General features: G+C 38.6%; 1 protein-coding gene across 4 annotated transcripts; it reads right to left on the reverse strand.

Annotated features, from left to right (window-relative positions):
* Positions 1-15,627: 15,627 nt before the first annotated feature.
* Positions 15,628-49,651, reverse strand: gabra1 (gamma-aminobutyric acid type A receptor subunit alpha1). Of its 4 annotated transcripts, none has more exons than XM_026182504.2 (10): positions 49,464-49,651; positions 47,053-47,158; positions 42,165-42,277; positions 41,175-41,242; positions 39,265-39,485; positions 37,113-37,195; positions 34,061-34,204; positions 30,149-30,301; positions 17,055-17,257; positions 15,628-16,409 (listed from the first exon to the last, which is right to left on the reverse strand). In XM_026182504.2, the coding sequence occupies exons 2-10, from the start codon at positions 47,130-47,132 to the stop codon at positions 16,089-16,091; spliced, it is 1,386 nt and encodes a 461-aa protein (XP_026038289.1). In that variant the 5' UTR covers positions 47,133-47,158; positions 49,464-49,651; the 3' UTR covers positions 15,628-16,088. The 4 variants fall into 4 exon arrangements, with proteins under 4 accessions (XP_026038289.1, XP_026038291.1, XP_026038290.1 ...); XM_026182506.2 differs by having other exon boundaries at positions 47,053-47,155; positions 49,464-49,588; XM_026182505.2 differs by lacking the exon at positions 49,464-49,651 and adding an exon at positions 48,672-48,813 and having other exon boundaries at positions 47,053-47,155.
* Positions 49,652-72,089: the final 22,438 nt, after the last annotated feature.

A 72,089-nucleotide genomic window follows, 5' to 3' on the forward strand; every position in this document is an offset into this window, starting at 1 on the left:
CTTTTTGCCATTCTGCTCCACATTTGCCTTTCCTCCAGCCAAGTGAGTCAGATTTGCACACTAAAGAAAGAAGACAGAGTGATATATTTTTCTGGCCTATAGAGAGACAGAACAGACACATAAGCTCTCTATTCAGTATCAGATTACTCTATTAGGGATGTCATGCAGGCTTTGTATTCCTTTGTTTGAGGAACGCTTCTCAGGTGTGAAGAAAAAGTTGTACACATTTGTTTGTAAGTGTGAATGAGATTATGTAGTTGACTGGCTTCTTTCAACAGACAGGCAGAAAACCAACCATATATCGCAACACCTCCCCCTGCTGGATCTACTGCAGTGAAATGAGCAGATGAATAATGAAGGGGCTGTCTCTCTGTTTCTTGGACTGCACTGGACTCCACAGATTCAAGTTAGATTTACATTATAACCGTATGAGCACTATTATGAAATGAAAACAAGGGATATGCTGACAAATGCCATACAAACAGTAATCCCTGATTTTATTGAAATATAAGATGACCTTGTGTTAATTGTTTGGAGAGAAGGATTTAACCAAAATAGGTGGTGTTATATTCGTACCCTATGACTAAAGTATTTTCCTTATCAAATCTCATGTTAAGTTGTGTCAAGTAATGCCCGATTCAATCAGACAATATTTTTGTTTGGTAAGAGAGTGTCAGTGTAGCTTACTGTACACCCTAAATGTGGCCATTACTTTACAGAGACACATGAAAGATTATACATCATCTACCAATCAGACCAACCTGGTAACTTCTGATGGATGCTTTAGAATTCCATTAGGAGGTTATGTGAGTTATATGTCGATTCAGTCTGTGCTGTCAATCAAATCGTGATTTATAGTTACACAAACAGCAGTATGTGTTGCCTATAATAAACAAGAAAATCTTACAAGTGAAATGGAAGAGGTGCAATTTGTCTTTTTCAAGTATTTTCCCTTTTTCCCCCCTCACCACTGCATGATATAGCTTAACTATAAAGTATCTCACAATGCGCTTCCTTGGTAACACATTAGCTTGTAGGTTCGTCATCCTGTAGGTTCTTTATTAATTTATGTTTAAAGGCTGAAAGGCTAATAGAAGGCTAACAAACGACTGCCCTGCAGAGGAAGTTAAATGTTTTACTTCTACTCCAATATATTTAATGTTACATCTGTATTATGCAATAACTTTCATAGTGCACAAAATATTTATAAGAAGAAACTGTGATGAGAGGGAAAAAAAGAACATTTAAGTTGCTAGTTTTCTTTCAAACATAGCATGTCATTGTACAATGCTGTGATTCAACTGCAATGTTTGGTCGAAGGAAAGTCAGAGTCACTGCCTTAAGAACTACAGAGCTTCTCAGAGATAAACATGGTAACAGCTGCTTTTGACAATGAACATCCAGAAGGCTTTGAAGATAGTGGGGAAATTGGGAAGGATAGGAGGAGACAGAAAGAAAGAACAAGGGAAAGGGAGGTTAAAAGAACATGGCAAGAGAAGAAGGAATACAAGTGATTCCTTCAGAATCCCCAAAGGGTGAAGAAGTGGTCAAGCTGAACAGGGTACAAGACAAAGAAGAACTGAAACAAGGTGATACTGCTGACCATAAATATGGGTTTGCTCTGTGATTTATAGGAGTAAACAGGATATCAGCACAGCTTTATGCTGGACACACACAAACACATGAATATGAACACTAGCATATGCACATAAAGCACATCTTTACCAGTCTGAAACAGAGAAATATCATACCTTTAAACTGACCAAGGTGAAGCTAAAAATTTATAGGTTGAGTTTGTTGGCAGTGTGAATGGGAGTATTAATAGGTGTCTGTCTCTCTGTGCACTGTGATAGACTGACAGCCTAGCCAGGGTGCACCTTTCCTCTTTCCACATGAAAGCTGGGTAAGTCGTAGCCCCTCGCAGGCCTGGATAAACAGTTAAGTAATGAATGGATGGATGCATGGATGGATGGATGGATGATTAGTCAGCTTTATGTACCTTTGAGCAAGTGTGCATACAGCCAGTGCTCAACAAGCCTTCTGGGTGTGGTGCTTCAGCTGCATTGTATCTATATTGCCAAATAGAGGTTACATTATTACAGCTTTACGTTATGACAGCTGGCAGCATATACATTCTGATAAAACCCTGTAAAGAAAGTAATTTCCAAGCAAAAGTACTTCCAAATTGCCCATATTGTCCACACTGGATCCAAGGATATTTATGCTATGACCTTCAAGAATTAGGCAGTGTTCATCGACTGTGTACCCTACTAGCTTACAGCAGCAAAACTGAAGCCAGAGCCATTGTTTGGAAGAAAAGAATTTAATAACCGCAAACAGGCTGAATTTGCTCCACATAAATCCAGTTGTATTGCTATAAACAATGGATTATATCCTGCTGATATGGTGACTGAATACTGAAGTATCACCTTCTTGCTGTACAAACTCAGAAGAGAATAGCAAGTAGAATGTCTACAGATAACTTGTCATGAGTGTTTCTCATTACTTGCTGCGAAAAATGTCTTTTCATGAAAACAAAACTAAATACGGTTTAACTGGGTTGAAAATAAACAAACAAAAAACAAACAAGGGCGCTCTATGTGCCTCTGCATGTCTGTGACTCTTATGAATGGGTGAGTTTGAAATAGCATTTCCAGAAGTAGTCGGGAAATAATTCCACATGAAAGCCCTCACTAGCAATTTAATAGAATAGGATGCATTTGATGATGTAAGCCAAATAAATTAGTCTTCTGTTGTCTGGAATTAAATATAACCATGAATTGCAACAAGCTTAAGACCTCTCTTGATTTAGGATGCTTGGCCGGCAAGTGAAAAGCCCATAAATGTAATCGAATGATGGTAAAACAGCAACTTTTAATTATATTACATAACTGCCATTATATAAGGCAACACTGCAGATAAATTGAATGTATATACGACATAAAAAGGAAAGTGTTTTTTGACATTTTAAAGACTAGTAAACGTATTTAGGTTTGGCAGAAAAGGTGTTATTTATGATTAGGAAAAAGCATGTCTCCACCCCAGCAGATTTCAATAAGTCAATAAAGAAATCAAAGAATAAAGAGGTAAAGTTTTCGGGAGACAGGCTTAATATCATTGTAGCCACTGGCTAGAATTATACAATACTTTATACAAGAAAATCCCATTTTTTATTCAGATTTATATTTCCCTATAGTTTTGTATTCAATACTGTACAAGTGGTTTTATATTCTGCATACTTTCTGTACACTGCATCCCTGCTGCATCTGTTCCTATTCCTGCAGAAGCTCCAAGTTCTTATGTGCCCTTCTATCAGCTCAATGTCATTTTTTCCCTCTTTTATGCACATCTTTTTCTGTCTGTTGCCTTCTTTCATATCACTGTAGTCCCTTCCACAAATTCCCAACTTTTTCCACTTCGATTTTCTCAGTAATTACTCTTGTTTTTTTCATTTGTCTTCCATCTATTTTTTCCCCCTTTCTCTCATATCCTATATTTTTCTCTGACTTACTCTGTCTCTTGACCCTCACTTACTCTTGTTGATCATCTCTTCCTTTTAATCTATCTTTTTAAATGCCCTTCTGCAACCTCTCCTTCTCCCATGCGACACCGCTCCTCCTCTTATTTCAGTTACTTGTGCTGTCTGCCCACTGTACCTCATTTCAGTCTTGGCAAAAGTTGACTTCTTCTGCAGAGGAACAAGCAAAAAGCCTTCAAAACAATAAGGAACACGATGAGAGGGAAAATAAACATATAAACTGCTTCGTATCTAGTTTATCAAAGTACATTTAAATGTGAATGAGATAAAGGACAAAGGCCTTTGTGCTGTGATGCAAGTTGGAAAAAAAATGACAGTATGATGATGACATAATAATTGCCTGAAGAATAGTCCCATTCTTATCCCTACCATCAACCAGTCTGTCTTCTGGGCTGACAAGTCTTGCCTTCAGCTGCTTCCATGATCATTATCTGATGCCCAGTGTACTGCAGCATTCAACCAAGACTTAAAAGCTCATTCACAAAGGTGGCTGTGCAAATCTTACATGACTAACATTATTCGCTTTTCAAAAGAACAGCTTGTAGGCTAAGGTCTGCATTGCGCCGCTTCCACAAGTAGGTATGGTCAAGGGCAGTTGTTTTTGGGCAACATTATAACTGTAAATGTTAATATCTCCCAACAGGAGCTTATTTTATAATACTGAAATATGATCCTAAAACTTGTCTGTGGGGTTGTTTTGTGTTTTCAGAATGTTATGGAAATCTCATACAGATCAATAGTATTCATCTGAAAACAGTGCTACCGTCTACGGAGGCTAAAATGAAAAAGCACAGTTCTTGTGCTTAATTTGAGGTTGAATATCACTGGCGCAGTCCGTAGTTCTGAAAGTTAAAAAAGTATTTCATACATGTATTATGCTTATGTCATACATTTTACATTTCCTCAGGGAAATAAGAAAGCCTCTATTGATCAAGCTTGACTATGGATGATTTATTCTAGTTGTCCAAAACAATTGTTTTGGGACTATAGAACCCGGTCCAGCAAGGATACATTTGTATATGGTGGCCATTCCAAATGAATTTCACTTATTTCTGCACCTGATTCTCTGCTGATGCCTTCATCAATTTCTTTCTTAGTCTTTAGGTTGTCAGTCAGAGTACTATTCCACATTGTGCAAACAGTGGCAATGACTTCAAGTTGATGTTGAACACATACAGACATCTTTGTAGCACATTTTGAGGTGACCAATGACTCTCCACCATGATGCTGGCTCTTCATTTATGACACCTCAGCCTGAGAGCATATTCACTGCCTTCCCAGTGAATATGCTAGGAAGGGAAGACCGGCCCTCTTTTTGCTGATGGCCAGCCCAAAGTGATTGGAGGCCTTCAAGAAGTAGTTTAGCGACCCGAGGTTTTGGCTGGATGTGTTACAGCTGCTAACAGTAGGGACTCCACGCCACATGTGCTTGTCCTGACTCTGTGATGGGCAGTTTGGGTGATTGAAAAACATGCTGCTCTCAGTCAGGTAGAGCTCTGTTGCAGTGCCAAAGAGTTGCCTTAGGGTAGAGTGAAGAGTGTTTGAGCAAGCACACATTCTTGTTTGAAGCCTCTGCTGACAGTGAAGGGCCACGAGGAGCTGACAGCTAATTGCACTGAATTAATAAATCATGAAAATCATATGACTTAATGAGGAAGATGAAAGGAATGTATAGGGTCATCTGCTGCTCTCTACACAGCTTCAGAAGTTGGCAAAGTGCACTTAGACTAGTGTAAACACATTCATCCAGCTGTTGCAAATGGGTCAAAAGAAACCAGCAAAAAGTGGCTGAGGTACCAAAATTATCCTAATTTTTGCACTTTTATGGTGCACTGCTTGATCATGCCTGGTAGAATATTGGCAGCTCATGACAAATGCATGGTGTGGTGTGGCAGACAGTTAAAGCATGAACACTTGCAGAAGTAACGATACACTCAGTAGTAGTGCTTCATAAGCCATGTTGTTGCTGTCTTGTTTACCGTGCTCACCAGGCTGTTCCTCGCAGCAAAGTCTATTCAGTGATCTCACAGGTCTTTCCACATTTAACACAGCTGTTTTTCTGAAATCCATGCCGAAGCCTTGGTGGGCAACTTTCAAATATTTTTTTAAAAACAAAATACACAAAATTGCAATTTCTAGGCAAAAAGGGAGGTTCAAGCACTTTTTATCCAAAATATAATATTCTTAACTAAATCAATCCATAGTGTGTGATGTGAAAGGGGTTTTACACTATCCCATTAAGAGATAATAATCATGTCTGATTATAAAACCAAAACTTTGGTTTACTGATACCACTTAGAGCAAGAGTCAAAAGTTTAGACATACTCACCCATTCATGGGAATAAAGGGCGTGTGGAAACTGGTGTTTGCAGTATAAAGAATCTATGAACACAAAGCAAATTATCAAGCAGCATTCACTGTCCATTTGCTAGTCATATTTTGTGGAACTTTGTTAGAATTCTTTATTTTGGATTATGACAACCATAATTGGCCACAATGGGGGATGGAAAAGTAAAAAAAAGAAAAAGAAAAAGTTAGCAACAGAAGGACAGGGAGAGAAAAATAGAGAAGAGAGGAAGGATCGAGAGAGCATCCAGTATACTTTAGACAGTAATTTGGGGGTTTGGAGATTAAGGAATTGCACCAAACCACACTTTTGTAAGATGTCAGGGTTGTTCCAGATGGGTGTACATTTGCATGGGATTAGTGAAGACTTGGTCATTTTTAGAAACATCCACCATGCTGTCAGAGATGAGCTTATATTAGTGCTTTTAAAGCATACATGTCATCTGAGCTAATGAATAATAGGTCCAAAATCTCAATATATAGTCTACGTCTATCCAGGGCTCATGTAAGAGGTTTTAACTATATTGAGATGTATTTTAGCCTGTTGGCTCTGAAGTAATGGTAAAAGTTAGGCAGATCTAGTCCTCCTCTATCCTTGGTCCTCTGTAGCGTTTTTAAACTTATACCAGGGTTTTATATTTCCAAAGAAATTTAGAGATAAAATTCCGAGTCTAGAGATCGGAAATGAAATTAAATTAATGAAAAAAATTTTTCATGAAGAACCTTTTGCAATTAATGAAACTCACAAAAGAAACCATATGGTAAATGGCCTGTATTTGTATAGCGCTTTACTAGTCCCTAAAGCACTTTACACATCCAGTCATCCACACACACATTCACACATGGTGATGGCAGCTACATTGTAGCCACAGCCACCCTGGGGCGCACTGACAGAGGCGAGGCTGCCGGACACTGGCGCCACCGGGCCCTCTGACCACCACCAGTAGGCAACGGGTCAAGTGTAGGGGTGGGTTTTGATAATCGATTTATCGATTAAAATCGATTCTGGCTTGGATAACATGACATTGATTCATTAAAATCTTGAATCGATTTTTTAAATATTCATTTATTTTGCCCGAAACGCCAGAATCTCAGGTTAAACCTCACAAAATTTCAACAACCACCAAACAGCTAAAACAGTAAATGAGAGCAGGAACACAGATTCTGCACAGAGACGTAAACACACAGTAAACACACCCGTGGATCAGACTCAGTGAGATGTGGCTTTCTCACCCAACGGCACAGACACGGTCGGGGCTGAAAGCCGACAGCTCGCTGATTCCGATGTTTCGGCAGGTCCGCGCTTTGTGTTTACCTCGTTTTTGCACTGATTCTAAAGCTGTTAGTTTTATCTCTCTCCAAACATTATTGACCGAACCAGCAGCCAAATAAGATCCAAACTACGCTTCACATAAACATCGTCATGAATTCCCTCTGACTATTGCTGTTTTGCTTCCACCACAATAAAATCTCACTTCATGCACAGCTCTCTCTCTCTTTTGCTTTCTCTGTATACTTCAAGAACAGTTTCCCATCTAAAAATCTGTTTTCTGCATTATTCGCTTGCTTGTTACACACAAGTCTACCGTTGTTTACAGCGCTGTCGGGCGCTGTTTTTTCCCCCTTTTACTTACAGTGGGGCAAAAAAGTATTTAGTCAGCCACCGATTGTGCAAGTTCCCCCACTTAAAATGATGACAGAGGTCAGTAATTTGCACCAGAGGTACACTTCAACTGTGAGAGACAGAATGTGAAAAAAAAAATCCATGAATCCACATGGTAGGATTTGTAAAGAATTTATTCGTAAATCAGGGTGGAAAATAAGTATTTGGTCACCTCAAACAAGGAAAATCTCTGGCTCTCACAGACCTGTAACGTCTTCTGTAAGAAGCTTTTCTGTCCCCCACTCGTTACCTGTATGAATGGCACCTGTTTGAACTCATCATCTGTATAAAAGACACCTGTCCACAGCCTCAAACAGTCAGACTCCAAACTCCGCCATGGCCAAGACCAAAGAGCTTTCGAAGGACACCAGGAAAAGTATTGTAGACCTGCACCAGACTGGGAAGAGTGAATCTACAATAGGCAAGCAGCTTGGTGTGAAAAAATCAACTGTGGGAGCAATCATCAGAAAATGGAAGACATACAAGACCACTGATAATCTCCCTTGATCTGGGGCTCCACGCAAGATCTCATCCCGTGGGGTCAAAATGATCATGAGAACGGTGAGCAAAGATCCCAGAACCACACGGGGGGACCTGGTGAATGAGAGAGCTGCAGAGAGCTGGGACCAAAGTAACAAAGGTCACCATCAGTAACACACTACAACGGCAGGGAATCAAATCCCGCAGTGCCAGACGTGTTCCGCTGCTGAAGCCAGTGCATGTCCAGGCCCGTCTGAAGTTTGCCAGAGAGCACATGGATGATACAGCAGAGGATTGGGAGAATGTCATGTGGTCAGATGAAACCAAAGTAGAACTTTTTGGTATAAACTCAACTCGTCGTGTTTGGAGGAAGAAGAATACTGAGTTGCATCCCAAGAACACCATACCTACTGTGAAGCATGGGGGTGGAAACATCATGCTATGGGGCTGTTTTTCTGCCAAGGGGACAGGACGACTGATCCGTGTTAAGGACAGAATGAATGGGGCCATGTATCGTGAGATTTTGAGCCAAAACCTCCTTCCATCAGTGAGAACTTTGAAGATGAAACGAGGCTGGGTCTTCCAACATGACAATGATCCAAAACACACCGCCCGGGCAACAAAGGAGTGGCTCCGTAAGAAGCATTTGAAAGTCCTGGAGTGGCCTAGCCAGTCTCCAGACCTCAACCCCATAGAAAATCTGTGGCGGGAGTTGAAAGTCCGTGTTGCTCGGCGACAGCCCCAAAACATCACTGCTCTCGAGAAGATCTGCATGGAGGAATGGGCCAAAATACCAGCTACTGTGTGTGCAAACCTGGTAAAGACCTATAGTAAACGTTTGACCTCTGTTATTGCCAACAAAGGTTATATTACAAAGTACTGAGTTGTATTTTTGTTATTGACCAAATACTTATTTTCCACCCTGATTTACGAATAAATTCTTTACAAATCCTACCATGTGGATTCATGGATTTTTTTTTTCACATTCTGTCTCTCACAGTTGAAGTGTACCTCTGGTGCAAATTACTGACCTCTGTCATCATTTTAAGTGGGGGAACTTGCACAATCGGTGGCTGACTAAATACTTTTTTGCCCCACTGTACTTCTGAAAAGAAAACCTCATTTCTGCCATTCAATAGGCTTCTGAACAAATGTAAACTTTTTAAAATTATACAAAATGCAAAACGCTTAGCCGTGTCTGTAATAAAACCGCTGTAACTTCAGAGGTAATGTTCATATTTTGATTAATGGTTTTCTTTTGTTTTTGATGTACTGCAGAATATTTTTGTAAAATCCCAGGCCAGGAAAATCCCCTTCATGTTTTTCTGTGTTTTATCTTCAGCTACTTTGACACAAAGACATCTGCTGTGATGCTCACACCTTGGATAAAGTCTTGTGAGTGTCAGCTTCCTTTTTATAGATACAAAAATATGTAAATGTCAGAATTATAATATTTCTGACTGTCTGAGGCAAAATTTCCCAGATTTAAATCGAATCGAATTGAATTGAATCGAATCGTTGATCGAATCGATTCGGGACCTTGTGAATCGGAATCTAATCGATTCTAGAAATCAGTGACGATACCCAGCCCTAGTCAAGTGTCTTGCCCAAGGACACACCGACCAAGACTGTCCAAGCCGGGGCTCGAACCGACAACCTTCCAAACCATAGCACTGAAAAGGTCAGCCAAATACTTATTCATTAAGACCTATATAGAAACAAAAAAATTCTGTATGACAATCACTTTCCGTCATGTACGAATTATTAAAAACACCAAACAAACAAACAAACCCCCCCCCCCAAAAACAGTAACGTCCTTGCCCTAAACCTCTATGACAGAGGCATTTACTTTCAGGAGGTGCAGAATGTGAAGTAATTATCTTTTTCCCCCAATTGCATTTCTTTTCTGTTTATGTATTCATTTATTCATTTCAGTTGAAGGAGAAAAACAAATCTCAGATCCTGATACCTGGCCAAGCAATCTATGGAGTGAGAAGCTGAAGCAAACACGAGCAAGCAGAGAGAGAGAGAGAGCTAATAGAAATCTCAGGAGATGTGGGTCCCTGATATGGCCATTGCTTAAGAATTTAGGCCCTGAAGAATTGGACGTGACACAACTTGGATGTGTGCGAGAAAGATTCCTCCTTTTCTTCTCCATGAACCAAAGTCTTCATCATCTCAATGTGGAGGATGTTAACTTCAATGAGAAATAGAGATTTAGTTTAGAAATGCCTTAAATTTATAATCATGTACTCCAGGCACAGTGTTAATCTTATTGTTTTCTTGTGGTAACACAATACATTGTTGAGGCTGATAATGTCATTGTTGGCGAATGACAAAATCCATTTACTTTATGTATAACTCCACTACTTGTATGCTTAAAATGTGACTCTGAGAGTTTGCAACTTGACTGTTCTGATTTATTCAGTTTTGTTTCTCTGCAGTCACAATAGATGGTAGCCACTGAGGGCCATTCTAAATGATTGCCTGAGACATTTATCAAGTTCCACTTATATTACCAAAAATGGAAGCTGGTTTCTTAACAGCAACATGATATGTGCCCTTTAAGGGTATTTAGCAATGATGATGTCTGAGATTGATTGTTTTGATTTAAGAAAGTTAATAATCATTTTCCTCATTTGCCTTTTTTTCAGGCAACACTACAAACAATTAATGGACAGACTGTTAAATGCACCTCCAAATGAAGTTTCTAGGGAAGCTAGCAGACAAAGAAGGATGCATTGGCTTTGTACTTGTGACAATTACCGTGCAGAAAATGCTTTTATTAAATCCCAATATGTGCCTTAAACCGTGATTAAGTAAAAACACTGCATGTGCAATGGATGCTTAAACTTTAAGCACAATTCATCCAGTGCCTAAGACTGAATGGAACTTGTCCAAATGTCCATCATTTCCTCGCCTAACAACCCCATTTTTAATCTGTGCTTATGAGTGGAAGGTGACACAAACAGAGAGCGGGAAGAAGATGAGAACTATGCAGAGAGACACAGAGAGAGGGAAAAATTGTTCTTCTTTCTGCTCTCTTGCCAGGGAGAAGCAGCTTTATTACATAACAGCCTGAGGACTTGGCAGCTCACATGCTTTTAAGGAAGAAGCGCACGTTCCCCTGCACCTGAAGTCTCATGGCACGGTGGGAGAAGACGAGGATGAGGTGGAGGCTTGTGAGCAGAGGCAGCGAGAGCAGAGAGGGAATATTCAGGAGAAAACATGCTGAAGAACATAGCTGTTCTTGCCAGATAGTCACAAGCAAATAATATTACTTCACATGCACAGGTGATGCCTGCAGCTTTATGAACACGAGTTATTAGACACTCTTGGAATGAAAACAGGTTACAGTGACAGGATGCTTATTTTGAGAAAGATCTTTTTTATCATGTTTTTATCATTTTTATCATATCATATCAAAAGCAGTGGTTTTGTTTGTATGCTAACACTTGCTAGTTAGCAATAAACACAATAAAAGGCCTCAAAATCTATCTATCTATCTATCTATCTATCTATCTATCTATCTATCTATCTATCTATCTATCTATCTATCTATCTATCTATCTATCTATCTAGCTATCTAGCTATCTATCTATCTAGCTATCTATCTATCTATCGCCATTTTTTCTAATATAAACTGCTGAAACTACTGCAAAAAATATGTATTTTTGATATTAGCAAAATGGATCAGGCTTAAAATGTCCTAAGAGCTGTGATCGGGGCTGAGACTCAGAAGACAGCTGCTGCGTAACAAATGATTTAAGCTGAAAACTGTGACTCTGTGCGTAACAGCTCAGCTGTCCGAGGTCTCCTGACCGATCCTGTCTGTGGTGCAACTAATTGAATAAATGAGGTGTGTTATGAGTTATTCTGCCCGTGGGAGAGTTACACTCACTTTATATGGTTGGAACAAATCTTCATAGCTTGTGATATCCTGCCGCATTTAGTCATCTAAGAGCAAGTCTTCTTTGGATCTTGTAAATCCAGATGAAGTCCAAACAGTAAACTGCCAACATAAACAAAAATCACCTGTGCACCAATCCCTTTAGGTGAGGTCCCACCTTCTATCCCTCTGCCCCCTTGTCCACATAAAGCTAACGTAACCCTTCTTTCCCACAGGTATCATCTAAATGGCATTTAGCTCAAAAATTGAATCATTCAGATTTCTTCACATGCCCGATACCAGATGCCAGTTATCATACACAGTCTATTTATTTCTATATCTTATTAATTATGATCAGGAGAATGTTTCTTATGATTAATTAAACACTCAAAAACAAGGTCTAACTTTTAAAATCTATCATAGCCTTGGTCAGGTAGCACATAGCACAGAGACAGAAGTATAGCCATGACATTAGTTTGTTTTCTTTTTATTTAAAGACTAATGCAGAGAATCAGATTTTACAGGGCCATATCATAACCAAAAGAAACAAAACATTTACAGAAGATTCACCAGTTCATCTACATCCACCAGAACCTTTTGTCAGTATCATTGAACTGCCAGCATGAACTGTATGTAGGTTTGTGAGCTTGTGTGCGTTTTGTGTTTGTTCTTTGATGTCCATATGTATACAGTGTCATTCTTATCTCTTCTACCCCAGTCAACTTTTGTGCTTTAGAAAATTATTTTTTTTACATTTCAGTGAAAATCAGAACATATTTTGTTTGATAAAAATACAAGAAAAACTCCAGTAGGTATCTAGGAATAACCAAAGACTCAATGTTGAACAGCAAGTGCTGCTGAGAACTGCATCGAACAATGAAATCAATGACTGATGTGCCTACCGATGTGATATTTACATGTATGCTCTGCCTATGAGTGTAAGGGTAAAGGTTGGAAGCTCATGATTGCACTGTGCCTCATATATCACATTCTCTCTGGAGCATTACCTAGACAGACCACGCTCAAAAATATTTGGAAATGATCCTTTGTTTCATTCTGCTTGGAGTAGAACTCGGGGCTTTACAAACTTGAAACAAAACTCACTGTTGCTTCCTGTAATATCACTGAGCTTTGGAAAGCAAAAGATAAACAAAATGATCTATTTAGTAAAGTAACATTTTCACCCGCCTCCATTTTTAGAATGACAAATAAGCTCAAGAACTTAACAGAAATGTTATTAACAAGGTTACGGTTTTGCTCCTGGTTTTCCAGTTCAATCACTTTATTGCATGTCTCTGGAGAAAAAGTGCAATCAACAATGAAAGCCATTTTCCCTTCAACCACTGACAAATCCAAAGCGCTAACAAAAGAGATAATCCACTGTTTTCTTTGATGTCACCCTGTATAGCCATGGTTAGAGAAAAAAAAGAAGAAAAAATGCTAATGGGTGCACAGCTGATATAAAAGCTAAGCTTTTTTCCTTTTTTTGTAGTAATAGCTTGTAAATCTGAAGCACAATGGTCAGGGAAAGAAGGTCAGTGATGTGGTTGAAAGCTGTCCTTGCATAGCACGAAGCTGACTACATAAATGTAATGTTATTGTTCTAAATGTGCAAAATGCATAACAATAGGTTGATAATACAAACAATATTCATCATCATCTTAGCTAATATCTTCATTGATAGAATCAAATACTATATGCATTAAGTATTTTACATATGTATATATATATATATAGATTTTCTTTATGATATTAAACATACATACAATAGTTTAGAATTCAAATATCTTTATACAACTCTTCACCCTGAACTTTGCAGTTCCATGACCCTCAGCTTGTAGGTTAAGTGGCTGTGAACAGTAGACTGCTTGCATATGCTTGTAAAGATGTCTGCTATAAGGGGATAGATTCCATATTGGTTATGATGATAATGCAAATAATGACAATAGCAACAGCAACCAATCTCTTTTTGATTCCCTCTGGTAGTGGCATGATCTTTTCACCTTAGTGCACAAGCACACAGAGAATTCTGCACAGTTCTAATTTGCCCTTTGGCCTGTTTAGTGCCCTGTAAAATATATTCAGCAAAAGACATTGAATCAGTAATATGACGCAATGCACCAGCACTCTTGATTCTTCATCAAACACAGTTTGAGTGCGAGCCAAAGGGTTTAGAACCCAGCATGGACACACAATGCGATGCCTGTTTTCTTTAACAAAATCTAAATAGAATAAATTTCTAAGTACAGCATACAGATGAAACTACAAGTAGAGAGGGGTCAGTGTAAAGCTACAATGGATATCAACTCCAGACTGAGTGTCAGGTTCAGGTCCTAAGAAAAGCCCTTGCTAATTAATATTGCTACATTAACATAATTTAAATTGGACTGTTCAGAAACCTTAACATGCCACGTCAGAGAAGGAGCATTTCCCTAAAGAGTGTGTGTTTTTTAAAGAAATGAAGGTAGCAAGCAATTTTCAATACAAAAACAAAAGCATTCTTTTCACACTGGCGTTAATTTCTGTTGGTTTTTCTCGGAAGAGGGATTGACATCATGCTACAAAAATAGATTCATCTTTGTCACTATCGTAGAACTACAAGACAATTCCTCTGTGTGAAACACAGCGCTGGCTAAAGTAAGCTTACAATGCCACTTCACCTAAATGTCTCCTTTCTCTTTTGTCCCTTTCTGTCTCTGTCCCTGTCTCTCGCTGTTGCACACCGACAAGCAGCAACAAATGAGTCCTAACGGGCATGTGATACTGAAGGCAGTGTAGCTGGTACTTTCTGAGTGTTATGTCTCAATATTTAACTGAATGGGGATGGGGGTGAATATGGTAAAAATGGTCAGGGGACACAGTGGGATGGAAAATACAGATGTGCCGTCAATCGCCAAAGTAACAGCCTTCACAGCTTCAACTCTGAAAATGGAAAAGGCACTTCTCCCTCTCAATGTGCCCCCGCCCCTTTTTTTCAATTGATGCTAACAGAACTTTCCTACCAATGGTGTTTCTGACAAAGGAGGCCCCACCATAAGTAGTCAAAAGCCCCAAAAAACAAAAACAAAAATACATAGGTAATGAGTGTTTTATTTCTAAATCTAATGCACTCCATGATTTGTGATATATATTTTTTTACATTCTTATTCGTAACTAGCCAGTGTCAGTTTACCACTGATTTTGTTGTTGATGTTGTTGCCGTCAATGTGTACACAAGCACACAGTTTAATATTTTAATCCAATGTAAAAGCAGCTTTGAATGGAACATTAACTTGGTGAAAAACAGTCACTTAAGCATGAATTAGACCAGTATATACTCTTTTTTTGTAGAAAGTATCATAAAGAGGAAACAAAAACAAATTAATCCAAAAAATTCTTTTCTCTCCATGTGTACAATTACCCTTTAGTTACACTTTGCAAAGCCTAAACATAATACTGACATCTGTAACACCTGATATTTACAATGCTGTGAAAATAACTTACTATATTTTTTTCAATGTTGATCACAACCATGATTGAATCTTTGTATCTTTTGATCTCTAAATAAATGGTGTGTCCACTGAGACATGTTTTATTGCTATTGCAGAAATCCTAACATATTATGGAGAATGGTATAATTAGGCTCATAAAACATCTACAAACAATGGAAGATATTTGGAAAGAGACTGACTGTAGCATTTTGCTGCTGATGTCAAATAAACCAAGCCAACAGTCAATGATGAGTTGTATTTTGAATAAATAAATACAAATTATAAGATGTCCTGTCCATGCATATACACAAATGCCCACTGTATCTGTGATTCCATGTTTAAATGAAGTAGAATCAAATAAAAGGTAACAAATAAATCAACAAAAACATGCCTCTCAACAAGTTTGGGCTATGTGCAGTTGTAGAATAGCATTCTCTTGGCTATATATTTAAAGTAGCATTTTCCTAGTAGCATCATCCCAGACCTGAACAACACTCTTTCAAAAGTTTGTATTGTTTTCATTTTTTTTTCCTATATTTTGTTTTTTCAAAATCTTCAAAATTTTGTTCAACATAGAAGCAATGCAACAACTGGGAATTGGAAACCAGCATGGACACCATGTTGTCTGAAAATAAACACTGTTTATAGGAATAAGAAAATGAAATAATTACAGGTATAGTTTAAAAGGAATGAAAAACTTGATTAGTGTGGATTGGCCCCCTGCAATTTGGGCTTCTTATTCAAGTAGGTCGCCCAGTAGACCAAGTTAAAGGTTCCAAAGAGCAGAGGGAAGGCTATTCTGGCGATCCTGTCTATCTTGCTCACACTGTTAAAGGTCTTCTTGGCCTCTGGAGGCTTGGGCTTTGGCTCCTCCTTAGGCTCAGTTGGGGGTGGTGGGGCGCTTTTAGCGATAGTAGCCAATCCAGGGTCCCTGGCAATATTGGGGGCGAAGGCTGTAGCAGTGGCAGCTGGGTAGGCCGTAGTGTTGTTCTTCTTAAGGAGAGATTCCTTCTTTTTCTTTTGCTGATTTGTTTGTCGGAGAAAGGCAAAAGGATAAAGAGTTCATTTTTTGTGAGATGCAATACTGCGCACACTGCTATTGTATCCTTTCCCAAACTACCACTATTCACTGTTGCATGCAAAACCCTGGTGAATCAAACTGGGTTTAAATAGGTATTTAATTGGGAAATATTAATTGCTCTCATTGGCATATATCCAAATGAAAGCTTTAATGTCAGAAATATAACATCTTTATAATCAGCATTGGGCCTTTTTAAAAACACCCGGAGACTGCAGAGTATGTTGTTGCTAACTGCAGCACAGAGACAAGTAGAGCAGAAAAGCACAAGCTGAACACTAAACTATTAATGTTCATGTCATGTTACTCAAATTGCATTTTCTATTAGATGACAATAATTAAATGTTCCCTGCTTGATGCAGTTCCATCAGCAGTTAAGTGATGTGCTGGTGCAAAAAAATAATAATAAAATAAACACTTTAATGTTCATATTTTGCTTGTTTGGGTTTTTAAAAAACATTAGAGGACGGTAACATGGTAAGGTTTTCCTATGTACTGATACCAGTGGTAATGCTTTTAAAAAAATGTTTTTATTATAATAAAAGCACACTTTAAATAAGTAAGACCATTTTTAAAAAGGGGTCAAATACCTTCTCTGGCACCACACTTTTTCCATCCCAAGCGTAACCCCTCTTGGTGAAGTAGTTGACTGTTGCAAACTCAATGAGGGCTGAGAAGACAAAGGCATAGCAGACAGCAATGAACCAATCCATAGCTGTGGCATAGGCCACTTTAGGGAGAGAGTTCCTGGCACTGATACTCAGTGTGGTCATGGTCAGGACAGTTGTCACTCCTGCAGACAGACACAGAGAGAATATAGACATCAAATCTCATGTTGTTGATCATTATCATAAATCGATGAAAACAAAAAGTGTGCACATTTTATCAACATTGTATAATGAGATGCTTTGTTCATGAAGCATTTTGATGTTATAACTTTATTCAAATAAGAACAAATAAACATTTTAATTATAATAAAGAGTAGCAGAAGTAACATGAACATGTTTTTTTCAAGCTGCTACAATAGCTTTTCAAGCTGCTTAAATACATGTGTTAATTTAAAATGCCCCACACTAAAAAGTGTCCCAGTGTTTCAGCTACTGAAAATCAAATTGCTAGTCTACACCCTGAACAAATGAAAGCTGCGAAGAGAATAGATGGAGAAGAAGAGGAACTGGAGCACAGCATTTCAAGCAGTGAGAGGCATATCACACAAGCAGTTACTGCAGATGTTAACAAACTAAATAACATTAACCCAAGCAGCAAATAATCCACCAATTTGGTCTGGAATATCATGCAGAACAGCTGGAGTGTGAAAGAAGACCCTCTCCGATACAGAGAGATCTTTATGTAAATATATGTGCATATACTAATCCTTTGTAAGCTTAAAAAAAAATCAACTTTCTGTAAATTGTTATGCCATACAGGGATAAGTAATCATCAGTAATATCAGTCATGCAAACAGTTTTCATCAATATAGAGTAGACAGGCATCTATATAACGTTTTCCAATCATATTAAGCACTTAACGTGTTTCTACAGTACAAATGGCCTGTATTTTCATGTGTGAATGGGTAAACAAGTCATGTTTACCCATTCACACACAGTTTCATAAAGCATTTTATTCTGTGCAGTTTAAGCACTTTTTATCTCACACACACACACACACACACACACACACACACACACACAAGCCTGTTCAGCTAACTTAGTGAAGACCTTCATTGACATAATGGTTTCCCTAGCCCAGGGGTCGGCAACCTGCGGCTCCGGAGCCGCATGAGGCTCTTTAGTCCTTGAAGTGCAGCTCCGCGTGGTTTGGGAAAAGTATTTAGCTGAAGTGTATTTTATTTATGTTAGTTCTTTTTTTAACTAGTAGTTCTAAATTGGAAGATTATTGTGATATTGAAATATAAAAATAAAATTATATTCTATTATTTTTTCATCGCTCAAAATAAGCGTCACACCCGCAGAAACGCCGTGCATTTATCGAGACTTTCACCCCCAGGTAGGCCAATTATGGATCTTCAGATCCACATTATATCAGCAGCTGTTCTCCTCCGTGAACTATGTTAAAAACAAACACCGCTCACGCCTCACAGATGACAGCTTACAGTCCTGCGTAAAGATGAAAGTGACTTCGTACAGCCCCGAATTGCAGACGCTGTGCGCAGAGGTTCAGGAGCAGAAGTCCCATTGTAAACATATCACGGCAGACCCGACAATGTTTGCATGAACATGCTTTTCACACACGGTTGCTGTACGCATACAGCCGGCTGTAGCTTTTCAGCTCACAGCCCGACACATACCAACACAACAGCATAGATAGCACAGGCGTGATTGCGGGTGCCGCTCAGGTGCGTCCTCCTCCCCTGCAGCGGCGCAGCAGACCACGCCCCGCCACACACATTAACCAGGTAAAATACATATTTAGGCAGAATTAGAATTAGGAATTAGGCGATATAAGGGTGGCGGCTCACAACAGTTTTTGCTTGCTACATGGATCATTTTAGTTCATCTGGGTGTCTTTCCTTTTGTTATATTTCTTTAAGAGTTCAAATGTGTTAATTACATAAATAAAATGTAATTTTCTCTGTAGCACTTCATGGATTTCATAAGCAACACACCTTAGTTGTTCACACAAAGCATAAAAGTAGAAAACAATATATACAGTGTTATCTTTATTTTAGATGTCAAAAAGTATTTGCGGCTCCCAGTGTTTTCTTTTGCGTGGAAACCGGGTCCAAATGGCTCTTTGGGTGTTAAAGGTTGCTGACCCCTACCCTAGCCCCATACCCTAACCATAACCATTAAAAATGAATGCCTAACCCTAACCCTTACCCTAAACCTAACCACAACCTAATCGTAACCCTGACACTAAAACCACATTTTGAGCCTCAAAAAGGCCATCAAACTTGTGAGGACTGGTGAGTGTGTCCTCACAAGTGACTGTTGGTTCTCACAAGTATAGTAGAATGCAGATTTCGGTCCTCACAAAGATAGCTAGACAGGAACAGACACACACACTCCTCAACAAGATCTTTTACAAATCGGTTAAAGAGTAAAGACTAGCTGCCATCAAAAAATAAAACACTACTACACTTCACATTATATCACAGTCACATACTGTATGCAAATAGAGAATCTATATTAAAACAAAAACAATCTCAATCAGCTAACCTAAAAAAAGATGTCCAACTAGTTTCAAATGATTAATACTGAGTTAAACATCTTTCTAAAACAAGCTTATAAAGCTGACTAAAACTATCATTTACCGTAATCCAATTATATACTGCACACTGCTCTTATTCATGTGTCCACCATCTCCAAGAAGCAAAAGCAGCTGTACTGAGATTAAAAGTTACGGTTTCCCTTTATAATTCTGAATTCTTTTTTTTTTTTGCTTCCTCCTCATTCGTGGTGAAGTGTTAAGTGATGATTCACAGACTCCCTGTCCTCCCACTCTCTTTTCACAAGCCTTTACCATTGCTGACTGGGTGCTGTGACATGGACCATAAAGAATGATTATTATGTTATCATTACTCATAGCCAAATAAACGACTGGTCCTCAGCCATGAGCAAACAATGCACCTTAAATGGGTTTGCTGCATCTGCATACTAGGAACACAACGTGCATGGTCATACATTTTTTGTGCTTATTATGTCTCTAAGGGGAATAACAACTAAGTAGGTCAAAGTTATTTATTGTGAAGTCATTTATTGTTGAAATGTACTGCTTCTCATGGATGGCATAATTGCACTTGGCATAAGCACAAGCTGAACAAACAAACAAAAACAAACAAAAACAAAAACAAATGACAGCTTCAGATGAAAACGGCTATATTCAATTCCTGTTTGGTATAAGGATAAAACACAGCCACCCACACAAGTGATGCTCACAGATGAAGAGTGGCTACATGAAGACTAAATGCTGCTACAGTTAGATACATGCTATGAAAACGAGAGCTAGAAAAGCACATTTTATGCCTTGTTAAGAGTATTAATGCAGATATTTAGGAATCTATGTGTGACCATGTTCTGCACTGTACCAGATGCTAAGCAGGCTATGCACTGAATGATGGCTAAGGGAATGCACGGCAAATGGTGCTGTGAAGACCAAATTTTCCATTGGCTCTGGCTGCTCAGAATTTCTTCTCCACTGACCTCCCTCACCATGTGTGCCACAACTGCATTACATTAATATTTGCCTTCACTCTCCCATAGTTTGTTTTGTCCTTGTCTCTCTATGCTCTCGTTTTTTCTTTTCACTTTGCCTTTACCCTCCAACTGGTCGCAGCAGATGGCTGCCCCTCCCCGAACTTCGTTCTGCGGGAGGTTTCTTCATGTTAGAAAGGAGTTCATCCTTCCTCCTGTCAACAAGTGCTTGCTCAAAGGGGATTGTCTTTACTTTAGAACAACATGTGTGCTGAGGGCTGTTGTCTTGCTTCTCTCTGTTAATGCTTTTTGCAGATGTGGTCTATTTTCTTTTAGAATTTGCTGGTAAAATTCAACATGCTTTAGTCCATGAATGGTGATAAATCTTTGTGGCTAAACAAAACCCTTTTCATTTAAACCAGCAAGTTTTATTTTGGTCTCATCAATCGGTTTTACTTTCTTTAGGAAACTGCAGATGGGCAGCACTTTTCATTTTTGGAGGACTGTGGCTTTGTCATTGTGCTCTTTTGATGGTGGGGTGATAAACATTAGTCACTGTGAAAGAAACCTTTAGTTGCTTAGAAGCTACCCTGGGTTCCTTTGTGCCATCCCAAACTTTTGTCTACTTTGCTTTTGTAGGAAACTTTGTTAGTTGACCTTTCCTGAGATAGAAAACAATGCTCTTAAATGTCCTCGATTTATACACAGTCTGACTCATTTAGCATTCCAAACCCTTTAACATGGTTTAATACCCCTTTCCAGTCTGATGAGCAAGAACAACCTTTTCCTCAAAAATCTAATTTGTTAATGGAGTGATTTACTTCCTAAAATGTGTTCTGAGAAGCAGACTTTGGTAGTTCCTGATAAAAACAAAAAGCAAACAAAGTACACACTCACATCCATTAATGGAAAGCACCTGTATCTAATTTCCCCTTCAATTATACAATTAATCCTAGATTTTTTTTTCCTTTTCATAGATATAAAATATTGGATCATTTTTCTTAACTAACTAAAGAACAAAGGCCAAATTTACTAAGTGTGACAAATTAGCTGCCACATTTACCAATGGGAGCGGAAAGCTCTTCGAGCAATCTGATTAATATACACTAATTCATAAACTACGACAGCCAAATGATTTCATTCTATCAAAAACAATGCAAATTAGCTAACCAACTAACCAAAATAATACTGTGTAAGCACAGGTTTTTATGCAAGTGTTTCTCTTGGTCAATAGCGAGACAATCCAGAACAATGAGATGTACTATAGCCGAAGGAGGCTTTATATGATTTAAATGGTTACTCTTCTTCTGTCAGAAGGGAACTATGTGAAGGCATGTAGACTGAGACAGGCATTCTTTGGATAAAGCTTTCAACTAAGGTTACGCACAGAACCTATCCAGAGGGGGGTTATTATTACATTATTATTACATTAATACTATTATATTGTGTTATTTAATTATTGTGTTGTGTTACAATGATGTTATAATGACAAACATTATTTCCTGCCCATTCCCGACTCACATGGGTGTTAATGAAATTATTGTTTCTGTACCACGAGCATAAATGCATGCATCACTCTTGTTTATTGCATTATTTTCTTCTGTGAGAAGATTTTTTTAGAGACTGTATTACATTTTGTAACTTCCAGATATTAATCTAACACACTTCTGATCTAAGTTCTGCTAATAGCTGCATATGCAATTGTGATATGTAACAGATCTGAAATTGCAGATGTTTTCATTATATAGCAATTTCTGTGTATAAATCTTACTAAAAGCCCAAAACCATCATCTTACTATAAAAAGTAATTTGGCTACCTGGAAATGAAGACAAATCCTTGTATGTGTGCTGTACTGAGATTTTCCTCCAGTCCAGTTAAGTTCTGCTCTTTCTCATGAAAATATACAAAATATTACTGAGGAAGACAAATTTGTAGGGCTAGGCTCTAAAGATTTGGGGTTTGAGGACTCAGTGAAGAGCTACAGAGCCAAAGCTTTAGCACCACGTGCACAGCTTTGAGCCATCCACCCGCGCCAATAACAAACTCGTTCTGACAACCTCTACCCCCCTCTCATTTGAAATATATGAGCACTTCCAGAGGCAACTATCATGACTATGTCTGTTGCAAAACAAGACATTCTATTTTTCGGTATAGTGCAGTAAACTGCATACTGCAAGCTTTGGTTAATCATGTGATTCATTCAAATACTCTCCTCCCCATCCAGAAGGAGGTGAAAATTGTTAGAAAATCTGGCCCAGTGTGTAATATTTTCTTCTAATTTGCTCAATTGATTTTTTTAATGTACTTTAAGGACCTGTGTGGTACAATGTTTTAGGTCATATTTAAGTTAAAATATTCCGATTTTTCAACAGTTCACAAACTACATCCTGCATATGAAGAATATTTATTTAGAAATATACTGAATACAGCAGCAAAAATAAAAAATAAATGAATATATATATATATATATATATATATATATATATTTGGGAAGAGATTGGTAGATGGAAGAAATGGGTGACAACAAAGTAGTGTCAATTTGTCAGATACTTTGTTTGCCTGTAAATCTGTTAATTTTGTGGGGGAGGATGAAGACAGCACCACTGGGTATTACACAAGCCTTCACAAAAGCACCCTGATGCTGGTATCATATATACTATGTTTGGTAAGCACCGTTGTCATGGAAACAAGTCTTCTAACTCCTCCAATGTCTTATTACCACAAGAGAAAAGAGGAGAAAGGAAAATAAAAACATTTTGCTTTTATAACATGAAATATTCCATTGATTTGAACATTAAGTGATGTTATGTTTTATTGCACACAAACTACTGCATAAACTATTTGCAGGTGTATCACTGCTTTTAATCAACTGCACACAAGTCTAAAGGTGTGTGTGTGCATTTGTGTGGGGTTTTTTTTTTTTTTTTTGGCTGTTTTTTTTTTGTCGGTGTGTGCATGTCAGGGACTTGACTAACATGGCCGACAAGGTGTGTTTCTTAAACTCTAGTAAGAACAATTTCCCTTTGTGCCTGTTAAGCAACAGGCCAACTTGGAATCATTTAGAGCCCTAGTATTTTGATTCATTTGAACATGTCTCCAGAACTAGTTTTAAATGACTCTCTTTGACATGTTGTAACTAATAGACTTGAGGCTTTGAAGGCTGTTAATGAACAAAGTCACTGATCTGGAAAGTTCTAACTGGATTAATAGTGGTGTAACTCAGTTCTTGAGAGTTTCTTCCACTCAATTTAACTCAGTGTGCACAAGCACAAACTTTTTTTATATGATACAAATCTTCCAACAAGGTTTTCTGTCTTATTTATTAAATATTAACACATGTATAGAGGTTAATGGTTACTAACTTCAAAAGTATATTTTTATTTCTTTGGGAAATGCGAGCCAAAAATGTTAACTTGGTTAAACACACGGTAGAAAAATAACAGAAAATTGATTTAAGGCTTATTAGAGTAATCAGCCTAATAGAAATTGTTGTCGGCAAAATAAATTAACTTGAACTCAAGGTCAAAACATTTTTCAGTAAGGTTCAAAGTTGATTGTTCTGTTCTATATTTAGCCCTTCACTGACAACCCTTAAATGACAGACTTCAAATAATCTGGCAAATCCTACGTGAGTAAGAAAAATATACTGTTTAGCCACCACATTGAAGCCAAGCCACAAATCTTTGTTCAGGAGTGAGCCTTCAGCAAAATGTCCCTGGTTCCAGTTAGAATGTTTTCTACAGGCAACCTGTCACACATGACATTCAAAACGCTGCAAGAGGTCAAAAGTACTTTATGAACTGAGTTATGTGTTTACTTTAAGAATATGCAAACTTTATGTGCAAGTTAAACCTTGTGTCTAACTGGCTGATTGAAAATATGACCAGCTTACTTATGCATAAACAACATCAACACTCAATTCTCGTTTCACTTGTAAAGTTCATCGAACTTTGTTTATGCTGAAGTCTTAAAAGCCTGTTATAACATGTTTCATCCTAATAATGACCTTTCTAAAATGTTTCTGGAATCTCAATAGTGTGGCAGGATGCCATCATTTAATTGTACAGATATTTTGCATGCAACCACAGGTCTGTGACATTAGAGATAAAAAGCCGACTGAGGTTAGACGAGGCCTATTACTACATTTACTACCAGCCATCTCATTACAAACCTTAAAAGGCATAATAACAAATAGCTGAAAGTAGTAAACAGATGAATTATGTGAGTAAAGAAATTGAAAATGAAAAATATGAAATGCATTGGTTTAAAATTTTCCTGTTAAATTGTCATTGTGAAATCACAATTTAAATCACTATATTATATTAGGAAATATAACAAGTGGTTTTTAATTTTAACAGTTTTCTTATGCTTGTGGGAGGACAAAGATGACCAGTTTGACTGCATGCTTGTGTATTAAAGAGTAAATTCATATGTTAGCTGTGTGTGGAGTTGTGTGGAGAACTTTTTTAAAAAATAATTTCCTCAAACATTCCCCAGTGCAGAGCTGTCTTTGCTGGATGTCTATCAACACCCCCGCTGTGCAGCAGCTATTTATTTATTCATGCCTTATCAATAACTGAAACCCTTGGGAAGCTACACTCACACACAATACCTTCAGCATTATTACATCACCTCTGACTGACATATAATGAAGAAATAAACGGACACATTGATGGGCAGGTGAGTTAAATAACTCTGCCAACACTATAGATGTGAGATTTGTAACACACAGACAGGCAGCTTCGGAGACACATAGTGCTTACACTGTTGTTAGCTACTAATTAGAAATTGATGAGTACCCAATTTCTTCACATATCGCAAACAAACACATTTTCACACAAATGCATGAGCGCACATGTGCGAACTCCAGTATACACCACCCACTCACATACAAGGTGTTATTCCCTGATGAACAGATACCTCAAACATCATCATGGGAAAACCCATAAATACCCAGCCAATCGCTCTTAAAACAGAGATGGAAGAAAGGGAGCTTATCTTCTGAGCCCTGCTGTCCCTGACAGCTTAGAGACAGAAAAATGGAGCGGGAGAGGGAGGTGGGATGTAAGAGAGAGCTCAAATCAGAGCCATCAGTGGCTGTTTCCTTTTGGTTTTCATTTGGACTAAATAAATAAATTGCCAACAGTTTTCCACTACACTGAACTAGCTATAAACTAATCAGCCTCTTAATCGGTACAGTGATAAATAAGATAACTCTACCCACTGCTGTGTTTTTAAATTGCCTATTCATCTACAGGGCAGGCTTTAGGAAAAAAGATTTAGTGCAGAAGCTGTGCTTCATAGTGACATAATGTAATTTAAACAGGGTTTTCAATGTTCAATTTGTTTTTGTTAATACTGTTTCTTTGTCAGCTGTGCACAACTGTGTGGCAACATCAACCTGATCACATCTGTAGCAATAACAAAACACAGTACTACAGTAGCTGTTTCTGAGATGAAAATGAGGAAAAACCAAGGTATAAATAAATATCTGTGGCAGGATGACTAAATAGAATTTGCATGGTTTAGTAATTTGTTCAATATTAATAGCATTATTTTTATTCCTAGATCTCTGTTCATGGATAAAGTTTACAGAGCCATATTCGGGTATAGCCGGACTGACAGAGCCACTGTGCTTACGCAATATTGTGGAGCTTTTATGTACAGTATATAAAGGTGCATTCGTTTGCATCATTACTATATTGCAAAATATTATTTTGCTTTTGAAAATGAATTTATGATAAAGATTTCATTAATGACCTAATGTGGACTTGAGTCATGCTGCTTCCTGCCTCTCACAGGGAATCTTCCAAATAATACTCCTCATAAATCTCCTTATTTACCAGAGAAGCGTGCAGCCACATTTATAATGTCTGACACAAATAGAATGACAAGGCATTAAACTCATTTAATTCCTATTAACCCACATGGATGTGGTACATTTTGCAAAAATACTTTTTGTCCATCCATCCATGAAGTTGGTATAATTGAAAATACAAAATATAGTGAGCTAGTGTGGCTCTGAATATCATTTTGGTTGATCACACGACCAATCCCCCGCCCAAAAAAGGCACTGACTATGATGAGTTTTTTTAATGGTTTCATTGTTTTTATTAGTAGTCCTAATAAGGTAAATCACTACATGTTTGCCATGAAATCAAACTCGTTCCTTATTTGAAATATTACATCAGATCTACTAAACCCAGCAATGGAAGTTTCAGTAACGGAAATAGATTAAAAATATCAGACCTACTATAAAATTTCAGTTTCTTCTAAATAATGAGGAACATTCCTGAAAGGAAGCTAAAATTACTGTATATAAAGACAAGAGATTTGGGTTTAGGTGCCATGGGTTTTCTTTCAAATCTGTGAAAGTTGTACACATCATATCAAGGTGAATTTATACATGGAGGAGACCTTCAACAAACAGGGACAGAGGTGCCCAAACACTTTTTTCCTAGTCTGCAGCAAACATCCAGAGCACCGACACATGTGATATCTCATAACCTATCACATAAAATTATTGGTGATATCACTAGATGTACATTATGCATTTCCATGTGTATGTGTGGAAAGCTATGGATGTAATTATAGTAATCAAGCATTTTTATTTTCACCATTATTGAGAGTCTTTGAAAATGAAAACAACCTAAAATGCCCATAAAATAAGTAAATAACAAGAAAAAAGGAATGAAAATGACAAAGATTTAAGGAAATGTGGGTTACTTGCAATATGTTAGACATATGTTTTGGCAGCAGATGTGATATTTAAAGTGTTTATACACTTTGGAACAACAAATCCTGTCTTATCCCTCTATGATGCCAAGTACCTTCCTAATGATGTTGTCTTTTGCATACAGTAAGCATATATACTGCACTCATTCTACCCTACGATTATAATAGCGCAAAACATGTGTACAATGGTCTGAAAGATCATATAAATGTTTGACTTTGATGATAGTTAAAGGATTAAGATGGAAATGAAAGATATCGATTGTCTTTATAATGCTTCATTCATGATGATACTGGCATTACTAACCTCTTTCAAGAACAGGCTCATTCATCTGCTGATGCATATTAATCATATGAATGGTCATCCTAATGTGCTGGGACACTGTGTTGCTCTCTGTCATGCTCATACTACATACATGTAATCCCATGAAGCACAACCAGTATTGAGGGACACATACACACACACAGACACACACACACGCCCTAGATAGTTGATTGAATCTAATCTAGGCCATCCTCATCCCCCCCCTAAACACGTGACAAGCACCTCAGGTAGCAAGCTGTGGCATACACATACACACACCCACACATACAAACACACACATACATATACACACACGAAGAAACTCACAGCTCACACAAACGGACTCCAAAACATTGCAGGGAGAGTAGAAAAACCTGCTGGAGACTGCAGAGCTGCAAATCTGGTGTCTGTATAATGATTCCGGGAAAGCTCTTTAAGTAGTGGGCCAGGGGAGACACTGACATTCATGAGAAGAAGATGAAGAGAGAAAGAGGGAGTGAAGGAGAATAAAGAAAAAAGAAGAAGAAAGTGTGGAGGGTGAGGTAACTCAAGGACATTCTGCCTGCTGCCGTGCTTTGCTGCTACAGAGCATGCTGCAGACTAGCAAGAGCTTTCCTTGTGGGCTGTATTATGTAAGACCTTAGTGTGACAGACAGATACACTCTACATACACACCATCAGACACACACAAACACACATTCACATAACAAACACACACACTCAGGCCAATGTGCACGTGTAGACTCGCATTCTCACATGCACTGATGTACACAAGCAGGCACAAACACGCAGTAGCTGTAGTCAAACATTCTAAGCACGTAAATCTAAATTCACACTGAGCTTAAAATTCTACTGCAGTTTGCCACAAGTGATTAACGCTCTTTTTGCCTTAGTAAAAAACAAAACAGAATAGAACAGTATGGATGTACTGAACAGAGACAATAAAATGTCTGGTATATCTCACGTATTTTAAAATATGTTTTTGACATAGCCATCTTAGCCTTCAGTTAAAAAAGCCTACAGGCTATTTATCAACCATCTGGCAACCACCGGTCACAAGGGGAAAACGTGTATTCCCTGGCCAGCTGGTGAGTGATTGCGGGAGGTTACTGGCTGATACTGGGTGAAGTCAGTCAGAAAAACCAATGCACTAAAACTCCTTTCGATTGCTTTGATTATAACCACATTCGGTCACCTAGAGTTTGCATGAAAGACACCAACTTGTCTGCAAACACTTGCCACTTGAAAAGGTGTGATACACACTGGAAAACTGGAACATTTTATTTCAGAGTTGCGTCTTACTACTGCAACCTACAGATTTCAAAAGACTTTTGGTTTGTGTAGCATTTTTCACAGTTTCGCTATTGCTTAGAAAGTAGTTTGCTATTGTTTTGCAGCTGTGTCAGCATCTGCCATGCAAACTGTTATCAAAGCATTCACAAAGAGGCTTTTCAGTGCAGCACTGTATACCTCATGAAGTTTTAGTAATGTCACAGCAACTGCTAGCAACTTCCAGCAATAACTCACAACCAGTCTAAGAATACCCATTTTTCCCTCGAAAACTGTGGTTACTAGATGGCCAGTTGTTGTTGTTCATGACTATAAGGTTTCCCAGCAATCCGACACCCCCCCGAAAAAGTAGCTTGCAGCTCGCCTTTTTTTACATTTCTGTTTATGCACAAACAAATGAGACACACATTTTAATTTGTGAATTTTAGAGGCTGTCTTTTTTTTACAAAAACATTGAGCATAGCCAGGCTGACTCCCTCCCCCTCCATGCATTTATTTCAATTTATATATTTCTAAAATAGTGAAATAGTACTTTATGGAAAAATACTTTTTTTCCCTAAATCAGAGAATAATAAAACGAAACAAAGCAAAAAATCAAACCATCATTAAGCAACAGCTTTTTAGAAACAACTTAAACTCAAGCTTGTGTTATAAATCTGAAAAATGTTGTTCACACGCTTTTCTGTGCATGTATTGAGGCAAAAATCAAAATGCCAGATGTAGTACTGCAGAATAAAACAATATTATGTTGAGTGTGTTTTTGGACTTTCTGTTTTGTTAATTTGAATAAACAATGCAGATGGCATTACTTTATAAAATAAAGCAAAGCATTTCTTAAGCGATATATTATTGGTTTGAAGTATTCATCAATAGTAAGTATTCTTCATTAAATAAATGTGTAAATTAAAAGAAGGTATTGTAAAAAATGCAATTGAAAATACTTTCATATCAGTGTGTCTAAGAGTCATGTGTTGGCTTTAAATAGTTTTTGTTGTATTCTTTTTTATTATTGTTTTTAATATATTAATTATTGTTATTATAGATTTAAGCAATTAGTCGATTTGTTGCCTAGCTTTTGTGTGACTACCTAATGTATCATTTGATTATCTTTCAGACTTTTCAAGAGCAGTTTTGAAAACTTCTGACGATGGCCTCTAGCCAAAGATGTTTTGAAGAGAAAAAAGAAAAAAAAAAACAACTCACCAAAGACAGTCCTGGCAGGGACAGATTCTCTGTTGAGCCAGAAAGACACTTGGGAGAGGATAACTGTCATGATGCAGGGTAGGTATGTCTGGATCACAAAGTAACCAATTTTCCTCTTCAGGTGGAAGTGGGTTGTCATCACAACATATTCTCCTGTTGTTCACAGACAGAAAGCATTGAACATTTACAATCATTAAAAAAAACTTTACTTATGGATACTAGATTGAAGTACCTAGCCATGGTTTTTATCAACACAGAAAGAGCTTTTATGATGCATTTAGTTCTTTTGATATGGAGCAATGCAATTTGGTATCTCTTTAACACTAATTGCCATATTTTAAAGTAACATTGTGATGGAAACAGTGTTGTCTTTACGTTCCTTTATGTTTTCACAGAAAGCCAAGAGTATTCCCTAGGATATAAGCATAAATTCTTAGACAATTACCTGAGAGGATTGTCCTGAAGATGCAGAAATCAATTAAAAGCTGTACACAATGATTTAAGTTTTGGGAAAAAGTTATGGTTTTAGCTGTTAAATTGGGGAAATAAAAGTCTGTTTTTGGAATTATTGTGTATTTTTCACGAGCGTTAACACCACTGCTTTGGTTTACTTCTTAAGACTGAGACTGACCAGAGGTGGCCAGGCCAATCCCACGTAGTGATCTACAAATTAGGCTAGAGACATGGTTCCCATTTTGTTAGCAAATTAGCTAGCGTTGATAAGGTAGAAAATAGTTCTGGTAAAACAAATAAACAAACAAAAAACAAACAAATCACTACGAGATCGAAAAGCAATCAGTTTTAATGATAGCAAATAACAGTGAGTTGATGAGCCTGGCAGTGCATCTTACTCCTGTCTCTCTGTATCTGTCTACCCTTAGCTTCACTGAGCTAGGTTACATATGTTTCCAGGCAATATTTCCAGCCTGGAAACATCTTTTTATTTTCATTTATTTTGTTTTGTTGTCTGACAAATGTTAAAGCAAGTAAAGCTATTTGTTAAATTTCATGAAGAGCATTATTTATACACTGTGGTCATATGTACATGTACAAAATCGAGCCTAGCATTAGTTTAGCCACGCCTGACCCAACATGGAGACAAACTTATCTCAATCTCAGCAGATCAACTAATGTCATCTTCACATCAGCTTTTCCAGTTTTCCACATACAGTGGTGTGAATAAGTGTTCCTGATTTTCAGTTTTTTTGTATGTTTGTCACATTTAAATGTTTTAAATCTTCAAACTAATTTAAATATTAAACAAAGATAACACAATTAAACATACATCATAAAAATGCCGTTTTTAAATGATGATTTCATTGATTAAGTTATCCAAACCTACAGGGCCCTGTGTGAAAAAGTGATTGCCCCCCTCCCCACCCCCATTAGAGCATAGATTAACTATGGTGTATAACATGTTTGGAATTTTTGTTTCAATTTCTCAAAAAGGTTACAAAGCCATTTTTTAAGCTTTGGGATTCCAGCGAATCACAGTGAGAGCCATTATCCACATATGGCAGAAACGTGGAACAGTGGTGTACTTTGCCAGGAGTGGCAAGCCAACCAAAATTACCGCAAGAGTACAGCAAGGACTCAACCAAGAAGTCACAAAAGACCCCAGAACAACATCCAAAGAACTGCAGGACTCACTTGCCTCCGTTAAAGTTAATGTTCATGATTCCACCATAAGAAATATACAGGGCAAAAATGGCCTGCATGGCAGAGTTCCAAGACGAAAACCACTGCTGAGCAAAAGGAACATTAGAACATCATCAGCAGAACAATGATTCCAAACAGCAAGTCAAGCTCTTACTGGCTTAAGAAAAACAAAATGAAGACTTTGGAGTGACCTGAATCCGATTGAGATGCTGTGGCGTGACCTTAAAAAGGCGGTTCATGCTTGAAAACCCTCCAGTGTGGCTGAATTACAACAAATTTGCAAAGACGCTCCACAGTGCTGTAAGATACTCATTGCCAGTTTATAGCAAAAACTTGATTGCAGTTGCTATACAATCACTTTTTCACACAAGGCCATGCAGGTTTTGATCCCCCCCCCCCCCCCCCCTTAATAATAAACACCTTCATTTAGAAACTGTATTTTTGTTTACTTGTGTTATCTTTGTCTAATATTTAAATTTATTTGATGATCTGAAACAATCAAGTGTGACAAACATTAAAAAATAGGAAATCAGGAAGGGGGCAAACACTGTTTCACACCACTGTACATGAACATGGAAGGGGAATGGTGGGGAATAGTCCTCTCTACCTTTTTGCTTTGTGTTCAAGAAAAGAGCCATGGCATAAATAATGGCGGATGGAGAGAATTGTCTTGTTTTGAGAAAAGTGGTCCTGACTGGAATAAACCTGATTTTACAGAGATTATATAGTCTCTATCACTACTAGTCATCAGACACTAAAAAGGACCGTATCTCTAATACAGGTTATTCTGTATTGACAAAACTATTCAAACTTATTGATAAAGCTATTAAAATTAGAGCATGGACTTTGGACTTTATTTATTATTCTCAATTCCAGTTACTAATGTGAATGCCCCATGAACACTGGGTGTTTTCACATCTCTGGTTTTTAACTCTGCCTAGATCAGGTTCATTTTCTTCCTTGCTACAACTCATTTGGGCAGGTGGGAGCAAAGTTAATGTGCTTGGGTGTAGCCCAAAAGAACCACATCGAGGTGCTTAAAATGATGTGGTCTAGGTTTGGTAACAAAATAAACTATTTGCTCGTGGTGTGAACATGATCAGACTTTCACACCTGCAACATGATACTGTAAATGATGACTATAAAATCTCTTTTTCCGCTCAGTCGTCGGACTTCATAAACATCTTATATTATAGTACAGAGCAAGATAGTATTTTCATGTTTCTTTCAAGTAAATTTTCCTAGAATAGTTTTATCTAGCTCAGATATTTGACATTGTCATGAAAACATATTAACACTGTTGTTGTCTCATGTTAAAGTACATGGCAGTGACTAGAACACAACGCCCCCTTCATTTTCTTGTTCCCTCTTCAGATACAGGTGAACAATAAGTTATCACAAGGTTAAGTGATGGATTTTTCTTTGTTTTTTTTTTTCTGTGAAAATAAACCACCAATTGGAAAATGCTCCAAATGAACAAACTCATCAACAAATTTGTACCAGCAAAACAAGTACAAGATTGAAATAGCTCATAGAGTCTGTCTATGTGCCATAAATGCTTTGCTGTATTTTGCCCTTCTGCTTCTGTTCAGTTTTTTTTTTTCTGTTTTTGTGCTTGAGATTTATTGGCATGGTTTGTCTTGTGGGACTTAAAGTGGGCATAAGAATGCATTGATTTTGAGGTTTTCCAGAGACCCAAATAACTAAAACAAAACAAAATAATAATAATAAGATGGTATTAAGTCAATTGGGGGCCTGCTTCCAGTAAAACAAACAAAGGATGGAGGCCTGGGATTAAGCATTACTTTTTATTTCCAGCAGCTAACATCACTGCAAACAGGTCACCCATTTTATGCTGCGACTAATTTTTGCCAGTATCAATCAACCAAAATGAGGTGGATGGAAAAAAGATGTGGTGGCCAGTAGGGAAATAAGTATGTGGGACATAGTCTGTCATTTGTGAGGCTCAAAGTGATGCCACTACAGATGCCAATGCATTGATGCAGTTCTCAAAATTTGTAAATTCAGACTGTCTACACCATCCTTTGAGCATTTAGAAATAATTAACAAGAAGACCTCAAGAGGATAAAAGGATCTACATGGCTCTTTATGTATTGATCTTTCCCAGCAAATAAATGCCATGTGAATATTAAAATGTCTAGTAACTGAAGAAAAAATCCCTTAAAAGACATTCATTTAATTTACAACAAACCAGTTAATGAAGAGCAGACCTACAACCACAATGACACCTACCTGTGCTGGACTGGACCACACCAGAATCCACATGCTGCCCCATCAGATCATACTGGTTTAATCTGGATCCATCCTCTGCCACCACTACAGACTGGGCAGCCCCTCTAGTCCACACATACACCACCTCAGCTCTAGTGTAGGCATCTGACAAGAAACAAAAGAGTAAGAAGTTATGAATTATTGTGCTCCTGGTGTCTTGCCGTCCCTAGCTGCCTTGAACATTATATTTTTGGAGCTGCCAGGGATACCAGGTGGAAAAAAAGATAAATCTGAAGTGATGTCTTGCTCTTAATTCTTCATGTCCTACCTCATTTCATTTTGTACCATCCTGTCTTCTTGTCTGCTATTCTCCCATTTTACCACCTCAGTGCTGTCTATCATGGCTTATTTGCTATCCAAGCACATTATGCCCCTTTTTTATCCAGTGAGTTTCCACAGACCTTAGAAAACATTTTTTCCAATTATCTTTATTATATTATTATTTTTTTGTCTATGGCCTATATATATTTTATATCTTCTCACATGTGTTATAATGTGAGTTGATGTTGTGTCACATTATGTCATGACACATCATGTCATCTCTTAATTTATAAGAAAACAAGCAAACAACCTCCCATCAGGACAACATGACCTTAAACCAGACAAGTCAGTCTATTCTTCCCTCCGGCCACCCAACCTGTCAAAGCTGCAGTGTGGCTCCACCACTGCAGAGAAAAGGATGGCTCAACTGCAGACTGCAGCATAAGGAAGAGAGCTCATCACTAAAATATTTAGGGAGTGAGTTCAATTTAAAAGCAGTTAAGGCTTGGTCCTCTCAGTCACGCTGTGCAGCTGTCTGAAAAGTGGCACAGAGACGGTGTTACATTCACTTCTCTATTGGCTTAGTTTTGCCACATTCATATTTTTTTTCTTGATATTCTTTATTTGTGTCTCTTTTCTTCTTGTTTGGTTTTTTTCAAATGTAATATAGGGTACAGGTAGCTGTCACCAGTGAACAGTTGGCAAGGTACTATCAATACTATCTAGAGTACTCCGATAAACACAGGTCTACACTTCGCGTGTCTAGCAGGATAATCAACAAACTCAATTTCAAAAATATTTGGGATGCTGTAAAAAATGTTAATAATAACAAAATGCAGTGATTTGCAAAATCAAATAATTTGAAAATCATTATTCACAATACAATGCCATCATCATATGTACGATTTTAAGGAAAAAAAAGGTAATTTTGAATTTCATGACAACAATTTATCTAAAAAAAGTTGGTACAGGGACATGTTTACTACATTTACCACTGTGTAGCATCCAATCATCTTTTAAAAATAGTCCATAAGCATCTAAGACCCGAGGAGACCAAGTAACATTTGGTCTCCAAGATGTTAGCAGTAGCGAGTTGAGGACTCCGTGGATCGGACTTGTTTGTTCAGCACATCTCACAGATGCTTGATTGGATTGAGATCTGGGGAATTTGGCGGTCACGTGAACACCTCAAACCAATTGTTGTGCTCATCAAACTATTCCTGAAACATGCTTGCTTTGTGTTAGGGTAAAAAATCCTCCTGAAAGAAGCCACAGTGATCAGGGAATGACCTTTCCATGAAAGGACCTAGATGGTCTGCAGCAATTCTTAGGTAGCTGCATGTCAAAGTAACATCCGCATGGATGGCGGGACCTAAGGTTTCCAGGCAAAACGTTGCCCAAAGCATTCCATAGTCCATCCTGGTGCCAGGTGTTCCCCAGGTAAGCAACACACATGCACCAAGTCCACACATCCACATGATGTAAAAGAAACCATGATTCATGAAACCAGCTACCCTTTTCCTCTGTTCTTCTTCATTGCTGGTGCTTTCAGTGGTGGACAGGGATCTCTTCAGATTTTATAAATCTTGTGATATTATACTAGTCTGCAGCTTTGAAGCCCCATATGTAACAAACTGTAATGCACGGTGTGTTCTGACACCCTTCTATTACAACCAGCATTAACTGTTTCTGCATTTTGAGCTACAGTACCTTGTCTGTTGAATCGGTCCACACGTGCTAGATTTCGCTCCCCCAAAACATCAATGAGCCTTGGCCATTCATTACCCTGTCTGTGGTTAACCACTGTTCCTTCGTTAGACCACTTTTAATAGATACTGACCATTGGAGACCCCAAACACCCAAAAACAGCTGCAGTTTGGAAGATCCTCTGACTGATTTGTTTAGGCATCAAAATGTGGCCCTTATCAAACTCACCCAAATTCTTATACTTGCCCATTTTTCCTGCTCCTAACATGTCAACTTTGAGGACAAAATGTTCACTTGCTCACTAACACATCACACTCACTGACAGGTAATATAATCAGGAGATAATGATTGTTATTCACTTTACCTATCAATGGTCAGAATTCTATGCCTGTATGTACTATGCAGTTTAGCATGGTCTTGGTGAAATATGTAAGGCCTTTATTTGTATTAATAGACAGCAATTTCTATAAATGTCCCTGACCCAAAGATCGCAGGCATCCTAGATTTATTTTTGGACTTGCCCCTTGCGCACAGAGATTTCTCCAGATTTTATAAATCGTGTGATATTGTGTACTGTAGATGCTGGAGTATCCATGAAATTGTTCCACAATTTGTAGACAGTTTTTTTTGGAGACCATCAATCTCTGCCTGTCTTTAGTTCTGAGAACTTCTGCCTCTACAACATGCTTTTTTTTTTTACATACCCAGTCACTGTTACTGATCTGTTCTCAGTTAACCCAAATAATTTCAAAATGTTCTTTCAGTTATTTCTTTTTAGTAACATTTATTTCTGACCTATCCCAACGTTTATAACACATGTTGCTTCCATCAAACTTTAAAGTGAACTAATATTTTTCCATCAAATAGCATACGGTCTCAGTTCAAACATTTAATGTTTTCTGGTTTTTTAATCTGAAGGAAATAGGGCTTTAATGGATTTGCAAATCATTGCATTTTGTTTTAATTTCCACAGGATTACACAGTGTTGCAAGCTTTTTGAAACCTAACTTGCATAAGATTATAAGTGACAACAGAGGCTACTTACAGCTGCCAAACTTCAATGGACAAGCATGAGCATCCATAGGGAAGTCCTCTAGATGCATAGGACATTCTGCTCTTACTGTAAGCCTAGAAAATGTTCACAAAGACATGGGCAGTGAATTAGAAAAAAACAGAGTATAGAGGAAAACAGAGCATGTGGCAAAGCGGGCAGAAAAATAATGAAAGTGTGATGACAGTAGAATTAAGGCAGAATGACAATTCATTACAGTTAGGCACAAGAAACATGTGGTATATTATTCTTCTTTCCAGTCTGTTGGGACCAGCGCCTGTTGAACGAAGCTCTACTACTTTTCCCCAAACCAACAGAAGTGCTCCAGTTCCCTGAGCTGTGAGTTTCTATTTCCTGACAGCCTGGTGAAAAACAGCATGTCAGGCCACCCGTGACACACTAATCTCCCATCTATCCCTCATCTCACTCATCTGTGACAGCAATATGGGCTCCGCCTATCACCCCTCCCCCTGCTAGTAAACATGTTGAAACAAATGCTTTATGATCCTTGCTTTAGACATCTCACATTAGCATCAGTCTGTTTTGTGCATCGAGGTTTGCACTGTCATAAATGGGTTTTTTTAACCAACTCTGTGGAAGGATACTGAGGTGTCACACCTTATCAACTCAATGGTTCATGCGGCATCTTCAAAGCAATAAATCATAATATGGTTAAAAAATAAATAAATAAATACAAATGTATTTTCCTGACGAATGCTATTGCAGTTACAATGACATTAACATCTGTGCTGGAAATTTATGGTGCCTTACCGTAATACAGACATTAAAATGCAAGCATTGAAACACTTCATCAATGTGACAGAACTTAAAAATATAAATATAGTTGTATGGTAAATCATATTTGTGTGAAGGAGCCAAAAAAAAGTATATTCTTTATATTAAATGGGGTAGATGCAGTGCACATAAAACATTAACTCAGATAACACTGTCGACAGCCCTTTCCAGAACATAGTGACTTGTAACATGAAGCTTTTTTACCCAGTATTTCATACCTTTTAACACATTCTAATGCCAAACACCAAGACCTGACCTATAGCATTTGCAAGTTTAGCTGACAAAATCCAATGATGACCACCAAATCCATTAAAAATACATGAATAAAGACAACCTTGGATGACATTATCTTTCATTATTATGACCATGGCATTTAAAATTTATTATGAATCAATCAAATATAATTTTTTACTTATTAATACACCAAATGTGTCTTGAGAAACAAAAAATTTAATAAATAACGGGCTGTTGTGTCTGAGTCGTGTGCTATAAACGTTTTCTAGCTGGACACAGAAAATACAAAACCTTGTTACTGGTTTATGGTGCCTTGTCACTGGAGCAGTACCATTTGATGTGTGTCCTTGACAGGGGGTAATTATTTGTGGTTTGCATTTTATAGAGCTCAGTCTTAAACCTCTGATGACAATTTTATACCGTAATGTAAAAAGTACAGAAATGGACCTTCTAAAAAAAAATGCTAAATAAGGGGGCATTCATTATTTTACACTGTGCATTTTTATTATCATTTATTCATACACTTGGAAACGCTTTCCTAGTCTTACTCATGAATTACAATGTGCTTATAACACACGTCTTCAGAATGTGGAAAAAAAAAGCAGAGCACTGTGCCTTTAGTGAGAGCTCTCCAGTACCTTTTTTTTACTGCTTGGGAACAAATTTATCTCTTTTAGACCTTCAAAAAAGATACACATAGTTACTTTGAGGTCCAGTTATTAGTACTAGGGGATACATCTGTGTGGCTTGCAGCTGTAGGGACTGACATGAACTTTTACTGTCCTCATCAAACTATGTCAGACTTTTTTTTTTTTTTTAAATACATGGTCTTGGGAAGGACTGACACAACTAGAACAGGGAGTTCAGAACTCGAAGCGAAACTCTAGGCTAAGTAATTTCACATCATTCCTCACAATTTCTCCACATCAGTCTTCCATAACTGAATTCTTCTTTTTCAGCTAAGACCATTAAGATCTACTGTTCCTTTAGCCCAGATTCCTCATCAAATGTTGCATGTAATGAAATAATACCAGTCGCTTTTCAGTCAATCTCAAAACATTATCTAGTTCCTTTTAAAATCTTTATTGCACCAGTGCAGTAGAATACATTGGCCTACCTCATGGTATAAAGTAGTGTGCCTTCCTCTGTGATTCGCAGAAGCTTGTTTGGCATGGTCATGTTGTGCGCCACTGACTTTTTGCCATTGTGGAAGAAAGTATCGGGGGTCCAGATCTTGCTGGCCATCAGGTTGTTGAGACGTAGCACAGCCATGGGGCCTTTGAACTTTAATCTTTCATCCTTCCAGCTTTGTCTGAAGAACACATCAATTGTGTACTCCTACAAGAAGCAGGTGAGGCACAGACAAAAAAAAACACAAGTCAACAAAAAGTCGTGCTCCACCACCTCGTAGCAGTTTTCTTTGTACTTTTACCTTCAGCTGGTTTGAGGAAGATGCTGAGTAATCTAACCTCATTTTTCCCCTGTTGCCATGTTCTCACTTTTCTTCTCTCTTTTTTTTCTTCGTTTTGCCTCATGTCACTTTGACTTTCTTATGGTTGGCCTAGTTTCCCTGCTGGTAACTGTCTTTTTACATTAACGGTTTTGCCGAACATAAAGAAGAAGAAGGATAGAAGAAGAAGGTTTCCTGGCTGGTAAGTGTATTCTTTTTTTTTTTAAAGAATGCCTCCTTTGTACAGTAACTTTGCTGTGTTTCAAACAGTAATATGTGGCTTTGCCTTTCCATTTTCTTCTTTTATGTTATTTACATAATTATTGTCTGGTCAGTTTAATGTGCACTATGCAAATACAGAATCATTAATTATCTGGCCATTTGGTTTTGCATTGTCAGGTAAGTGCCAAAAATGATCATTGTTAGCATTTATCTTTGGGGGGACTTCTTTGCTCAGTAATCTAAATTACACCGGACACAAAAAGGAAGCACCGGACACAAAATTAGGAGGACATTTCATTTTCAAGCCAGCTAATGACTAGCTGAGAGCAGATTTTAATGGTTCCACATGACCGCCCGGCAGAGTAAAGGGAGCCAGTAAAAATTACAGAACAGCGTGGGGTTTTTTTTTTATTCTCCCCCGCCTCTTTGCCTCTCAGTTCCCGTAAGATAATTAGTATGAAGTGAAACAGAGCTTCAAGGCAATAAAGCAGGATAGGGAAAGGCTGGAGATGGAGAAAATGTTCCTCAGCTCTTCCTTCTGGCTTTAACAGAAGCAAAATAGTTGTGGCCTGTATGTCAACCAGTGCAATTAACTGAGATTATATCAAACAGAGCAGACACACTTCACGTGCTTATAACAGGAGTGTTTTTGTTTTTTGTTTTTTATCAAGGCTGGGTAGTGAGTCGTTTAAATGAGATTAATTGGTTTCTGGTGAACAGGGTAAAGATCACTTGTGTTGGAACAACTTACATTTTGTGTGTGTGTGTGTGTGAGTGTGTGTGTTTTCAGGTTGAATGTTAAATAAGACAAAAAAATAAAAACGTTTATTAATATTTCTTTGCATTTTGTAGCTTCTTGTAATTTCAGATGGGTTCAAATAGCTTGACCTTTCAAACTGCAGAAAAACACAATAAAGTATGACTTGTTTTTAAATCAGATTAAACTTTAAGCTTGTCATAATCAATCACTCATAATCACAATTTTGCTTGTTATTGTATTGATTTGTTCTTAATTATACTTTAGTTCATGTGAATGTTCCAAAATAATGCAAGTAATTTTATTGTCTATCCTTCCAACTTGTACAAGAAGGATATTTGAGGCTTTTTTTTTTGTAGTATACACTGGTACCACAGCATTTTTGTAGCATGAGCTTACAAACCATGAACCGGAAAATTTAGTTTGCAGGTGACAGTTTTATTAACACATCATAAGTTAATAGAATGAATCTACAAATCAATAGATATTTCACAGCTTAAAGAACACTGTGTCCAGAAAGGCTATAAGGCAGGGCTAAAGATGGAGGGGAGGAATACCAGAAAACTAATGACATTTATAGAGGCGAAAAGAGTCTTACCATGTCATGGTCCGAAACTGGCCCAATACTAGTCACGAAAATGTCAGTCTTGACTTCAGTTACACGCTCTGTTGAAGCAGGAAATTGCTGAGTGAGTGACTATCAGTGGCATTCATTAGCTTCTAACTACCTGTTAACACAGGACCACCTGGCTATAGCCTCTGAAGCACTAAATCTATTCGGAAATATTTTTAGCACTTAGACATGCACACAAGAAACAAACAAAAAAACAAAACATTTAAAAAAATGTCCACTTTGGATGTCAATAACCATTTCTGTTGTTATTGAAACCGGACAGGGCTTTAATCTCTTAATAAATTTGTGCATTGCTGCATTGTTGGAAATGTGCCATTCTAGTCCCATAATGCTGATAGCCAAAATGGGACCACTGAGGATTCATTTGGAATGGGCTGCAGAGAGCGTGTGTGTGTGTGTGTGTGTGTGTGTGTGTGTGTGTGTGTGTGTGTGTGTGTGTGTGTGTGTGTGTGTGTGAAAGGTTTGTGGCAGAACAATTTATGAATGATACCCATCATAATCCATAATTTCTTCCCCTTGGCTGCTGAACTTCTAGCAGGCGTTGTTTTATTCGCCTGTCTGTTTGATGCCTGCTGCATCATACTGTGCAATCCTCAGTGTCCTTCACACACTAATTCTCACATCATCACTCCCTCCTTTCTCTTTTACTCTCTGTTTTTCTTTCTTTATCTAGTTTGCACCTTTTCATTTCCTGGATTTGTCCTTGAATTCCTGCCATTTTGCTTCCGTCTTTTGTCAATGGATAGTTGACAATAGAAGGAACAAACACACACAAAAGCAGGATAGAAGGGCCAGGTCTCAGATTGTTTTACCTTTTAAAGTCTGACACTTACTGCAAGCTCCCCTCTGTAACATTTAAACCCTTGGAGATTATTCTATTGCAAGTTTTAAAAAAAAGACAAACAGCAGCCATTATGTGGGACAAAATATATGCAATGACTTGGGTTTACTGACCTCCTAGTCCTGGCCTGAGGCGATTGTCATAGCCATCCAGAAGGCTGTCTAAGATCTTTGTGAAGACTGTAGTGTTATCTTTCTGTTGATCTGTCATGCCGTTCTGCCCAGAGCTGGGAACGCAAAGAATAAGATTTAAAGTCACAGCTAGAATCTAAAACCACAGTCAGAACTCTCAACTGTGTAAACTGTATTATAAATCAAAGGGGGAAGAAGGACGGTTTCAGCTTTGTAGTTAATGCACATGGGTAGCGTCAATGCAGCGTGAATCACATTGTGATAACACAAAGAAAACTCAGCCAAATCCTATATGACACTGACAAATTTAGCTGCTAAATTAGAATTCAGTGTGTGAGCACGAGCATAAGGTTTCAGATCATATTGATATGAAATAAATAAGCAAGTGATTGTTCAGAGGTGGACTGGAAACGAACGTATCCCATGAGGCCAAGTTTTTCTCTACTATTAGCACATTCTCACTTCCAAGTCATCACTGACGCTTGGTCAGAACCAGTTGGCGTAACATGTTCACACACTATAGCATTACATTCCAAAGCACAGATTACATTTTTGCCAGATGACAAAGTATAGCAACTGAAAAAAATGACTGGATAAATTGAACTTGGGCTAGTGGATAGCATTGAAGAGCGCTATTATTCAGTGTGATAGCAGGAGTTCCAGTTTCTTTGGCTTTTGTTTTGAAAAGTAGAATGGGAGGCAGAGCCTTCAGTTTTAAGATTAGACTTAAAACTTTATTTTGGCTCACATGACCCTGAAACCTCCCTTGGTTACACTGCAATAGGTTTAGGCTGCTGGGGGATTCCAATGATGCACTGAGTGATTTTCTGCATTTAATTATTAATTATTATTAATCTCTGGATCCTTTCACAGCATGTCTCTCTCTTGTCTTCATTTGCTCACCCCTAACCGGTCGGGGCAGATGGCTCCCTCTGAGCCTGGTTCTGCTAAAGGTTTCTTCCTGTTAAAAGGGAGTTTTCCTTCCCACATCCGCCAAAGTGCTTGCTCATAGGGGCTTATATGACAGTTGTCGTTTTCTGTTTTTTTGTATTATTGTAGGGTTTATATCTTACAATATAAAGCACCTTGAGGCAACTGTTGTTTGATTTGGCCCTGTAGAAATCAAATTGAATTGAACTGATTTCAACTAAACATTAGTTTTGACTTATTAGTCTCAGTTACTATATGGTTAGGTTTAGGAGTAGAACAACTTTACATGTTAGCCACCTCTCTGCCATTGTCTCATCCCATAACAGTGATGGCACAGCAGGGTGCATTTGGCTATAGTTTTACAGGCCACCATGCACAATGACAAATGGCTCAAGGGGTATCCAGTGTGTTAAAATGCTACGCCAAGGGGGGTCCATCCCAAACGTCAGTATGTGTTGACTTGATAGTGAGACCAATTTGACACTGGATTTATTTATTTATTATTAGTGGGACGTGTGGGCTGCATAGCATGTACCGTATGTGTAGGTACACTCAGCAGAGAAAATAGAGAGTGAAATACAGAGTAGACATAGAGAAACCATAATACATTATTGATGCCTTAATATGGACTTTTAGATCACAAAGCCCTTGCTGAATGTGCTCTTTGAACAACATGAAACAAAATGCTTAGAGCAATGCTGAAAACACTCACAATCAGTAATTGTTAGAGGAGGGTTTGCATCTCCACACATAAATATTTCAACGCACTCATAATCTGGGATACAGCCCCTAATTACAATGTGTAGCACAAGGACTGCAGTGAAAGAGCACGTGTGTCTATGAAGGAATGCATGCATGTACCATCTGCACCCACAAGCTTCCATATATGAGAGCACAATGATTATCTTCAACAGCATATTTTATTCTGCTATCATCTTCGCCTCCTTTGCTGTGCCAAAGGGATTTGGTTTGATTGCATGCAAAATAAACAGCAAGTGTTTGGAAACAAGCTCTGCTAGCTGAAAAGCTCCAAGGAGAGAGAGAGGTCATCGAGATTAGTTAGCGGGGACCTGCAAAAGGTTGGAGGGAAAAGTAGGAGGGATAGCGGGTGGGAGAGTGACGCCTATTAAGAATGGGAGTTAAAGCTTCAATGTATAGTCTAAAAAGACAAAAAACAAGGGAATAGAGACTCAAAAGCCTTGGAAAAGTGAAGATACAGTTTCGACTGCCACAACCACATAGATACATAGTTCTCAAAAAAAGCTATAGGTCTGAGGCAGAGCCTACAGATTTCAACATTAACGTGCTAAACACTTCTTTGTAAATAAGGATGCACCATCCACATCCGCATGGGTTTTTAAGAGATGCTTAATCTAACTCTGCCTCCAGTTTCCCTTAATTCACAAGTGTCCACTTTTCTCTGAAAATTAATAAATACATTTAAAAAAAGCATTCAAACTTTAGAGACTGATGAGCAATTTCTTCGCCCATAAACACAGTCGGTAACTGCTTTGAAGTGCTGTAATTCAAAATAATAATAATTTTTTTCTTTTTTGTTCTGGTCTGAGGAGCCAATTATGTATAAAAACAGACAGCACAAACCGCATACATGGCACATCAGCTAAGACTAAAATAAATCACAGTCTACTTTGCCTTAGTTTTGTGTATTTCCCATTTTCACAGTATTTATCTGGTATTTTTCAGATTTGCCAAACTAGAGTAAGACACCCCAAAATATAGCCTTCCTCTTATAATCTCCACCAATATAGAATACAAGCCACGCTCCTTTACGGTCAACAGGTATTTAACAGGATGCAATGAAAATATTCATAATCGGTAAAACTAATTGGAAAAATTCACTGTCAATCTATCTATTAAATCATTTTTCACATTTCTTGAATGACATTTATTTTATCTTAACTTGACAAACTTTGATCCTCATTAGGGGCAGATATTTTTTAAGCTATATGTGGGAAATAGTTGAGTGTAGAGGTTAGAGTTGTATGTCGAGGACAAGAAAAGAATACAGAAAAAAGGTGATGTGGAAGAATACACATGTTTATCAGCCAGGGGCTACTTCCTACTGAAACATTGTACACCATCCCCATCTACAGGTCATCTGAACAGCAACAATGCTGCTCACACACTCTCTGCCAGTGTCTCTCTTTCTCTGTTAACCTGTATCTGTCTCTCTCTTTCTCCCTCCTTCGCTCTCTCTATATCTGTCTATCTTGTCAGCCGGATATCTAATTATAAGGCAATTTCTTTCGTTGGCAACATGCTGTAGCAGAGTTCTAGGTCTTCCTGATTACCGTGTCTTGTTTAAATCCCCCAAGGTGTGTGTGTGTGTGTGTGTGTGTGTGTGTGTGTGTGTGTGTGTGTGTGTGTGTGTGTGTGTGTGTGTGTGTGTGTTCGTGATTTTATATTTGACTTCAAAAAGGGGACTGGATTATACAGTAAATCTTTGGGTGATAATTGCTTAGCAGTTTGCGTTGACAGTTCCTCAGTAAGGTAATGAGTACTTTTAGATTTTCTCTAATGTACAACATATCAAACCCCATGAATCAGACCCTCTATTTGCAAGTCAGTGCTTCGCAAGCTAAAGCTGCTGTTGTGTTTAATTGGAAACAATGAGTTAAAAATACAGAGATGCTGCAATTCATCAAATATTTAAAATGGGAAACATTTTATATGTCTTCTGCATGTTCTCAAGGCGTGTTATCTGAGACACAACCTTCATGCTCCATGTGTATTTTTGTGACACAGAAAAAGCATTCTGGACCATCAAGTCATCTCCAGTGAAGTTAACTGCCTTCCTGGATTATTCAGCTGTGAGGCAGATCCAATCCCTTTAGTTTCTCCAATATTGTACACGTGATTTAAAAAGGGGTTAAAGTTCCAATGGTCTTATTTAATAAATCACTTGTCCTTTTGGAACGGTCTGATTTGTGTTCTTGAATCTTTAACCGTATGCTTTTATGTTTTCTCGCTGTTGAATCGTATAGGAATTAATGCATGGCAGTATTTTTTTTTTAAATTGTGTCATGTTTTTTCAACTTTCCTCTCCCTCTCTGTCCTTGCTGGTTTGCTTCAGGTTTAGCCGACGTCCAACACTTCAGTGTTGACACTGAGAAGAAGTGTGTGTAACTCAACCCCCGCTGTCCCTGAAGCCACCGTCAAAAAACACATGTGCAATAACCCTTGCCAAATGTCTCTGTGCAACACACACCATCTACTGTACACAACCCAGGACTGAAATCTAGGAATGTAAATGTGTCCTGCATGGCTAGTGAACCAAAAAAAGTGTAACACTGTGATAAAGCTGATAGAGGCTATTTTGGCTTTCATCTTCCCCCCACTATGCGCCACTTAATATTACCACTATGCAATTAAAAGCATGGAGGTGTCCTGTGAGGATGCCCCAGTTACAACCACAGTGAATATGCTTTAATAGAGAGGAGCCCAATACACCAAGCAATAGGTAGTAAGACAGCCTATCAGCATTTCAGGTGAACAGAACTAGTTACCTCCATGTTTAGCTGATTCACTGACATATTTACAGTACAAGCCTGTTGACCATTTTGTAAGCAAAGACACCAGCTTTAAAAGGTACTTCTGCTTTTTCATAAAAGTGCCCACAATTATTTTTTATTTTTTGCCTGATGCAATCTGATGTTCAAATCGTGATGTGCAATTAGAGTTCCAATAATAGCATGATCGTATGGGCTGTATCTATGCCTACAAGAATGACCACCCTCAACATTGTTTTTTCCCCCTCTAGCACTGTGCAAGCCTTCAAAACCAAAACATGTTAACAGTGTGAAGACATAGATATGAATCTGTGAGGCATCTTATGCAGATTTGTGACTTTAATGATTTGTCCAGTGAATCCGATAGAAATACAGGATATGTGCAATCACAAGTTCAAGTTTATTCTTACCTTTTCCCAAACAGTACGCTGTTGGTAAAAAGCAAGCAAGCCCACAGATACAGAAAGAGCGTCCGGCCCCGTCCACACATGGTTGCAATATGAAGACCTTTCACTGCTGGGGTTCAAAGAGAGAGAGCGAGAGACAAAGAGAGAGAGAAAGAGAGAGAAAGAGAGAGAAAGAGAAAGAGAGAGAGAGAGAATGGACATCATTATCAAGTCATATGAGCCAGTGGCACACCGTCATTCCTAATATTTCAGTGTCAGCAAACAGGATGTGGTAAAACACCAGCAAACATGATTATGGACCAGGATGCTTTATGTGAGGTTTTTTGGTCCTGACTCTCAACATCACTAACAGATTCACTGACAGCACATGAATCAAAAACCAAATAGCCAAGCCACATGCACTGATGTACTGGGCCATTACATCCAACATTACATCAAAGATTTGACATCAAATTTTGCATTACATGTCACGTTGACAGAGCCACATTCTACACCCAAGCCACGAGAGAGATAAGAACTGATCAACGTTTTGATTACCAAAAAGGCATACGGTGTAAACACATTTCTCATAATTGATGCTTAATCCATATGCATAGGATATGGCTGCATCTGTAGCGCATAATAATTAAGCAGAAATAACAAGGAAACACATCACTGACCACATAACACCCCCGTGAGCTTGTAGCACCTGTACACAGCCTCCTCTAATACCCTATAATTTGAAACTGCGTTACCGCAGTATTAAACCAAATCGCCCTAAAAGACCAATATTTGCATCTTCTCTATTCATTTAGCTGTGGCAGTCGGGTCATAAAGTGTACAGACGATAGAAAGGGTTATTGTGCATGTAGATCACAATGCCCCAAATCACAATCCATTCCTGAAAGCATATTCAGTGTGTCCACGAGAGGGCCAGTTACTAAGTTATTTAAAAAAGCGCTAAAATTTCACAAACGACCATAAAATGGTGCCAAAGAACCACAGCCCAGATAGAAGACAATACCCCTGATACTTGGCTGTGGTGTGCCAAGATGCACAGTGAGCGGGATGCACAGTGAGATGAACATGCACTGCTCTGTTAAAATGAAATGAAATGAAAATAAATCCCGAGGCTGACAAGGACTTGATAAGCGAGGATACTACAGATTAAGGAACGGAGGAGAAAATCCCGCATAGGCACACTTTCTAAGTTATTCAGAGGAAATGTCACCCTGTCCCCAACAACATATGAATACATATTTGACACGGACAGACATTTGGCATGCAACTGGCATCGTTGCATGGATGCTCTAAATACATGCATGACGATCGGATTCGTGCGTGGCAGAGTAATTAAGCAAATGTACGTTGATGCTATTTTATTCGGAGCGCTGTCCGTGGTGATGAAACCAAGCTGCCTCCCTTCAAAACATCAAGCAGCTCGTGTTCTCCACAGAAATCATTTTTAAAAATCCCCCAAATCGCTTCTAATTTCGACGACAAACTGCCCCTTCCTCCCCTGTAAAACTCGTCTTCGGTTATAGCGGTGTCCAGCAACAAACCATCCCTTTCTGAATCCGACTGTTCTCTCGCGCTTTTGCCTGACAGAAAGGCGAGAAAAAAAAAACGAAGAAATCACTTACAGCAGATGAGTCGGGGTATATTCGTTGCCCGCTGCCTATATCCTCAAACTTTTACGAATAGCTTTTCTAGCCGGACTGAATGAGAAAAAATCCTCTGTGATCTCAGATCTGACGAATTTTAGCTTGAGGCTGGAGAAGCGGCTGCTGACGATATGCGCAGGTCTCTCTCACTGTTCATTGGTGGTGCCGTAGTGAGTTCAACTCTCAGTCTGTCAGCAGCAAAGAAAAAAAAAGAAAAAAAGGAGAAATCTTCTGCTAAACTACCAAATCTGGTCTGTGTACCGACATCCCCCTCCAAATTATTGCTGTTCACCGACCGTATCTGTAAATAAAGCGCACACCAAACAGACTATGTCCAAGCGCAGACTATTTAATTTTAGAATAGGCTGTGCAGACCTAATATAAAGAAAAGCCCGCCCATTTTATATGCAGCACAATTTAACTTCCACTGCTGTCGCACTAATCTCTTTTCACTGGCCGCTAAATAAAAATCCTCTTACATTTTTTGATTGGAATTCCTTGTTATTTTTTCACCATCTCGCTCTCCCTCTCTCCCTGACTCCTACGTGATGATTTCCAAAGAGATTATATTGACATTCATCAAAAAGACCGTCTCACGACCTGAAACAGCTAGGACATCGTATGGACAAGAGTTACGGCTATAAAACGGACAGTGAGTTCTCGCAATGAAGAGGAAAAATGAATTAAAAAACGATGCTATGGCACAGATTCCCGCGCACCAGCGGGGGGAAAAGACACATCCACAATGTTAAGAAAATCGTGTTCCCTCACCAGCTTGCACTGATGACACGAGCTTCTCTCTCTGCAATAAAAAAAATCCTCCTCGAATCACTCGCCGTCTACTAAAAACCCACGTTTCGCATCGAGACCCCAACACTGTTTCTGTTTACAGCCAAATATTCTGCTGCTACAGCCGCGCCGCTCCAGACTGAGCACAGAACGACGAGGAGCGCTGAGCTGCGTGCATCTGCAAGGGAGGGAAAAAAACGAGCTTATGATAACCGGCGTATATTTTTGTAGTCGTCTGCGTATTTCAAGTTAAACTACAAATCAGGGGACATTTTCATCACCAAGGACTCTGAAAGAAGGCATAAGTGGAAAGCAAGGGCATTCTTATGGGCAGTTTACATCATATCACTATGACTGATGGTCGCATAAGCCTCTTATAAATCTCGTCTGTTGATCCTAGAATGATTTTGACAGAGGAACAACTCTTTTTTTCGCCTTCAGTTTTGACTGGGGGTTTATTTTCATCAGAGCAGGCAGAGTGAGCTGGCAGTGTAGTCACGTCAGTCTTGTCTGCAGTGCAACGTTTCCTCTGTGAGCGTGAGTGTGTGTATGTGTGTGCCTCTTCACGCGTGGTTAAAGTAGTGCATGTGAGTGATTAGTTGTGACGGACGTCATGGGTTTGTATGCCTCCTTTATGTCTGTATTCAATAAGACATGTCTTTCATCTACCTATCTATCAATCTATCTATGAAAATGTATTCCACAAGGACCCCTACCACCATATCCACTACCTCACACACGCATACACACACTTGCACTCTGCCCATTCCGCTCTTAACCTGATGCTGCACCGGTGTGTGTTTGTGTATATATATTTAACAGGTCCACAACCCCACCCAGCTCATAATGCTATCAGAATGCAAGTGGGGTATCGTCTCAAGCTGCCTCCCTTCTCCCAAAGCCAGACGCCACCGCTGCATGTGACTCGATTTGAGCGCATGCACAACCAACACGTGCCCGTGTGCGCTCAAATCGACGCGCACGCCCGCGATGGATAGTGGAGAGGGAAAAGTATGACTGTCGTTGCTTCCTCGCCTCCTCCTCCTTCTCCTCCTCCTGGCGTTTTATTAACCTTCCGTTGTGCCGAAGAGGGGGACTTCTTCTTGGGGAACAATGTAGAGCCTCTACCAAACATTGCAAGTGATCAGTTAAGATGAATATCTAGGGACTCCGCTTAAACAAATGGCAAACAAAGGCGACTTGGCTCCTCACAGCTCCATCTCTGGACAGGTGATGGGAACGGATAGTGAAGTGAGCTGTGTGTATGTGTTTGCAGAGAGAGATGGATGATGGTAATTTAGGTGAGAGGTGTGCAGGTTATGTGGAAATAATCACTCGCTGTGAACAGTGTTTTTGAATTTTGAAAGAAGCGTTGAGTAACTACGCCTCCACCCCCTCTCACTTCCCCTCTTCCTTCCTTTTGTGCATCCATCAAAGTGCTGTATGTGGTGATAAGTTGTTTCATTTTACACAATCTTAAAGTACTGACTGCGGTAAATTGGCTTTCATACACCACGTGTTGCAGTCTTGTATTAATGACACATTAACACAAATAGCAACCAGCTGCCAACTCCTCTATGTGTTCACAGAGTCAATATGTTTTTGCATTCTCTGTTGCCCAAATGCCACGTGACCGCACATGCCAGAAGACAGTTATTTGCTGTTTGGGATGTTCTGTGGATGCGCTTGAAGCATCAGGATTGTTGTGTCTCAGAGAAAAAGTGGCCCATGACCCTGAAAGCTTTTACTGTACTCTTATTTTAAGTTTAGTCAACACATGCAGTCTCACTGTGACACAATCTTTAACACCTCAGCTTTATTTGTAGCTCCAGTCTAATTTCAAATTATTTGCAGGCTTTGAAGAACATTTAAAAAATAGATGAAGCATGATATGAGAGAGTCCCAGTATATTTCTTGAGGAGTATGCACATCGCAAGGCAAAAGTGTCTTAATTTGGGATGTGACGTCACTAGATTGGAAATCCAGTCTCCATGATTCTGGGCTGTTCTAGCCAATTGCACATTTTAGCTTTGTTTAGTCCACTCTAGATTACTCTGTCCATATGCAACAACAGGCAGGGCTCCCCCCTTGGCTGACTCCATCTAAGGCTCTACCAGGAGATAGAGATGGAGATATAAACTCAAGTGCAGTACTTTATTTCAATTACTGCAGTGGAGGGTGATTTGCACTTGCCTTTTTTATTATCCACAGGGCTAGTGCATTTCATGGTGTCAGTTGGTTTAAACTCTGGTGCTGGTGTGGCCTTTGAACCTGGATGTAAAGTACTGTGGAAATGTCTTGAATCATTCCTTTATGTTTTAATTCCAAAGAGTCAGACCTTTTGCCATTTTGAAAGAGGTCTTGACCAGTAGTTCTCCAGGCTTTCTGAATGTCTGTCAAAGTTTTTCTTTGGGCATTGAGTGCCTTTTTACTCATTTTCAAACTGCACAGTTTGCAGTTTGTCCCTTGAAAGATGGAAGAAGCTGGACAAGCAGAGGCCTAAAACAGCAGGTGAACAGTATATGAAAGTCATGTCCTTAAGAAATAGAAAATAAAATCATGCAAAGACGTGACATGGGACCTGAGAGATGCATTTGTGTGATCTATCCACAGTTTGCCAAAACCTCTTCAGACATGCTCTTAATGAAAGGGTACCTGATAGGTAATTATTCTTAAGCAAGGAAACAGGGAGAAAAGACTGAGGTATGCCACATTACACAATAACTGGACTAAAATTAGCAGCGGGTTTTATGGATTTATGAATCAAAATGTTAAATTGTTTGTTCAAATCATTATCAGTATGTATTGATGATGTCAGGAGAGAAGTGCAACAGTGAGTGTCTACAGCCTTCTGTAAGACATGTTGGAGGCTCTGTCATGGTTTGGGACTAGATTTCAGACAGTGGTGTTGTGGATCTTGTCAAACATGATGTAATTAATAATACAAAAAAGTGTTGTCAGCTATGACCCACCATGTAGGATCATCAAAAATGTTGCAGCAAGAGTACGGACAGGGACTAGAAAGAGAGAGCAGATTTCTCCTATATTGGCTTCCCTTCATTGGCTCCCAGTTAAATCCAGAATTGAATTCTAAATACTGCCCCTCAAATACAAGGTCTTAAACAATCAGGCCCCATATTATCTTAATGACCTTGTAGTACCACATCACCCTATTAGAGCACTTTGCTCTCGCACTGCAGGCTTACTTGTTGTTCCTAGAGTATTTAAAAGTAGAATGGGAGGCAGAGCCTTCAGTTTTCAGGCCCCTCTTCTATGGAACCAGCTTCTAGCTTGGATTTGGGAGACAGACACTATCTCTACTTTTAAGATTAGGCTTAAAACTTTCTTTTTTGTTAAAGCATATAGTTAGGGCTGCATCAGGTGACCCATAATCCTTTCTTAGTTATGCTGCAAAGGCATAGGGGTGCTGGGGGATTCCCATGATCCACTGTGTGTTTCTTCTTCAGTCACCCTTCTCACTCACTATGTGTTAATAGACCTCTCTGCACGGAATCATACTTGTTATTAATCTCTGGCTCTCTTCCACAGCATGTCTTTTGTCCTGTCTTCCTTCTCTCACGCGAACCAGTCGTGGAAGATGGCCGTCCCTCCCTGAGCCTGGTTCTGTTGGAGGTTTTCTTCCTGTTAAATGGGAGTTTTTCCTTCCCACCGTCGCCAAAGTGCTTGCTCATAGGGGGTATTATTGTAGGGTTTACCTTACAATATAAAGCACCTTGAGGAGACTGTTGTTGTGATTTGGTGCTGTATTAATAATATTTAATTGAACTGATTTGAATCTGGAAATCATCTGATTGGAAATGCCTATCTCTCTGCATGACAATGATCCCAAACCCTCAAACCCATATTATTTTGTCACATGGACTGTACAGCAGGACAGTAAAATGTACAGGTGTAACTGTTTCAGGTCAGAATGCAGTTCAAGAAGCCTGGAAGACTGCTTGAATAAATCTGAACAATTAAGAAAGCTTGACTAAGAGAGTTCAAACTATGTTGAAGATTAAAGGTGATGTCAAATATTGACTATCAAGCTTACACACTTAATGTTTGCTTTATTTAATTTTCATGTATGTTTGTGCATTTTTCAACAAGTCATCACACCTTTTCCCCCATTGTTCTAACAAAATATTTTTCTCAAAATGTATCAAGTCTCAAGACTTTTGCACTGTTCTGTAGTGTGTTGTCTTCGTCTCCACCTGGATTCCAATTTCATCATTTATGCTTCAGCCTTCCAATCAGGACAAAACTCTTGCAAGTATAGTGGAAAGATTTTCATTGCAGTGTTATCCATAAGTGGTACTAAGAAGAAGGGACACTAACAGTGAATCCATATATTACTAGTGTTTGCATAGTTCCTTTAATAAATGACTTTAAGGAGGCACTAAGTGAACCTGAATGTAGTCACAAGCTAATATCACCAAATTGCTGGGTACCTGTCGTTCTAGCAGTTTCACAAGTAGACACAAATCCACTGTCACTGTTGTCTGTAGTTCTCCTTCTGCAGAGTATTAGGAGTGACTTGCCTCAATCAGTTGTTCAGAGAAATAAATCAGGCTGTGCAGAGGACAAAAGAGTGCTTCCCCTCTGTGAGCTGCTTTCTGCAATCAGCCAAAGCTGACATCTTCTCTGACTCACAGTTTTAGGCCAAGTCCAGTGTACCACACGCTAGCATAGGTGCACACACACACACACACACACACACACACACACACACACACACACACACACACACACACACACACACACACACACACACACACACACACACACGCACACACACATTTATATGAACTCATATATGCAGTCATGCACACTCATATACAGATATGGTACCTATGTAGATGTGTGTATGAATCATCCATGCAAGCTGAAATGCTTGCTGACACACACAGGCCACATGGGTATATGTAAAATAAAGCAATCATATTGAATATGGACACAAATGCACACATGCTTACAGCTGCTTGCAACAATAGCACTGCATATATAAAATTTACTCTGTGGTTTGATTTGTGGTGCTAAAATCTATCTAAAATCTAAACAATGTATTTCGTTTTTATGGTGTGTCTTATGTTTGAATACAAGAAGAAAACAGCCAGGGATTCGTTTAAAGGACCTTTACGGGACCAGTGTAAAAAACTTGAATAATTTTATAATCAAAAAAGAGTTTCCAAGGAATGGTAAAAGGGGAGAAAGACAATTTAAATACAGCTTAGAATATTTACGGAAATTAGAAGTAATTTTACTATTATTTCTGCCAGCATTATTTATTTGAGAATTATCTGATTTTTATGTCTTCTGCTACAAATATAACTTCAATTTTGACCGTTTGTTTAAAGTTGTGCTTTAAAATATGTTTTATTTATTTTCTATATTTAGAAAAGCTTTCAATTTCTTCATGTGGTGCCTGAATTTCACCAGGTCCTAACTAAACTCATCCTTTCCCAGAGTTTCACACAGTCACCTCAATACAACTTGTTTTATCCAGCCTCTAGTGGTCACTAGAGGAAATGCAACTTAAGGATTATTTGCAGTAACTGCAGCATTCGGCTGTTTTGATTTTAATGTTTAACTCGGGTCTCCATGAAAGAGATGTGACTATGCCACCTAAATATCTCTGCTCTACCAAGTGCATCTGAATTGCACTAAATGTCTGAATTTATCTGCTTCTCTCTCACACATCTTGAGCTCTCTTTTGCTCCTACTGTCCTGCTTGATTTATAGCCAAACTGCCTTCAGTTTTTTTGTTTTGTTTGTTTTGGGGTTTATTTGTGTGTGTGTGTGTGTGTGTGGGGGGGGGGGGGGGGGGGGGTCATCTCAAAAACATGGACGCCTGCACATGAAAGCACACTAAACACAAACAGCACTGCGGAAGCATCCAAGCCAGGCCACAGAGCAGAGGCAGACCACACAGCAGCAGCAGCGCTTTCACTCGTCAGTTTACATAACACTGATTATAACCCTGAGATTTAGCCAACCAATGCGCAACAGTTTAGTTGGCCTGGGTTTCACTGACCATCTGTTCAACTGCATAGTTGACTTCCTTCAAATAGTTTTCCTGGACACTTATTCTACCTAGTAAAATTGTCCGCTGCTGCCGGTCATGCCTCACACGGTGGTTTCACAGCAAATCACCTTCAAAATAAATGAGCTGCAGATACAATGTAGCCCTTTATGCTGTTTTTTTTTATTCTGTTATAATGTTATCTTTGGGATTTATAAGATATTATTAACACACTTAGGCCAATTCTTTTCTGTTGCATTGAGCAGGATATCAAACTTTCCTTGTCAAGTGTATGTTGGTTTGTTTTTGTATTTTATTTATTCTCCAAAGTGAGCCAGGTTGAGAAACACATTAGACTTGTAAGAAACCAATTTCCCTTCAGGGGATGGATATTTATTTGGATGTTGTAAATGCTTCAGGGTATACCAATACAGTATGTAAGGAAGATTTTTTTTTTTTGCATTTTGTTATAGGTATTGTTGATTAATGTCTCAGGATGACCGGTTTTCATTCTGTTCAGCAGGGAATGTTTATTTGATTGTTGTCTTGTATATTCTTCCAAAGCTTTCTTGGCAGTACTCCTTACATCAGTGGATGTTATCCCAGCCAGCCCGTGAATACAGCCAAACACAACTGCAAGCTCTGAAAATGTAATTACAGCATTAGATGCTCATTTTGAGTATTTTTGTTGTTCTTCGGCATGTTAGCTGACTCGCTGACCATTAGCCCTCCTGAGGTCTTACCTTCAGTCATGGATAAAGTCTCAGTTTCTCAACCATTGTTTTACCATGTGCTTACTGCTTGTTTGTGTTTATAAATCAAATTGTGGCAGGCTGCACACAATAAGATTTGATTTTCTGGGACTGCATTGTAACTAAAACGAATCAGCTTTAAGTAATACTCGAAGCTATGAAGATCAACGGGATGTTAGAGTTGAGGGGCTCTCTTAATTTGTAATTGTGATGAAGCCTTCTTCATGATGTACCTCGGTTCCATGTTGTTGTCCCTTTGCCCAATATTTCCACTGAGTGCAGTTTACATTTAAGTGCTGACACTAATGGATCATAAAATCTTTTTCCTGCCCAGATGTGATGAAGAAATTACAGTGCATTAACTGTGGCAATTATATGGAATGACAGTTCCTTTCAAACATCCCACTGATCCCAAAATAAAGACAGAGCGAACGTGATAGAGTAGATCGGCAGAGAGAGAAAGATGTTCTCTGATTGTTAGCACAAGGTAATGAAACTCTGAAAAGGTGACATTATCAACATGGGGGCGGAGAGATTCAGTGAGACTGTTGCTGCCTCTATTTCTGGAGGTGTAGGAGTATTTGTGTATGCATGTGTGAGTGTGGATTTGTGCAAATTGTTGTGTGTCTGCGTGACAGAGAAACGAATGGTGTCAGAGCGTGCATGTGAATGTGTGAGAAAGGGAGAAAGTGACAGCATTAAAAAAAACAGAGAGAGGGAATGGAGGAAAAGAAATATTTTTCACACATCTCCTAACTCATTAGAGCTCATCATTCACTCATTCAGCAAAACTGTAAATTTGTATGGAGGTGCTATTCTAGGTTGCAGCCACAAAAAGCTGCGCTTCACTTTCCACCATACAGCCAACAAAAGACACTATTTCTTCCTTCTTTTTTTAACCTGTATTTTTTTTATAATTAGGCCTCAATTTCTAAAGCAGTTTGTAGATTTCAGAGTCTTAAAATTTGAATTATGCTGAAAAATGGCTTAACATACATACACATATATGCACACGCTGCAAAAATATGAGTGAATTCATAGCATTCTTTCCAAAGATCATTTTTACTGTGAACTACTGTAAAACAAGCACAAATTTCCCCTTTGATTGATAATCTTGTTAAAGTCTAATCAGTGAATGTTAGGTTTGTTTTGAACCATCAGTTGTACATTATTTGTTCTGTTATAAACAGTGTTGGGTAAGTTACTTTAAATTAGTAACTTAGTTACATTACTAGTTACTTCTATCAAAAGCAACTCAGTTACTTCAAGTTACTCGTTACTTTCAAAGTAACTAGTTACTAGGGAAAGCAACTTTGGTTTTACTCAGAATTCTCTTGTTAATATGTTGCTTCCGTAACTGGATACCCAGCAAGATTGCCAGTCTTCTAGCTTGCTTACTTGACACAAGTGCACTGTGCCACGTACCAACAGAAAGGAAAAGATAATGTGCATATTTCCACAAGAGAAATCCCACGCCTGGACCGCCGTTGACCGCCGCCATAATTCTAGCCTACATCACAGCGTCATGTGCGCTTTTTACATCCAACACAAAAACTGCAGTCGTGGTGCTTTCGATTGTACTCAGAACTCGGAAATTCTGCCTTCTGAATAGGAAGATGTAGGTAACACCAGACTGCAGATGAGCTGCATACATGGCTGGACTGGGACAAAAAATCGGCCCGGGCGTTTTGACTATAGAGCGGCCCGCCATTATAGGAAAACTCATAAAGCCTTTGAATGAAAACAAACGCTGTTGTGACAGTGATGAACACTGTTTTTATGGTATATATGCATTAATCGTTTGTTGTAAGATTCAGATAATAATTTGCTTTTAAAAGCGAGACATTTTAAATGAGAATAAGAAAGAAAAGTATTTCTTTGTTCCCACCTCTCCCTGTTAATGCCCTACCTGCCCCCCTGGCAAAACTTTGCTAGACCCGCCCCTGCGCAGTTACCAGCTGTCAGCTATGTAGAAAAGGATCCTGGTGTTATTTCTCAGAAACAGTTCATAACTTCCCTTCAACTCATTCATGTCACCTAAAAGGTAAACCTGTTTCTCCATCACCTGTTCAGCTCTGATGATTCAGTAAGGACATCTCCTGGTTTCATCTTCATGTTTCCCTCTCACCAGATAACCAAACCGACATCATGACCAGCAGCTTTTACAGCTGTGGCTCCAGCAAACATCAGCTGATACTAGAAAGTAATATTAGATAAATTCTAACAACAGCTGATCAAGCTTAAACATGCTGCTGTCGTTTAGCGCAAAGTGGGCAATAAACAAACGAGAGAAAAGCCGATCAGCTGATCATTGATCAGTTTCGTGATTGAAGTAGAAATGGGAGAGGGAGGGGGAGAGAATGAGTGAAGAAGAGGCAGCTGACAGCATAAAGACAGAATAAACCCAGCTTTGTGTCTTTTTCATTGTAGCTGAAGTCCGGGACAAAGTGTGTTCCTTTTCACCTCAATACGAAACGCATAATGTTTGCTCTGAATACGAGATGACTCTGTTTTTTAGGGGACGGTTGGCAACTCTAATAATTAACCTTATGAACAAAATAAAGTTCAACATCAGTAACATCATAGCACCCACCCAGCTGTGTAGAAACTCCATCATGCTAGCTAGCACGCAGTACGAAAAAGCACAACGAAAATAAACTCCACCTAAACTTGGTTTATATCTGACCCAGATAAACTGCGGGTCATAACTTCTTACCTGAAGTTCATTTCACCTGACACTCGGACTGGCGGGTCTCTCCTCTTGACTCCCCTTTCCCTCATCCACCTGCTGGCTTCCACCACTTGCTAATGTTACTGAATCTGTGGAAGCTCTGCGATAGCCACCACACGAAGTAACGACTAACGAGCCTATCTAAATCCCAGTAACGATTAACGCGTTCCTGATTTTGGCATAATAACTAGTTACCGTGCTCGTTACCACAATAATAATGTAGTTACTGTAACGCGTTACTGTAACGCGTTACTTAATAACGCGTTAGTCCCAACCCTGGTTATAAACCCCGTGTAATAACAGTCAATGATTCTTCTTAACATAAAATGCAATTTTTCCAACACTTATAAACAAAGAGGGTTGTGGAAAAAGCCTCTTAAATTGTAAATTGTTCACTGAAGCCAAAATTTTGTCTATGTAATGTACATAACAGCTTCTTCTTTCTGCATCCGCTCTTCCTCATCTGCATCTGACTTCTATCACATCTCCATCATTGGATTGACTTTCTCTGTCCTGTCTCTCACAGCTTTGTTTCAACAGTTAAAACTGCTAGCTGTGTGAAGGGACCCAGCCAACCACATCTGCGTGTGGGCGTATACGTGTGAACTTAAAGATTGTGAACACAAGCTTTACTTGCTTGTTAGTGAAGCCAGGTTTGCTAAATTTATAGGCAAGTTCTGGCATCTACAGACAACTGAAGGTGGCTGAAGAAGCTAGAAGCAGTTAAGTACAGCACAGGATTCAGAGGATGAAGAAAATAAACAACTCTGGCATCATAATCAAAAGATAAAGCTTAGATACCTAATTAAATGGCTGCAGGCATCATCATTTCTGTCTCTTGTTGCTTTCATACGAAAATCCATCAGAAACAGACCTACAATTAAACCCCCCTTTGATCAGAGTCTAGCAGGAACAAGTGGTAAAACTTGATGCTTATTTTTGTTTTTGCTCTTTTGGCACTCGTTGAGCTGCTGCCACTCAGAATACATTAGCAGGAGTAGAAAATAAAAAAAAAGACAGACATGCAGAAAAATTGATATTTTGAGCACCAGTGAAAAAATATTTTCACAAAGTCATGTCACAAATAAAGCTTCTGGCCACATGCAGTCCTACTTTCATGTTATTAAAGCAAATCTAATCAGTGTAACGTGGAAAAGATTAAAAAAAAAGACACAGCACTGAAATATTTAATTGCACAGTTTATTAACAATAGAAAAATCAATAGATTGTTGCACACCAACATGACATATTCAGATTATAATGGTCCCAGATATTTTATCAATACAGGCATTTCTTTCAGATGCTGCTCAGTGCAGACATCTGGGTAATTACAAATATTCAAATAATAACGAGTGCTGATCTTCTTAACTCTATGGTGACATTCGCAGTTATAACCATGCATCTGTTTCTATAGGATTTGAAATTATTGTTGTCTTTGTCCTGGTAAACCACACTCCACATTCCCTTTTGTGGAGTGAGGAGGAAAAAGGTGAGAATCTCAGAGTTGTGGATACTCAGTAATCCATTCTATGTGTTACCTTACTGCAAACAATGCCCAATACAGGACTAGACTTACTGTGTTTTGATTTGAAATTATGTCATCTGACCTGCCATCTTTTTAATGAGTAAAATGATGCTGGTGACATGTTATCAATTTTAAACACTGAAGAACAAAAAACTAAAAGTAAATGATTGAATTGTCCCTTTTACCTCAGAGCCAGCGAATCAATACCAGAGAGTGGAGCCTGTGATTTGGCTTTTGCTTTTGGCTCAGCCCCTTAAGCCCTAGCAGAGAGAAAAAACCTCAGCAGCTGGCATGAGAAAAATTGTCTTTGCTCAGAAAATCCTGCCTTCGTCTATGACCCACAGTCAAGCGACGGTTTCGAAGAGCAGGACAAAAGCCGAATGACGTAGCAGTTGGGAAACCAGCTTAAGGGTTCTACGGAATATTGAGGAGATACACCACGGTAACAGCGGAGAACTCAATAACTAGTTAAACATGTAGCAATTAGTAGTAAATTAGCAGAAAGTAGTAATTAATACTATGTAGTAAACATTATAATGAGTAATGGCCAAGCTGCTGATGTAATTGCTGCCATTCTGGGATGCAATATTAAAATATTCATATTTATGGCAGTTATAGAGACGAATCAAAACTAAGTTGATGCCGTTAAAAACATACAATAAAAAAACAATAACAAACTCCTTGCAGCTTCTGAAAATGATTGATTGATTGTAGACACAATCTTTTGTTGTGCGTGTTTTAACATGCACTACTAACATAGCAGTCTTGTAAACAAGTTTTGCCTTTTACACTTACACTGTTTAAGAATATGCAGGAGAGTCGGATCTGCTGCGGCATGAAAATGCAGCACACTACTGAGCACGCATGAACCAAGAGCTGTGCCAGGTGGTATCACCCACCCTTTAGTGGTGACATCCAAGGTCAAATGCTTAATCAAGATTGACATTGTGTGATGTTGACTGAAACTGACAGCACTGTGTAATGTTTCCGATAGTGTTTTTCTGTGCTTATGGACGAGAAAAAATTGAAGCCTGACACTTGAAAAAAAAAAAACCCCAACCTTAAAACAGCCTTTGCTAGTGTTTCATTTTACAGAGAAGCTGTTTAAGCAATGTGAATTAATTTAAGGTCAGGTCACACATCTTTAAATAGTGGTTATGGCTGTCATTTGGGGCTGCGTTAGCATATCCCAAATGCTTTTCAGTCCCTACCACACCTCCATTCAGCCTCTATAGCTAGTTGATCTTGATTGATGGAGGGCACTAGACCATATTGGCGAGGGGGTGACCACTGGAGCTTACATGTGTAATAGGGTGTGATGGTGTTGAGATGGTTGCAGTGGGTGTATTGTGCCTTATACAGTAGAATGTAGGTTCAGATTCTTTTAAGCATCAATCCCATTTTACAGAAAGTGTCCTGGCTGATGCCTCTAAAGCCATAACACTTTTAGAATTGACCTTGTGGTTTTTATACATTCATAGAACTTGTCAGTATTTGACAACATGATTGAAAAGGGCTTATTCTGCATGCTCCTAATGCATAGTACTTGAAAGGTTGGTATCTTTCTTGTTTATCTTATCATTGTTTTTGTTTTTTTGTGTTTTTTTTGTAGTCAAACTAAGATATGTAGTTTAAAGCAAAGACAAACTGAAATTTGTCTACTTTAGCACATCAGTTTTTGAATTAAAATACATGGACACGGTGAAAGAAAGTAATACAAGGCAAGGCATTTTCTGTATAATAATCCAGTGAAGTGTAATTGTTAATATGTAACAGTTAGTGTTCAAATAGGGATGGCATTTAATCTAAATCAACATGATGCTATTTGAAGTACAAATTGCTGCTGCCTTGTCAGCCAAGCATTTGAGGGGCATGCTTTATATACTACATATATCACACTGGCCCTAAATCCAATGTAGTAACCCTCCTCTGTTTTGTCGCCAGTGTCATGTGTGCCTCATGATTTGGAATTGTCATATAAATGCTTCTTCTGACCCCTGGGGCTAAGACATCTATCTTTGAAGAGGGAATAGAATTGTGTTGGAAGCCTGGAGCTATTCACTCTGCTAAGATGACCAGTCCACTTTATGATCATTGCATTTATCAAAGCGTGTGGTAAATTCCAAGATATGAGATCTAGCTTTCCCGTTGATTCTCCATGCTTTTTTCAACGTCACGTGGCTCTAACATAGATGAGAAGAAACTGCCATTGATCTATTTTGGAAAAGGATGTTATTAGACATTCTGAGTAATGTCTAGTAAAGAGACATCAGCCGCTTCCTCTACATTTATGGTGGTTTGGATTCACTGATCCAAACCAACAAGATCTACAGAAACAACATGTCATTTAGAGTGGAGAAGTAGTAGTCAGAAGTGAGAGGATCACACTACCAGAAGGCATGGATTCCAAGGTATTTGAGATACAAATACCTTTGAGTCCATGAGTACATGGAGAAGATGGTCACAAGAGATCATGTGCTTAGTGAATACCTCAGGCAGCAGAAACCCGATAAAGAAGAAGAGCAAGAACAGGAACTACGCATGGAAGGTCTGGATTCTGTATGGCATTTACCACCGCCAGATAAAAGAAGTGGTTGATATGGAGAAATCCTGGACCAAGCATACATGGAATGCCATAACAAAGTGGCTGGCATAGTATACAGCAGGCTTGACCCACTCCAGGCCTCGAGGGCCGGTGTCCTGCAGGTTTTAGATCTCACCCTGGGTCTACACACCTGCATCAAATGATTAGTTCATGACCAGGCTTCTGGAGAACTTCAAGACATATTGAGGAGGTAACTGTGATGTGTGTGATGCTTTGATGGATCAAGGACACATCTAAACCCTGCAGGACACCGGCCCTCGAGGCCTGGGTTTGGACACCACTGGTATACAGGAACATCTGTACCAAACATGGCCTGGAAATCCCAAGGTCAAAATTTTCCCTAGGGTGGTTGCGATTCACCAGAAAACCCACAAAGAACCTGGAGAGCATCCACGCAAACACGCAAACTCCACACGGGCTGTGGTGGAATCGAACTCGGGCAACAATGTAAGGCAAACGTGCTGACAACTGCACCACCCATATAATATATAATATAATATAACATATTACATATTACATAAACATAATGTTATTTTGTTTGGTGTACAATAACACCAAACAGAAATGACAAACAACTAAGAAATTTGACTCCAGTTTACTCCTGTACATTTGTTTAAATAGGCAGTATATATATATCACAGTCAATGTCTCACACTGGGTCGAAGGCCAGCAAATGAACTGTATGTGAAGGAGCCTGCCTGATGTGCAATGACAAATTGTTCCACAATTTTGTAACTGTAACTGCGCAAGCTGTATCACCTCTGAGTTTGTGCTGTGTCTTTCAAACAAGCAAAAGCGTCTGGTCTGCTGACCTGAGAGAATAAGACGGGACAGATAGGGCACAACCTTTAAGAGCCTTAAAGACAAATAAAAGGAATATAAAACAGATTCGTAGTCTACTGTAATGTACTTACAGTATTGTACAGTATAGTATCATTTTCATATACACTTTCAGCAGTTTAAATGCATTTTGCTGTTTCTTTTTCTGACAACCCACTCATTTCTTAACCTTTGCTCAACCTTTTCACTGTAGTGCAGAAGCTTCACTCAAACATTCAAGCTCGTTTTCTGCCTCGTTGTTTGTGTAGGTGCACATCCAATTAAATACAAACAACTAAACAACTAAACAAACAAAATACTTTGAGGTTTTAGTAATAGAAAAAATGCAAATACTTTACTAAATACTATCTTCTAATTCAATGACAGCAGTTAGAAAAGAGAAAATGGCTTATCTCAAATAAAATGACACCAACAATACTGTGGAAAAAGTGTGAACTCGTGTCAATAAGAAACCATACGTGAAAGTAATTTACCGACTGGTATACTCAGAATAGGGACCCAAACGCATGACTCCAAAGAGAAGGCTTTGTTTAGTACACTGGTTTTCAGTTCAATAAAACAAACAAAGCAAAAGAGGCAAAACAGTAAATGAGCTAGCTCAAAAAAACCAGCAAACTGGGCAAGAACGAGAAAAACAATGAACAACAGGATGCACTTTATGCAGTCTCCTGGTATCACATCATATAATCATGTAGTAAAGCTGTGAAATCATTAAATATATGCATTCAAAACACAAGAATAACAACACTCAACAGCTAACCAAAGGTGATGGGTGCATTGATCACAAGCACAGTACAGACAGTTCAGTGAGCAACAGTTGCTGCTACTCTACTCATAACAGTGCTGCTCGCCTCTAAAAATGTGATTCTAAGGAAGTCTAATGAGCCACTAATGATTAGAAATGACGGTCCAATTTCCCGATAGTTTCTATCCCAATATTAGGCTAATATCTGCTACTGGGGTCAGACAGTGACATGACATGTCTTCCTCTTTACAGGAGTGTTGAGGAAGTAGCTAACTGCCTGCAAAATTCCCAGGAATCTCGAGCATGAACGTTACAAAAGAGAGAACTCCGCAATCTGATGTGATTTGACATTAGTTTGCTGAACACTTTCCTTGTTATTAACAACAAGTAATCTAGTAATGAAGTAAAACAACATTAAATTAAATAATGATAAATAATAATGGACTGACTTAATAATAATAAAGACGAATAACTGCTGGTCTACTGTCATCTTAGGTCAATGTTTTGGAACTCGAATAACTGCTAAGTCTAATTTATAAATATATGTGCCTGCTTATAAACTACTGTCAGTACATTTATTTTTCTTTTCCGTACTAAATCCGTAACTACATCTTAAGAGTGCATATTTCTGGGTTTTTTGGGGTTTTTTTGTATGAGCTCAATCACTGATGAATCACTGGTCCTTTATCTATTATATTGTAGATACATTGTAAATTATTACTTCCCCTTTTTACATTTTTGTCATTCGTTTCCTTCATTATCTTATTTTTTCATCCAGTTCCTGAGAATTAGGCAATCAACAAAAGCTCCATGGCCTGGCAGGCAATCAAAAAATTCAATGAAAGAAGTGTGAGTTGATCCACATGACAAAACTATGTGGTCAGCAATGTTGGTCAAGTTACTTGAAAAAAGTAATCAGTAACTAATTACCAATTACTTCCCCAAAAAAGTAATCCCGTTACTTTACTGATTACTTATTTTCAAAAGTAATTCATTACTTAGTTACTTAGTTACTTTTTAAAAACACGATTTACAACCTGAATAGGTGATAAAGTGATAGATCTTTCAGCCCAGTTCTACTTTTTCTGCATAATCCATCATACAAAATGTAATCAAATGGAAAGGTCTCTTTTTAAAACTTGTTTTATTAGTTTTAACCTTTTAACTTTATGCAAAATTTTTTTTAATTATATGCAACATTCTCTGACTGGAAGAAATTTGTTTAATATTTAAACCTATTTTCTGCACATTCCAGCACATAAAATAATTTTTTTTTGTGTGTTTACACTCACTCTTTCAAATAGATGCAAGTAAAACACAGCAGAAAATAAATAACATCAAAGACTAGCGGTGCTGTTGCTCTATTTTCACCTGTAAAGCAGGAGTGGCGTAGGCGGAGGTTTGCCCTGGTGCAGGTGTGCTGCAGCGGTCAGTGGAAGAATCCGCGAGTTTCTCTGTGAGTTTCCCATTACGTCGTAGCGCACTCCCGGTGCTTGCTTGGACGTTTAGGGGGGGGTTTTCGCTGTAAAAAGAAGTTTTCTGCCCACGCACAACGGACACTAATGGTTTTGTCACTTTTTATGGAATCAAACTCAAAATAAGGTCAGTACTTCCAAGCTTTAAACGCTGCATGCTCATACTCTCTCCCGCACTCGATATATGATCCATTGTTGATCTGCACACAGCTGTTGTCACGAACGTCGCACTCGCTTACGTCACTGTCATGGTAAATGGCCTGCATTTGTATAGCGCTTTTCTAGTCCATAGGACCCCAAAGCGCTTCACACTACATTCAGTCATTCACCCATTCACACACTGGCGATAGCAAGCTACATTGTAGCCACAGCTGCTCTGGGGCGCACTGACAGAGGCGAGGCTGCCGGACACAGGCGCCACTAGGCCCTCTGACCACCACCAGTAGGCAAACATGGGGTTAGTATCTTGCCCAAGAATATTTGGCATGCAGCCAGGATGCAGCCTGGGATCGAACCACCGACCTTCTGATTAGTGGCTGACCTGCTCTGCCACCTGAGCTACAGTCACCCCAACGTGTCATGAGGCATTCTCGCCAAAAAATCACCGCTTTAGTAACGCAGTAACGCAGCGTTCCTACAGGAAAGTAACGTTAATTTAATTACCGTTTTTGCAATAGTAATCCCTTACTTTGCTCGTTACCTGAAAAAGGTAATCAGATTACAGTAACGCGTTACTGCCCATCTCTGGTGATCAGTGATTATCAATCACTTGAAAATTTTTTCTTATTCAATAACTTGTGCTATTTTACAAAACTATATATATATATTGCAACAAACCATTGTCATTTTGGTCCTCTCATTTCTCAGATTTTGAGTTAAAGCCATCCAGCTATATATCTCAGAATGTTTAACGCTATCCATCCCCCACTTATTCTCTCATCCATCGACCCACCCAACCACTCTTTCAGCTACAGTATAACTGGCCATCTGTTATTTTCTCAACTTTTCTCCTGCTCTCTGCTATCCTTAAATCTACCTCTCTCATCTGTTCTCCATTTTCCACCCCTCTCACTCTTGCTTGCTTTCTCTCTCTTCTAAAGCTCGTCCATGTTATGGACACTGTGCTCCAATGAGCGGTGAGCTTTTCTCCCAGACATCCTGACAGACTGAGACAATCTTTGCAGAAGACTTTTTGTAACCAATTCATTAGGTTTTCTTGGTTCCAGACACCCCCCACCACCACCCAGATTCACATGATAATAAGAGTGGCTGCCATGGTGAGGAACCAGAAAAATATCCATTTGACATCTAGACTGAAAATACTCCAGCCGGACACACTAGGCAGCTGTATCTGTGATTTCTTTGTGCTACAAAAGTGAGAGCGATTTGTGGCAGAAAAAGCCACTTTTATAAAAGCACAAGATACAAGGGCTTTATTTCACTTATTTCACTTACCTTTACAGTTTCAGCATTTGTACAAGAGAAACCTTCTGAAGTGAGCTTTGGAAAAACATGTTTTTTGATTTAATATCATGGATGTGTCCTTGGGTAAGACCAGACTTCTATTGGTTAGACATGCAGCTTGCATTGTGGATCGTTGCTATTGTTTTAAAAAAATGCACATGTGTATAAGCAGGATAATGTAAAGTGTTTTGGTAAATGTTTAATAGAAATACAGCCATTTAATTACAATTTTGCATGCATTACACATTGTTGTATATTGAAATCGTACATAAATTAGAGCTAAATTGGAAAAAATAGAAAATCTGAAAATCTGTTATATTTTAAAATATACACTAAAATGACTGTAAAGATAAGATACCAAGCTTTTTAACTCTGTGATATTTATATATGTGATATTAGATGAGAAGCTCAAATCCTTATTTAAGTAAATAAGCTTACAGTCTTCGTTCTCTTGTTATAAATTTGAATGTGCATCAACATATAAAAGGAGAATAAATGATCCAGTAGTGTATCAATGCCAGAAAAAAAAACAATATGTGTCTGTGCTTTTTTACATTTTCCTTTTTCTGAACTCTGGAGTTGGACACCTGCATTATTGAATAAACTACTACCTCATAAAAAAAAGTACAAATGCATTCTCCAAAGACATGCTACACTCTGTGGTTTACATCTGTGTGGAGGAGGATTCCTACTGTAGCAGCATAATGATCCCAAACAAACCTCAAAGCTTTACAAGAACTATTTGAAGATCAAAGAGGACCAAGGAAAGCTGACTGTCATGTACTTTTCTTCGCAGTCACCTGACATCAGATCCACTGAACATTTATGAGGCTACTTGAAATGTGAGAAAGCCAAGCATCCCCTTACAGCGCAAGAAGTACTTTATAAATTGTCAAGCTGGATTTTGTACCCTGCCTTATGTTTTGCACAAACTTTTGAGAGTCTATGACCTTGATTGCATTGAGTCATTAAAAGAAGGACCTAGTGAATACAAATGTATTGTGAAATTTGACGATATTTTTATTTTTCCTTTTTGTGTCAGTTATCTCAGATTTGTTTTAACCAAAAAATATATATATTTTATGTAATTACTCCATTTCAGATGTGTAAATCCGTCATAGGTCTTTCTTTGTGGACTCTGTATAATCCTCCTTCATGGATTTTCTCCAGCTGCTCTGGTTTCCTCCTACAGTCCAAAGACCTGCATGTTAGGTTTATTGGTGATACTAAATAGGCTGTAGATGTGAATGTGAGTTTGAATGGTTCCCTGGCTTTATGTGTTTGCCCTGCAACAGACTGGTGACCTGACCAGGGTGTGCTGCCCCTCTGACTTCCAGCTGGGGTACGTTCCAACCCCTGTGACCCTGAATTGAACAAGCAGTTAAGAAAATCGATGGATGGAAGTCCAAAATAACAGAAAATAAATGGAAAAAAGTACACACACACACACACACACACACACACAGAACAACAGGTATGCCAACACCTGGATGTGAAAAAAATCTGTGATCTGAAAGTTTGCTGAGTTTCTGGTAAAGGTGTAATGTAGAATAGGGCCAGTTAAGGCAACTGTGATTACATCCCCAGAATCAACTAAAAGCCACATAAGTTTGCACATAAAATTAATCAGCAGAGCATTAAATGTTGGAACATTACTAATACAAAACATAATCCGTCTTGGTAGCTTGAGCAAAATCCTGAATGCATCATTATATGGTAAGTGAAGATTTTTTTATTTTTACTTTATTATAATTGCACCATAAATGTGCTGCATAAAGCAGAAATCATTAGGCTATAAAAAGAGCTATTTTGACATCATCTGTACACATATGAAATTTGCGTGTCAGCCAGTTTGCTTGTGCATACAGGATACAACACTTATGTTGCAAAAAATCATCATCACATGTGACCCAGATATCTCACCTTAATCACCACATTTAGTTCTTGATCAGCCAAACAGAATGAGAGGAAAATTTGCTTCTGATTCTACTTGGATTCAGCAATCATTATCAAAGTCTTTTTAGTGTTAAATTCAGTGTCATACCACACACCATAACATAACAGTTGCCAGAACTACAGGGAGCCAGAACAGCTAAGTCATCTGTGTACATAAGATTATAAAGAAGGCAGCAAACAGGAAGTTCACAAATATTTGGACAATGACACAGTTTTCATCATTTTTGCCTCTGTTCAGACTTTCAGCTTTAATTCAACGGGATAAACAAAAGTATTCTAACTGTAATTACAGTATTTACACACCAGTTTTTGCTGTCTCTCTGATAGGTTTATTTCAATTTTTCAGCCTAATGTTAGCCTCATTCTGAATCAGCCTCCAATATCTCCAACATGATATTGGACCTCAGGTTAAGAGTTCCAGTGAAAATCTACCAAATACAAGTTCAACACACTCCTATCTTAATTTGTCATGGACTAATGAGGGAAGAGGCCATGTAAGATGGTGAAGTGTTAAGTTCAGCTAATGCAAGCAAACTTGGTAAGGTGTATTGAAAGCTGTCAGTACAACCACTGTGCTTGCAACAAAGGCAATATTACTTGTTGGATAGAAAAAAACATCTAAAAAACAGACCAGACAAAACTGCTTACCTTTATGACCCACAGCACAGAAAACTCTCCCTGTCTTACCCCTTTCTCTACCTTAAGCAGCAAGGCAAAATAAGATACCTCCATTTGTCTGACCTTTCCGCTTACAAAAAAAAAAAGGGCATGACAGTCTTTTTTTCTTTGGGGGGGGGGACGACTGAATCCCTCACAATTATATTCCAGGGAAACAGCGCAGCACAGGATGTTGCTGCTTGAGTGAACAAGCAGATCCTGTATGACTATAACAGCAGCAGCTGGTATGAGGTGTGGGAGAGCCGACTCAAAGTTAGCTGAATAACAGATGGACCAGCTGGTCTCTTCTGGTGGGTTACCATGGTAATGTGGATTTGACCTTATTTGTCTTTAATGCTGCACCCGCCACAAATGCATTCTTTAACAATATGGACATAAACGGTAGTCTATATTCACATATATTCACAAACAACATAAGCCATATAGACTTAAGCACATCAAACTCTCATTGCTCATACTCATTATAACAGTAAAATGATTTTTTTTAAATACAAATAACAATAACAACAGCATAAAAATGCACAAATTTACCAACTGTGCACTGTAGTCTCTTCTCATTCAGCTTGCTTCCTATACCCAGGGGAGGTCCCCTGTGTTCCATATTAGCATAATTCTGTCCACACAATCTAGCCTCTTATCATTCTTCTACTTAAGGTAATCTTGTAAGTTTTTTTTTTTTTTTTTGCTTTATCTTGTTGGCAGAGTAGATCTGTTATTTAGGAATTTCCCTAAATGGATTATAGCGCATTTTTCTTTATATTTTTAATGTCTACTTCAGGTTTGTTACACTTCACGTCGACTTTTTGGCTACAGGTCAAAAATAGCAAATCTGTTAGCAATTTGAAATAAAAGTCCCCAGTATATTTTTTTCTACAAGGCAGGATAATCCTCAATAAAGCTAGATATGACATACTTACTTTTTTAACATATTAACATAAAACATAAAAATGTGGTAATTTCAAATTACCATGCAATTACATTTTACAGTGAACCTTTAACACTTTAACTCTAAACCCCCCCATAGACAACTTAAGAACTTCCTTTCAGCTTCGTTTCAAGATGCGCATATCTTCATATTCTTCCTTTTCTGTCCTGAAATTCTAAATATTGTTCTCCCAATGTAAAACCATTATTACCTGTTATGTGGTAACCATGTTAATATTTTACATTTGAATCGACTACCTGCAGACTATGAGCTAGCTTCTTATTTGCGGTATATGGATTAATGGCCAAGCGCATCATTGGTATTTTATAATGTAGAGTATAATTTAGACGTCAAGCTCACACCAAGCTGCTTAATAGCACTGGTTTCTCTTTAAGTACAGATGAGATTTTCCCATCACCCAGTATGTGCTCTTTTTCTCTCACAATGTTTCTTTCTGTCATCCTCCCCTGCTGTAATGCTTGCAATAAATGGGGTTTTTTTTTCATCTAAACTGCAGGGTTAGGAGTAACACTATTCTTCACACTATGCAAATGTAAGGAATTAGATACATGTTTGTGGTTAGGCACAGAGCTAAACATTACTGGATAGCAGCCAAACCAGCATTGTTATTTAGTCCATTAGTGTGAATGGACTAATGGACTAAACATGTATGTAGAATACAATTGAGACATTTAGAGGCATGCATGAACACGTGCCATAAATACATGGCTCATAGCTCAAAGCTCAAGAGTTGGCAGTTTGTCTTCTAATCGGAAGGTTATTGGTTCGAGCCCCGGCTCGGACAGTCTCGGTCGTTGTGTCCTTGGGCGAGACAGTTCACCCGTTGCCTACTGGTGGTGGTCAGAGGGCCCGGTGGCGCCAGTGTCCGG

Source organism: Astatotilapia calliptera, chromosome 10 (assembly GCF_964374335.1).
Source record: "Astatotilapia calliptera chromosome 10, fAstCal68.1, whole genome shotgun sequence".
Lineage (NCBI taxonomy): Eukaryota > Metazoa > Chordata > Actinopteri > Cichliformes > Cichlidae > Astatotilapia > Astatotilapia calliptera.

What these genes read in the sequence shown, in the direction of transcription:
- gabra1 (XM_026182504.2), bottom strand. Translation starts at nt 47,132, where the DNA reads ATGTGTGGACGGGGCCGGACGCTCTTTCTGTATCTGTGGGCTTGCTTG. An exon ending in CCTCAGGCCAGGACTAGGAG is followed by an intron (nt 41,243 to 42,164) that starts GTCAGTAAACCC and finishes CTGCTTCAACAG; the next exon opens with AGCGTGTAACTGAAGTCAAG. An exon ending in AAAGTGTGGTGCCAGAGAAG is followed by an intron (nt 16,410 to 17,054) that starts GTATTTGACCCC and finishes CAAACAAATCAG; the next exon opens with CAAAAGAAAAAGAAGGAATC.